At 41.5% G+C, this 50,842-nt stretch overlaps 1 protein-coding gene across 1 annotated transcript; it reads left to right on the top strand.

The window, feature by feature from the left end:
- The first annotated feature begins 15,900 nt into the window (after positions 1–15,900).
- LOC145348932 (serine protease 23-like) lies at positions 15,901–43,194 on the top strand. Its single transcript, XM_080197026.1, has 2 exons — positions 15,901–16,180; positions 36,420–43,194. Exon 2 carries the CDS (start codon positions 36,436–36,438, stop codon positions 37,552–37,554), a length of 1,119 nt encoding a protein of 372 aa, XP_080053152.1. The 5' UTR covers positions 15,901–16,180; positions 36,420–36,435; the 3' UTR covers positions 37,555–43,194.
- The last annotated feature ends 7,648 nt before the right edge of the window (positions 43,195–50,842 follow it).

Here is a 50,842-nt window from a genome sequence, read left to right as displayed (position 1 = left end):
CTCACCTTTAATTACGGACTCTAAAATCTTATCAATAACCAAAGTGAGGCTAACCATCTGCTGCCTCCCTCGCTTCTAAAACAGCGGTGTTACATTTGCTACTTTCCAGTCCTCTAAGATCCTCCCTGCCTCCAGTGATTCCTGAAAGATAACCACCAGTGCCTCCGCAATTTCTATAGCTATCTCTCTTTGGACCTTAGGGTGTAGTCCATCTGGTTCAGGCGATTTATCCACCTTCAGACCTTTCAGTTTCCCCAGAACCTTCTCTTTAGTGATGGCCATGACACTCACCTGTGCCCCATGATTCTCCTGGAGCTCTGGCATCCCACTGGTGTCTTCCACCGTGAAGAACGATGCAAAGTAACTATTCAGTTCCTCTGCCATTTCTTTGTTTTCTATTATTCCTTCTCCAGCCTGATTTGCCGGTGGTCCAATGGCTATTTTTGCCGCTCTGTTGCCTTTTATATATCGAAAAAGACTCTTCCTATCTTCTTTTATATTACTAACTGGCTTACACTCATATTTCATCCTCTCCCCCCTTATTGCTTTTTTAGTTGCCCTCTGCTTGCTTTTAAAGGATTCCAAATCCTCTGGTTTCCCAATAATCCTTGCCACTTGTATGCTTTTTCTTTTGCTTTTATGTTGTCCTTGACTTCCCTCATCAGTCTTCCCCTTAGCATGGTTTCTCCTCCTTGGGATGAATTTCTGCTGTGCCTCCCAAATAACTCTCAAAAACTCGCCATTGTTATTCCACTGTCTTCCCTTCTAGGCTCCCTTTCCATTCAGCTCTGGTCAGCTCCTCCCTCATGTCTTTGTAGTCACCTTTATTTAATTGTAATACCGTTACATCTGATTCCAGCTTCTCCCTCACAAACTGCAGGATAAATTTTATCACATTGTAGTCACTGCTCCTTAAGGATTCCTTCACCTTAAATTCCCTCATTATGCATCACCAAATCCAGAATTGCCTGTTCCCTAGCAAGCTGTGTCACAAGCTCCTTCAAAAAACCATCTCTTAGACATTCCACAAATTGCTTTTCTTGGGATCCACTACCTACCTGATTTTCCCAGTCCACCCACATATTGAAATCCCCCATGATTATTGTAATATTGCCTTTTTTATATGCCTTTTCTATCTCCTGATTTATTTTCTGCCCCACATCCTGATTACTGCCAGGGGGCCTGTACCTAACTCCCACTGGGGTCTTTTTACTTTTGCAATTCCTCAACTCTACCCACAGAGATTCTATGCCTTCTGATCCTATATCACTTCTTGCTATCGATTTAACTTCATTCTTTACTAACAATGCAGCCCTGCCCCCTTTGCCCATCTGCCTGTCCTTCCAATAGGACACATATCCTTAGATATTTAGATCCCAGCCCTGATCCCCTTGCAGTCACGTCTCTGTGATGCCCACAACATTGTACCAGTCAATTTCAATGTGCGCAACAAGCTCATTTACCTTGTTTCATATACTGCGCGCATTTAGGTACAACACCCTCAGTTCTGCATTAACCACCTCCCTTCTCATACTTGTCACATTTTTTCACTCTGCCTGAGGTTAGATTCCTGCCATTTTCTATACTCAGTGAGGAAGATACCACTTCTGCAATATAGAGTGGGGGGGTGGAAGGATATCTACCTTAACAATTCCAGACAACTGGAAAACTATTTACATCTAATCAACAGCTTCAAAAATTTAACAAAACCCCCAAAATGCTGAGAACCCTGGTTTATAACAAGTGCTGAGATGGACTTTCAAGCTGAAAAGCTATAGGTATACACAGACTTGTGGGGGAAGGGGGAAAGACTCCAAAATTAGGCCTAAGGAGTAAAACAGAAAGGCAGATATTCATACACAAGAAAAGAACTTAAGATTGTAAAGTGGCTCCTGGTATGGCATGGATTTCCCTGGCTCCAAAATAGCATGTTATTGCCCCATGCATAACAGTCGACATATTTTGGAACTTAATCACTTTACTTAAGAAAGACTTTTTGTCCAAGACTTGCCAGGAAAAGCCAAATGATGTAAAGGTCCTGAGAAAAGTTGAATTGTAAGAAAGCTGATACGCACAACAGGAAGGGATGTAACAAAGTGCTTTATGTGCCTGGGACATACTTCTAGAAATTTCATGTTCCAATTCTGAAATGAGAAGTAAACATAAGCGCTTCAGCAACTGTATTTCACAAAACCTTTAATTTTTTTAAGGGGTTACATTGAGAACCGTGTCCATTGTGTCAGAAGTTTTACTTTACACATTCTCAGTACTTTCAAAGATCCAAAACAAATTATTCTTTTGATGTTGTGAGCCCAACGCCCAGCAACATAGCTGGAATGATAGAACCACTCCAATTGTTTAAAATTAAGCCAGATAAGTACTGACAGCTGTATGCCTCTCAAAGAAATATGTAACATCTGTAATGTGCGTTTCTGGTGTTTTTTTCTGAATTTTGCCGCAAAGTTCCCCCTTTAAAAAAAACTATTGTGTTGAGAATTGACTTTGTTTAACTTGTTTCTCTCCTGGTGAATGACTCATGGACATGGGCTCAATGAATACATCAGAAGCCACAAGAGTTTAGTTTGTCATTGATGTCCTTACTGTGTGAAAGTACTACACTATTCATGTTGCAGAACTTATTCACTAACACAGTTAATAAAAGAGACAAAGATGAAAATCACAGACATCAAAGTAATGATGCAAAGCAGTGATAAATGAGGAAAGACAAAGCTAACCAAAGTCATATGCTTCAAGTGGCACTTTGAATTGAGATCTATAGATTTAAACATAATTACTGCTAGGTTCTGGTATGATATTAATGCATACTTTAAAAATAGTACACATTGGCAACACTGGAAAGTGGAGGAAAATGGAAGCAATATGATCCCAACGTTACTGTACAAATCAGAGCTATTAAAACAATAAGATGGACAAGGGGTAATTTTCAGCAACACATTCAGATACTAAAGATTCTGCAAAGTAGCCAACATGGGGTTTTGAGCTGATTTGTGAATTGAACCTGCATTTAGCAAAAGATGTCACCTTGGCAAAGGAGTTGAAGTCTGCTTCAAGAAAAGTCACCCAGAGGGTTCTCAAGAGATTGATTATCACTTAAAATGTCCATTCATTTAAGAGGTTTGCACAGTGCTTTGGTTACTTGCATTTGTTCCAATGTCCTCACCTAACATCAATCAGTTTTTTGTGAATAAATGTGTTGTTGGCATTCATTTCAAGCCCCATTTGCAGGGAAACCTAACTACTTCATATTCTCTCTGAATCTTTGAAACTCGCCAGGAGACTTTCTGGGACACTTAGTAAATACTTCACCAACCTCTAATAATATTTATTTCTAAAATTCTCTTAGGATTTCACCAAAAGAGAAGTATACTATTATACCTTAGGGGACACCTTTGGAATGACCAGAAGAAAGTGAATGGGTTGGTCATAGACATCTTGCTGGGGTTCCTCTTGGTCTGCAAGAGGAATGGGAAGAGGATGACATGAGATCAGGCACAGCAGTACCATCTGCCACAGGAGAGAGCGACAGGAAGGAGGTTGTAGTTTTGTCCTTTCCCCACTATGGGCACAGGATATCCTTCCACCTCTTGACCTCCTCCTCAAGACATCCTGAGTTGCATCTGAGAACCTGTATTTCTGTCTCTCAGTCCCCTGTGCCATTCTTCCACTGTGTCCCAACCAGACACACCACACCTTCACAGGAAGTGCCTGAGAGATGATCACATATGAAAATTGTTAAATCAACACTTCAGTGCTTAACTTGCAGTTGTCGAGAAACATGGTGGCATTTTGAATAAAGCAAGTTTCCAGAAAGAGCAATGAGATAAATGACTTGATAATTAGTTTTAGGAATGTTTGTTGAAAGATAAATATTGGCCTGAACAATAGGAAGAACTCCCATGAATTTTGATGAAGAGTCATGTTAGACTTTAAATGTTAATTCTCTTTCTCTCTCCAGTGATGTTGCCAGACTCCCTGCACTCATCCACCAATTCATTTCAGATTTCCAATATTCTCGATATTTTGTTTTTGTACAGGGGAGAGCTCCCCTGTTTTTCTTGAAATAGAGCCATAGGATCTGATGTCCATCTAGGAAAACAGGCAGGGCATCAGTTGAATATAATTTGAGTGATACCTGGGATAGGGGTGATTATCTTACAAAGAGAGGTTGGACAAATTGGTACTGTATTCATTGGAGTTTAGAATACTGAAAGATGATCTTATTGAAAAATACAAGATCCTGAGGGGACTTGACAGGGTGGATGCTGGAAGAATGTTTCCCTTTTAGGGAGACACCAGGACAAGGGGACATGGTTTAAAAAAAAGGCGTCTCCAATTTAAGATGGATGTCAAAAGAATTTTTTTCTTTCAGAGGATCTTTGGAATTCTCTTCCCCAGAGAGCAGTGGAGGCAGAGTAGCCCTGAATCTTTCCTGGGGTGGGTAGAACGTGGAGCTGAGGCCAAAATCAGATCAACCATGAGCTTATTAAATGGCAGAGCAGGTTTGAAGGGCCAAATGGCTTTTTTCTGCTCCTAATTTGTATGTTTGTATATGTTCACTGAAACTCCATGCAGCAGTACTGCACCAAAGTATCAACCAAGTCTTTCTGCTCAAATCTCCAAAGTGGGGTTGAACTCACAGCCTTAAGAGATAGGTGTGCTTCTACCAAAATATTGTTACTATGCCATTTTAAAAAATTAGAGCCAACACCAAGCTGGCAAAAAAGAAAAGAAAAGGAAGTGAATCTTGCAGTCCCAGATTCCACTGCCATTTGAATCTTGGCCCATGTGCCCAAAGATTTGGGAGTCAAGAATCAGCCTGGTCAATCACATGAAGGCCTATGGCAGAAACTTACAACCCTGAGTAGACATCATCCTTGAATCAAGGGACAGTTGGCACTGCCACCACTAATGATTTAAGATGTCCTCTCCCCCCAGTACGACACATCTTGTGATCAGGCAAAGTTTATTTGAGGTAGTGTAAAACAGCGAGACTATAAATCTGACAGAATCTTAGAATGGTTGCAGGACAGAATGAGGTCATTTGGCCGGTTGAGGCCAGCTCTCTGCAACAGCAAATCAGTTAATCTCTCTCCCACACACTTTCCCCATAATTCTGCAATTTTTATTTCTTTGGGTGTTCATCCAATTTCCTTTAGAATGCTACAGCTGAATCTGCTCCCACCACTCTCCCAGACAACGCATTCCAGATCCTAACTACTCGCTACATGAGAAATGTTTTTTGTGTTGTCTTTGATTATTTTGCTAATCACCTTAAATCCATGTTCTCTGGTTCTTGACTCCTTTGTCAAGGGGAACAGTTTCTCTCTGTCTGCTGTCCACATTGAACAAGCGATTCTAAATCACTTCATCACGGCTCCATGAAACAAAGTGTGACACTGAACCACATAAGGAGATATTAGGTTAAATGACACAGTATTCAAACATTAAAAGTGGTGGAGGGCAGCATGGTAGCACAGTGGTTAGCACTGCTGTCTCACAGCTCCAGGGACTTGGGTTCAATTCCTGGCTTTGGTCACTGTCTGTGTGGAGCTTGCACATTCTCCCCGTATCTTCATGGATTGCCTCTGAGTCCTTAGGTTTCCTCCCACAGTCCAAAGATGTGTGGGTTAGGTTAATTGGCCATGTTAAATTGCCCCTTAGTGTCCCAGATGTGTAGATTAGAGGGATTAGCTGGGTAAATGTGTGGAGTTGTGGAGAAGGGCCTGAGGTGAGATTGTGGTCAGTGTAGACTTGATGGGCTGAATGGCCTCTTTCTGCACTGTGGGGTTTCTATGATTCTATGAGGCAATGTTTGCTTGATTTACATACAATTCACATATCTTTGATATGAATAGAGCTTGGAAAACAGAGGAGGCAGAAGAAACATATAGAATAGAATGGAAAATATCCCTGAGCATATTTGTACATAGACTGTATTGGATATTATTAAAAGTTGCATTCAATGATAATTGATGGTAATTAGTATCTTGCAGTGTTCCTTCCTGTGCTTGTATTTTTCTGCTAGTACCTCGAGTGTATTTTATTCTGCTGCTCTTTCACTGAATGCTGATGGACTGAAAATATACAATATAAGGGGTGGAATTTTGGGATCGCTTGTCCAAAAGCCACAAAATCCCAGCCAAGGTCAACTGATTTTTCCATGGACAGCCCCTTGCCTGCTCTGATTGCTGTGGTGGGTGGGATAGTAAAATTCCGGCTAAGATATCCTGTTTGATCTTGGGCAACGGTACTTTACCAAATATTGTGTGTGTAAGATCATACTTCAGTTCATGTTGATCCTTGGTGCTGAGCATAAGAACACTATCAGCCACAGTGCTGGTCAAAGCCAAAGATAGGTGTCTGATCAGAGCATCAGTAATCTCCCTTGTACAGCTGTGTATAGCAAATCGGCTGATTCCACTTAGATAACTAACATCTGCTTGCTGGAAACCCATGTGCATTGAAGCTGATGCAACTGGTTATTTTAATTACTATATGTTCGTCTGGGCTATCAACTGACTGCATCTGCCAGTCTGCTTCAAAAAGCAAAACACATCAGCGAATGCCTCCTTCCTCAGGAACCATTGCTGAGGCACTGCAGCTGCAGTACAGTCAGCCTCATAATGACATCCTCTTGTGCATTCAGATCTGCCAGCTTATCCTCTCCTGTTCTTCCTGTTCCTCTTTCTCCAATCATTCCAGAAAGGGATAAAAATGAGAACTCAATGCAAAAACAAAGATTAAAATGAAGTGTCCTTCAAAGCTTCACTAAATCTCCATTCCCTTGTGGAATTCTGCTGGCCAATATTTAAATATGGATGGGCAGTACACGCCATGAGAACGTAACAATTGTTCAGGAGGTTTAAAGAGCACTATTTCAGTTGCCTTCAAAATCTGCAATTGCTCCAAGTAAGAGGGAGAAATTTTGAGGCATGCACAAAAGGCAGGCAACCTGGTGTTGTCCAGTCAAATCAGAATGTCCTCCACCTCAGCACTCACTTTTGTCTGCTGGTTAAAATCTTTCCACCGGGATTCAGGTTCACCATCTGATTCAACACCGAACGCTTTGAATTTATCAAACCCTCGCCATCTGAAATGTCTGTCCAGTACATGGGCCCTGATTTTGCAGGCAGTGGTAAAACTGTTCATTATGCTCACATCTGTCCACAAATGTCTTGTTGGCTTTTACAAGGCATAGACATGATTTCCAGTGTGGCACTCTCCACAGAAAATCTGTAGTCTGTGCGAGCAAGGCAGGCAAGAATCTATCTTTTCAAATAAATTGAAGAATCCTCACTGCCACCCAGAGCTGAATGTTTCTGGTTCATTGAACAAAATTGTCATTCTATCTTCTAACATTGTAATTAATGTTTTCACTTGTACTTTCAGCTCATCTTGTCTACATTGCTTTCTAAATAAACACACAAGTTGTAACACGTCAAAGGTATGAAACAATCAAATTGTTTGCATTCTCAGTGTTTTGATAACGCATACATGAATTACACAATTAGATAATTGCAATCAGGGGAGGTGATGGCCTAGTGGTATTATTGCTAGGCTATTAATCCAGAAACTCAGCTAATATTCTGAGGACCCAAGTTTGAATCCCACCATGGCAGATAGTAAAATTTGAAGGGATGCAGGGATCACAAAAGTAACCTGCGTAGATGGCAAGCAAATTTTATATTGTTGACTCATAGCGATGATTTTAGAAAGCAGCCAGCACTAAGTGCCCTACTGAGCGGCAGCACGCGAGGCTAGCATTAGTTTGCACTACTTAAAACTGGTCTGCACCCCAAATAATGGAGGGGGACTCTGGTGGCAGCAATTTCTGGGGAAGAGTGCCTAAGAAGGAAGAAGATGGAGAAATGGTTCAACAGGGCTAACAGCATGGTCCAGAGTTCTCTGAACCTGGACCAACTGAACACTTCAATGCAGGAGATGAGAAGAGGGAGAGAGATATCCTATCCACATGGGACCATGGGGCCCTCCAATGCAAAGACAGAGGGAGCAGGTAGTTGTCACTGTCACTGCAAGCATGTAGCCATCAGACTTGGATGCGATGCTGTAAAGGTTTTAATGGCCTCATGTAATAGTCAAAGTTAGTGAATGCGTCTTCAAGTGCTATTGTTTTATAAATGGATCACCCACCTCACACATTGCTCAATGAAACACAGGCCTCCCTTCATACACCTATAAATGGTACACAAGGCCTGCTGCAGAGAACTTAGATGAGGACTTTGATAAGGCAGAAGGTGGCTGATACGTGTGCATTCTGAAATGCTTGGTGCATTGGCAAGCTTGATAGAAAGTCAACAATCACTGTCAATGAGAATGAAGGAGTGCAACACTAACCTCGCACAAAGCTTTGTAGAGAGCATGGATTTTATTCTTTCCAGCATTGAGATGGTGACCGACTTTATTATTACAGTTATGGTCCCCCTCTCTGGTGCAGCATCTGTTGGCCTATATTTCAGTTACTATTACAGCTATTCACAGAAGCCAATGGCAGTGAAGTTTGCAGTTTGCTGTCATGCAGGATCAGCTTGCTCAGGCTGTTAGCTGCAGGTAACAGTGTTCAAAGGAGCTTTCTTGGTGCCATTGCAATCCAATAACCTTCCTCCAACATATTGCTAGAACTCAGGGGGTTTGGATGGGGAGATGGGGGTCACCTTTTAGGAGTGGCAGTGACTCCACAGAGCGCAAAACTGCTGTCCTCTCTCTCAGTATGATACCATTTATCCTCCCCCCATTGCCAATGGGCCAGTGCTTGTACTGTTGCCTGTCAGTCGTGAGTTCAGTCTGCTGCCATACATGTTGAGGTAGTATAGCCAGAATCCAGGTCTTTTAAGGCGACAACATCTCAACGTTATCTTGAGAGGTTATAGCAGTCTTCTTCATTTCTCGTCACCAGCCATGAAGTAACCATTGGGCAGCACTGCACTGGGGTAGCACTGCACTGAGGTAGCACTGCACTGGGGTAGCACTGCACTGAGGTAGCACTGCACTGGGGTAGCACTGCACTGAGGTAGCACTGCACTGGGGTAGCACTGCACTGAGGTAGCACTGCTCTGGGGTAGCACTGCACTGGGGTAGCAATGCATTGGGGTAGCAATGCACTGGAGTACTGGGACAGACAGAGACTCACACAAGACAGGCACCAAGAGAATGCATAAAAGTGATTAGTTGATTTTTGTACTGATGGCTTGATTGATAAAGTTGGCTTATAATGTTTGTTTTATTGTAGCTTTTATATACTGCACTAAAAAGCTGTGATGATCAGTTACAGAGTAGGTAACATATAGGATTAATGGTGAGTCGGGCATTCACCAGTGCCATATCAGATGAGCCAATCACATACAACCCAGCTGAAAGGGAAATACATTGGTTGCCTTCCATTTTGCTGCTGCTTCTTCTCCTCCTCCTCCTCCTCCTCCTCCTCCTCCTCCTGGCGAGTATAGCAAGCTTCCTCCAGAGCAGTCCAGACATCAGGAGTGTTTTTTTAAATTTTATTCCATCTTTAAAGTTACAAAGCCAATGCTCAGAATGGACAAGACAAACCTGAATCCATTCCTTCTTGCTCCAAAAACCAAATTCAAATTCCAATTTTATTCAATTGAGTGCCCAACAATCTGCTTGATAACATTTTGCATGACAGCCCTTTCAGATTCTTATATATATGTATACTGTTCATGTGTGTGGGGGTTGGGCACTGGAGTCATGAGCCATGTGGCCAGCATGTCAGCCTTGTCAACTAATAGCCACCCTCTAGTGTCTAATGATAGTATAACAGACTGACAGAGAATAAAGGAATCACGATTCCTGCCAGAATATTCGCATTGATTTGCATGACGCGCAGATTATAGAAAGTGTTGTGTAGAACTCAGCAGTTATCTGTAGACATCAGAATAGGAACTAAGACTGAAGAAACCTAATTAGCAGATTTCTTTTAGCATTGTTTTGGACCTTTTGTTAATATTTTTCATAACAGTAACATATCACTCCTAAACCTAGCTTCTTCTAATTGTTTGCACTTATAAAACATTTGGCTGTCAGTCTTTTTTCCATCTTTCAAATTCCATTAAAAAACGTTTCAGTATCAGTTCAGTTGTTGAAGGTAGATATATGGTCAGAATCTTCTCTGAAAAGATTCTTGGACGTCCCGACCACATTGGATCTGATTCTGATGGTATCCATATTTGACTCTACTGTGAAGCCAGCCTGGAGGCAGCCAGTTAACAGCCAGTCTCCTAATGGGCCCCATTCAATGAGGGTAAGTGATCAAGCTCTGCACAGGAAGAGTCAATTGGAGAGACTGAGGCTTAGGACAGAAAGCTGGGCTCTGCTAATGTCAACTCAAGACGGAAGCATCCTGGGAATATTTTTCCTGCTGTTAAAACTAAATGCAGCCACAGTTGTCATCAGGTCAGGAGTGGAAAGGGGAACCCATGGATTTGGATGATGGGAATTAAAGGAGGTACTGGTTAAGTGTCGCCTTCAGCAGGGTGATGGCGTGGTGATGCTGTCCACTGCAGGGAAGATTCCAGGGGCATCATTAATTTGCCCCTAATTGGGAAGTTAAGTGAGCTTAATTAGCTACCAGTTGCTATTTGGTGGGTCGGGGATATGGATAGACACCACCCTCCAACAAGATCACTCAGAGGCAAGAACATCATTATATTGTTGTAGCAATTGGAGAAAACATTTCCTTATCACACGCGTGATAATGTCACCACATTCCAATCAATTGCTGATTTCCCTCTCACTTCATATATAAATGCAAGACCCCCGTGATAATGACAATTGATCTTATATTCATTAGTAACTTCCATCGTGGAAATGTAACTTAAACAAAGAGAAAAAGAGAAGCTATACACAAGCCCTGTCAATCTGGCCTTCTTCCCACACTTGAATTTGGTTCTTCTCGCAATCAACATGTTCTTCTCTGCATAATTCTTTGTATATGAGATAACACCTCCCAAATATACATGGGGTATCAATTAAGACTTTTTGAGTGGGTTCTCTTGTTATAGGATTTGGAGCAATTTTCCTCTTTCTATGTGTTGGGATCTACACATGAGGGTAGCTGAGAATGTGCAGGGAAGAAATATGAGAGAACATTTCATCAGGCGGTATTGTTTCCACACCACTGCAATCTCAATATCACCAGCTCTAAGAGAAGATGCAACTCTTCATGAGACACTGAGTAGCACCTGGACATTTCACAGAATATGTTCTTACAAAAACAAAAGATAAAAATGTTTAAAAAAAAAGCCAAGCACTCCATCCATCATCAAAGCAAAATAACAGCAGTATGCAGCACCGACAAGATGCACTGCAGAAACGCACCAAGACTCCTCAGACATCTCTCAAACTTCGACCGCTACCATCTCGAAAGACAAGGGCAGCAGATCCATGGGAAAACCACCAACTGGAGGTTTCCCTCGAAGTCACTCACCATTCTGATTCTGATTTGGAAATATATTGTTGTTCCTTCACTGTTGCTGAGTCAAAATCCTGCCTCCCCAACAGCACGTGCCTCCCTAACACTACATGGACTGCAGCAACTCAAGAAGGCAGCTTACCACCACCTTCTGAAGTGCAACTAGGGATGGGTAGTGAATGTTGTCTTAGCCAGTGACACTCACTTCCCATGAACAAATATTTTTAAAAAAGCACCTGTGGAACAGACTTAATGATCTTTAACCTCACCTGGATTTCTTTGATGCAAGTTAGCTGCAGTGTGGGAGCATTTAAACATTTATTTAGCTACCTGATGCTAAGTCACTGGCTTACCTTGCAAATAATTACCATACTTGTCCTAGTAAGCACTCAGTAGCAGAGATAATTTATTGAGGTCCATTACTCAATCTTCAAACACTGATATCCTCTGAAGAAGAGTTCTGTGGGCTTAAAACGTTAACTCTGTTCCTCTTTCCAGATGCTGCCAGACCTGCTGAGTTTTTCGAGCATTTCTTATTTTATTGCAGGTTTCCAACAACTGCAAAATTTTGCTTTTATTATATTACGGATATCCTCAGCTCTGGGAAATCTGAGAAACAATACTGGGATTTGTGAGTTTTGATAGCAGGATCTAAAATCTAACAATCAGATTCCACATCTCTCTTACAGAACAGCTATCAAGTTTGTCCAAAGGTTAGAAAATAAAAGCTGTGACATGAGGAACAAAATTGTACATTTGTACAGTCTATTTCAGTCTCTGGTGTTTTCCAACACACATCGTAATCAACTAATTAATTAAGTGTAGTGACTGTTGCAAGGTAGCGAACTGTGGCAATCAGTTTGTGTGTCACAATGTCCCACAAACAACAATCCAGATAATTAGCTTAATAATGCTGATTGATAAGTAAACGTTAACTAGAATACATTCACTGCTCTTTCTTCATTCAAACTCACTTCATTCAAATGATCTGACAAATCAATATTTAGCACTTAGTTCCCACGTTACGGTGCTTCACACAAATTATTGCTTGTTTTTTTTGTGCAAAACTGATTTTGAATTATTAGAAGTGGACTGCAATACCATAAGCTTGGCTTGATTTGTCAAAGGGACTCACACATGGCTGGACAGAGTTCACCGTTAGACACAGAATACAGGGTATGTGGCTGAAACCCATCGAATGAGCCAAATGATCTTCCTTCCGTTGTAGTCAGTTTATGGGTTGGACCACCAGCTGGAATAAAGACCATGGATTCAAAAGAAAACTAGAGCAATTTATGATCCATTTAATAAAATATTTGTGAAATGGAGCTTGGGAAAAGATGAAAAATTGTCAAATGTGGTTCGAAACAGGACCTACATGATAGATTTTCTGAATGCCCCTACATTCTTATGTGCTGAATTATTTTCATTCTCGCAGACACATTTGTTTAAAATTACGAGTATAACGCCAATTAATTACTAGGTAGATAACAATGTCTCATAATCCAACCCATATTATTTGAAGACATTTAGTCATGTCTAGTTGGCTTCACAGCCAAACCATAAATATTGAGAATAAGCAGCTATCAGATCAGTGGTGGCACGATGGCACGGTGGTTAGCACTGCTGTCTCACAGCTTCAGGGACCTGGGTTCCATTCCTGGCTTGGGTCATTGTCTGTGTAGAGTTTGCATGTTCTCCCCATGTCTGTGTGGGTTTCCTCCAGGTGTTCTGGTTTCCTCCCACGGTCCAAAGATGTGCAGGTTAGATAAATTAGCCATGCTAAATTGTCCTTCAATATACCTGAACAGCTGCTGGAATGTGGCATCTAGGGGATTTTCACAGTAGCTTCATTGCAGTGTTAATGTAAGACTACTTGTGACACTAATAAAAAAATTAACTTTAAAACTGATTAGTCCTTTTATTGAATTAATTCTCCAGCACATACGGATTTTGCGGGTTTTGTTTTGCACCAATAGAACGGAAGCAAACTTCACTTCAATTCCACACTTAGTGCATTTTCTCACGACATAAAGTCACCTGGTGTGGGTGGTTGTATTTGGTTTTGTCACTCCATTTGTTACTGATACTGTACTTTAAACATTTCAGATTGTCTCAATCATTTCCATGTCAGAGGTTCTCAGTTAGAAGCCAGTGGGCAGAGCTTATATTTGAACAGCTTTGGATGCTCCTGTCAAACTAGCAGGGTGAAGTGTATGGAGTTAGGATTTTACAGCACAAATAGAGGCCCTTCATCCGATCATGTCTGTGATGGCCATCAAGCACCTATCCATTCTAATCATCTTTTCCAACACTTGGTCCGTAACCTAATATGTTATAGCATTTGAAGTGCTCATCTAAATGTTTCTTAAATGTTTCTTAAAAGCTGCAGAGTTGGGCCGAGAGGTGGCAGATGGAGTTTAATATGGAAAAGTGTGAGGTGATTCACTTTGGTAAGAGTAACAGGAGTACAGAATATAGGGCTAATGGAAGGACTCTTAGTAATGTTGACGAGCAGACAGATCTCGGGGTACATGTGCATAGATCCCTGAAAGTTGGCACCCAGGTTGATAAGGTTGTTAAGAAGGCGTACGGTGTGTTAGCTTTTATTGGTAGAGGGACTGAATTTCGGAGCCGAGAGGCCATGTTACAACTGTACAAACTCTGGTGCGGCTGCACTTGGAGTATTGCGTACAGTTCTGGTCGCCTCATTATAAGAAAGATGCGGAGGCATTGGAAAGAGTGCAGAGGAGGTTTACCAGGATGTTGCCTGGTATGGTGGGAAGGTCTTATGAGGAAAGGCTGAGGGACTTGAGGTTATTTTCATTGGAGAGAAGAAGGTTACGAGGTGACCTGATTGAGGCATACAAGATAATCAAAGGATTGGATAGGGTGGACAGTGAGAGCCTTTTACCTTGGATGGTGATGGCTAACACAAGGGGACATAGCTTTAAATTAGGGGGTTGTAATTATAGGATGGATGTCAGAGGTAGGTTCTTTACTCAGAGGGTAGTAAGGTCGTGGAATGCCCTGCCTGCAGCAGTTGTGGACTTGCCAACTTTAAGGGCATTCAAATGGTCAGTGGATAGGCATATGGATAACATTGGAATAGTTTAGGTTAGAGGGTCATTAGATTGGTTCCCCTGGTCGGCGCAACATCGAGGGCTGAAGGGCCTGTACTGCGCTGTAACGTTCTATGTTCTATGTTAAATGTTGTGAGGGTTCCTGCCTCTACCGTCCTTTCAGGCAGTGAGTTCCAGATTCCCACCACCCTCTGGTGAAACAGGTTTTCTTCAGATCCCCTCTAAATCTCCTGTCCCTTACCTAATGCCTATGCCGCTATTATTATCCTTCTACTGAACGTCCTATTTACCTATCCATGGACCTTATAATTTTGCAGACGTCGATCAGGTACCCCCTCAGACATCTCTGCTCTAAGGAGAACAACCCCAGCCTAACCAGTCCCTTTACATTGTTGAAATGTTCCAGCCCTGATCTTGCTTATTCTCCTCTGCACCCTTTCTAATGCAATCACATCCTTCTTACAGTGTGATGACCAGAGCTGCACACAGTACTCTAGCTGTGGTCTGATGAACATTTTATACAGCTCCATCATAACCAACTTGCTGTTACATTCTATCCCTCAGCTAATAAAGGCAAGTATCCCATATGCTTCTTAATTATTTTACTTATGCACCTTGCTGCCTTTGGGGATCTATGGACATTCACTCCAAGGTCCCTCTGGTCCTCAGTACTTCCTAGTGTTCATCCTGTATTCCCTTGCCTTGTTAGTCCTCCCATCATGCATACCTCACATTTTTCACGGTTAAATTCCATTTGCCATTGTTTAGTTTAGTTTTAGTTTATTTCTTAGTGTCACAAATAGGCTTACATTAACACTGCAATGAAGTTATTGTGAAAATCCCCCAGTTGCCACACTCAGGTGCCTGTTTGGGTACACCGAGGAGAATTTAGCGTGGCCAATGCACTGACCAACATGTTTTTCAGAATGTGGGAGGAAACTAGAACACACGGAGGAAAGCCACAGAGACACAAGGAGAATGTTCAGACTCCACACAGAGACCCAAGCCTGGAATCGAAGCCAGGTTCCTGTTGCTATGTGACCAGCAGTGCTAACCACTGTTCTGCCCATCTGACCAGCTTTCTTTATTAAGTATTATTAAAACACATTGCATCTTTAACGGGATCTGCAAACAACCGGGGATGATCCAAGTGCTGAAAATCGATTTATTAATGAAACATTTGGAGAGCCTGTATGATACACACTGCCACATTAGAGTTATTTTACTCGGTTTGTTCGGTGAGATGGTCTCTGAGGTGGGCGTTGCCAGGAGCCACGTGATAACCAAGCACAGCACGGCGAGAGTGAGAGAGCAAGTTCAGGAAAGGAAAAGGCACTTTCCCAGGAACTTCTGCCGAGGGGTTGGTGCGCAGAGGCGCTGACAGCTGTGCAGAGCAGTTCTCACAGCGACACGAAAACAAACATCCCTCCGAGGGGTAAATAAAACGGGCCAATTCATATTGATGGGATATAAAAGGCCCGGATTCCCCGAGCTGCATAAAAAGAGCTAAACATCCCGGCTGGGAATATTACAGGGGCAGAGAGGAGAGAATGAAGGTCTGTGCACCTGCCAGCCTCTGACTGAACAATAGCAGCAGTTATACCACAGTGTGAACAGACTCCTGGAGCGGGAGGTGAGCTTTCTGATATCAGCTTCTGGATTTAGTCCCTTTAGTTTTTTTTGTATTAATTTAAGAGGGGCGTGTGGAAAAGAGCTGCAGTAAAGTTGCAGTAACAGCAACTTCTTAAACCATTTTTGATTTTTACTTACACAGTCGCAAAAGAAAGTTAGTATTGATAAATAAACTGGAAAAATACCGCAATTTGTGATAAAATAGAACGACCTGACGCCCCTTTTCTGGCAGTTTGAAGGTGCAGCGTTGGATAGCCGAATTTTAAATATGTTTTAGTTACAATTCTGAAGCGATTAATCTACAATGTGCCCCCTTCTGTGAGGCAGGTCTCACATTCCCGGGGTTAGGGTGAGGTAAAGATCGAGAGACTGAGTGTTTCTATTCTATGATTGTGCTGTTCATGCTCGGTAAATCTCACTGAGAATTAACCATTTCCATTCTATTACACTCAGTTATGCTGAATGTAGAGAGAAAGCACGTGGTGCAGTTTGCCAGGAGTTAGAGTGGGTTGCTCGTTTTATACACAGGGGGTCTTTGAAGGGTGAGGTTTGAATGCAACTAAGATGAAGGTACCAGCTGGTAAGGGAGCTGCCCTAGACTGCAGGAGACCTTCCTCTAATAGAAGATCATAAATCGATGTTCTTAAATGAGATAGAAGTCCATTTCCCCCACTCCTTCCTCCAGCTCTTGGCTGTTGGTGTAATTTGTTTGGTGACCTGTCCGTGAGGGCACTCGGTTCATTCTCTTCCCACTTGGAGAAGTGCAGAACTGCCGCGGAATGCTGTACGTGACCAGCCAGAGACGAGTGGGACTCGCCCCTAAAAGGGAACCCGCTCCCACAGAAGAATAGAGCTTAGATGTGACCACTGGAGCTCCCCCATCACAATTTTCCATTTCGCAGTCAGTTTCGATCACTGAAAAATCTGTTCAGCTTTCAAAACATTTCTTTTTCATATCACGTCAGGGTAATCACTTCCTTTTACACGTGTGATGGTGACAATATAGTGTGATTGTTTCGAACTACAGAAAAAATTGTGTTAATCTTTTGCCACTTTCTGAAGCGCTGACAGCCCTGGTTGATTCCACTTTCTGATCCTGACTTCATTCATTCAGAGGTTGCTTTGTTGTGGTTACCCAGTTTTCGTTGCTCATCCCACCACCTAGATCTGGGTTCAGCTCTGACCAGACCAAACTGTGTCTGTAATTTGTCATAAATTGCCATCACTATCTCCATGGCCTCAGCTCAGTGGCAAGATGAATTGTTCTCCTCCTTTTGAAGGATATTTTGGAGATTTTATTACCAATAATTCAAAGTGATGAAGAATTTTGATATCTTAGATAATGAGAAACTGTTTCCACTGCAGTGGGTCTGTCGCCTAAGTACTCAGCTCAAAAATTTCTGAAAAAAGGCCGGGGGCAATGTGGTGAATTATTTTTACACAGTAAATGGTTATAATCTGGGATGTTTTGTCTGATTGGACAGTGAAGGTGATTCAACAGTAAGTTTCAAAGGGCAAGTGGATTTATACTTGTATTTGCTGCAGAGGATGGAACAAATTGGATAATTCTGGAGCCCAGGCATGATGGTTTAATATTCCCCATCTGTGCTTTATCCTTCTATGAGAAGAACTGGGGTAAAGTACAAGTGTAGTGGTGGTTGGGAAAGCTGAGATGTTTAGTGAATACCTGCCATCTCAGAATATTAGGAAAATCCGACCAGTCACTTCAAACTGACAGAGACAGCCTCAAAAATCTGATAACACAAGAACAATATTGACAGTGAAATCGTGTTACACTGGCTCATGACTGGAGTGAAATGTTTACGAAATGCTGCTCCACATATTGAAGTTTAAAGTTTATTGAATAGTGTTGCAAGTAGGCTTACATTAACACTGCAATGAAGTTACTGTGAAAATCCCCTACTTGCCACACTCCAGCCCCTGATCTGGTACACTGAGGGAGAATTTAGCATGGCCAATGCACCCAACCAGCACGCCTTTCGGACTGTGGGAGGAAATCAGAGCACCCAAAGGAAACCCACGCAGACATGAGGAGAACGTTCAGACTCTGCACAAACAGTGACCCAAGCCAGGAATCAAACCCATGTCCCTGGCGCTGTGAGGCAGCAGTGCTAACCACTATGCTACGTGCAGACTCCGCACAGACAGTGACCCAAGCTGGGAATTGAACCCAGGTCGCTGGCGCTGTGAGGCAGCAGTGCTAAGTACCACATTCCGCCCATAGAAAGAAAGAAAAAATAAAGTTCATAAAAAGTTAATAGTGAAATCCAAATAATGGAGGCAGGGAATTGGTTGACAGTAGGGTTTTTGGTGATTAAAAATGCTATTAAATGCCAAGGGGGCATCACTAGGTTCCATCTCGTTGAAAATGGTCCCGAGCTGTGAGGCAGGTCTCACATTCCTGGGGTTTAGGGCGAGGTAAAGATTGAGACACTGAGTGTTTCTATTCTATAATTGTGCAGCTGACACTTCTGTGGCACAAATATTACTTGCCACTTATACTTGCTACTTGCCAATGTTTTGGGGAACATTCATTGATAATTTTGCATTAAAATATGTTCTATAAGTATCTCTTGCATTTCACAGTTGAATAGATTTTTAACTGCAAAAGAGAAATACATTTGTACTTTTGCTCGTCTGACCAGATTGTTACTGACTCAAAACTTTAACTGCCCCTCTCTTGCACCCTATTTTCCCTATCCATGCTCCATTCACAAAGGTACTCTATTCCCTCACTACAATCCTCACAGAGGCACCACAAGCCATCCAATCTCTCTCAGCCCCTTGGTTTGTACCACCACCCACCTCCCTCCTCATCAATTCAAGTTGGCATTCTCTAGTCCACTTAAACTGATACTCACGTTCCACTTTATCTATTCAAGTTCATATTCTCTGCTCTGCCCTGAGTTCATTCTAGTACTTACCCAACTCTATTCATCTTTGTTAATGTTGCCACTCTCCTCTAACCATTATAAAGCACCATTTTGAACTTCTCCCTCCCTTTTTCCTTAGTGTCAAATCCTGCTATCCTCTCCGCATGCTCACAGTGCTAATGGTTGAAATTTCGGTCTCTGACTATTGTGGATGAGAACTCGTGTTTTCAGAAGTGTTCCTGTCAACAAAATAGAGAGGTGGCATTCTTTGTTATTGCTGCTCGAGTGCATTGAGAAGAGAGCTGGGCCTGTCTGCTGCTTTAGTCAGTGGACTTGGAAAGAGTGGAACTAGAAGTCATGAAGACCAGCTGCACATGAATCAACATCCCCCAGTCCACTGACCAGCCACAGTGTCACTGGGAAATGCAATTGGATGAGATTATGTTGACATCCCACTTGTGATGGTAACAGGATGTGAAACTTGTATTTAACAAAAACAAATGAGGCTGCTATGGGATTGACGTTAACCTTTCAGTATAACCCTGATTGAGGTTTCTGGTAAACAAATGAACTCGCAGCTCTGAAGATGTTTAAGGAGAGCGGAGTTTGAAGCTTGATGTTTATAGATTGACATTCTATAATTAGGAATTCCAAATTTGCTGCAAATTTCCCATTTGTTTTGTAGTAGAAATCTAACACTGATAAAAGATAACAGTTCAGCTTCATCGCTGATATATTTTTAATGGCCACTTTTACATTCTGGTGGTTAGAGTTCTTCATTTTAATGATTTCTGAATAAAGTTATTTGTAAATACCTTTGGGGATGTTTTAAAATGAATGCACAGAAAACAAAAGATATTTGCTCAGTAATGTGGGATACTCCTAGAGAATTAAAAAGAAAGTTTTTGCAATTATTAGTGGTGTCAGTTGGGGAACATCGAAGAAATCAAGAAAGTCTCCATACAGCCATGGGATCTTTAACAACCACTTGAACAGGTAAATATTTAAATGTTAGCATCTGCGATAGTATAACTGTTGTAACGTTTTGGGGGGGGGGGGGGGGGTGCGGTAGGAGGAGGAGGTGGGTGGGAGTACAGAGTGAAGACATTGCTGTGAATCAGGAATCACATACCAGATAAGGAAAGAAGTGGAGATTTTCCTCCTAAATCAGTGAACCATAACATAGAATAACACTCCTATTGGAGAGGATTAAACTGGTGAAAAGGAGAGGTGGCAGAATACTGTTCTTCAATTAATGGTTAGACACATTGTGCACACATATGAGCAGATAGCTTTCCATTTCATTAGGAAGTTTATTAATGCAATGCTTAAAAAGATACTTTTTTTTTCAGTCAGTATTAGCCTGTACAAAATTACATTTCTGAAGCTGAAGTATTATAATTAACAAAATATTAAGACTTGTTTCGTAATGAACAAAAATGTAAAGCCGCAATAGAATTTTGAGTGGTTTCGCAAGTTCTGTTATCCATTCTGATAACAGTTTCAATACTGTGATCCAAGTAATAAGCCATTTGTGCCTGAAGTCTGTGATGATTTAATTAAAATGTTTATTTGAAATATAGAGAGGAAACTATGAATCACTACTTGTAAGGTCAATTGCACACGCAATGTTTGACAACTGGTGTTATTGAGGAAGATAATTGTAATATATACCAGCATATTTGGCATGACCAAATAGGATTTTTAAGTTGTGAAAAGAATGCATTTTCCAGTACTTCAAATGATTTTACTTCTAAATAATTAGGATCAATTACCAGAAGCACGTTCGAGGAATGTTTCAATTAATTCATTTATGAAGTATGGGCAGTGCTGAGTAGGCCAGCATTTATTGCCCTCCTGAATTGCCCTTTGAAAAGGGGGTGATGAGCTGCTATCTTGAACTGCTGCAGTCCATGTGGAGTAGGTACACCTACAGTGCTGTTAGGGAAGGAATTTCATGACTTTGACCCAGTGACAGTGGAGAAAACAGTGGCATATTTCCAAGTTAGGATGGTGAGTGGCTTGGCGTGAACTTTTGGTTAGTGGTGCTCCCATGTGTCTGCTGCCCTTACTGTTGTAGACCAGATAGGTTTGAAAGATACTGTCTAAAGAGTCTTGATGAGTATAATAATTATTTGGTAGCACCAGAAGGGAATTTTCTCTGGCAAAGGGAGGCACTTAAAACCCACAAATATAATGTCTGGTTAGAATCCCTGAACTACTGTATGTATTTTTGGGTTTCATCTCAGCAAGTTTGAAGGTGTGCAGCTGTTGGGTGAGTTATAATAGGTAATTAAGTACTGTTTTAACCCTTAATGGCCCATTAAGGGCATCTGTTTCCTGATATGTAAGCAATTCACCAGAGTCCCCAAAGTGAGTGCACATTGGTGAGAGCTTCTTCACTGAAACCAAAGAGCTTCAATCATGGCCAGGTGAGAGGCTGTCTTTCAACAAACTTCTCTGAGAGAATGTTTTTACTGCTTGAAAGATGGTTATTAACTTTTTGGAAAGTACTTCATCTGTTTAAAATTTCACTGACCTCCAGCTACACTTCCTTGCTGCCAAACATCACCACAGCATGGGAGCAGCTTTTGCTGTTCCTCCCTATGCCTCTTGAGGAGGAACAAGAAACAAGGCCAGCAGCAGCGATGCTAGCTGTGTTCTCTGACAGAGGGGATAGACACAGAAGGAGGCAAATTTCTAAATGAGGATCGCAAGGCAAATGATGACCTCTTTTGATATGTCTGAATGCTAATGACTCAGGTTCTCATGGAAGTCATTGACACCTGTAACCTTTCAGAACAAGATCTCCTCTCCAGTGGGTGAGGTGGACATGCATTGCCTGTGGCCATTAAGATGCCTGTCACTGGAATGATAACTCCCTGCTCAAAAAAAGATCAGGTGCTGTCTTTCTACAAGGAGTAGAAGCAAATAGGTGAGTGTTTATAAGGGTTTTGGTGGAGAGGGAAAAAAAGACAATGACCGGGATTCTCCTAAAAAAACTAAATACTCAACAGGTGGGGAAATGGGAGATTATGCTGCCTTTTTTTTGGGACTACTTAGTTTCATGAATCTCCAGCATTCTGTGAAGCAAGGAGTGTCTTGGGGGATTCATGCCTGTAAATGGAGGGCAGGGCCTCATCCTGCTGGAGTCAGCACACTGAGCGGGCCACTGCCACTGTGCATGTACTAATCTGTCAGTGAAGGGAGCAGTGCATGCGCACTGCCCTCTCCGCTGGTCGCCGGCTTCTTGACTCCACCAACCCCTTTTCCCCACTCAATCCCCATAGCCAGCTCTGACCTCGTCTGCACCACCTCCTCCTCCCCTCCCCCCCCCCCCCCCCCCCACCCGACCATGTGCAGCCCTGATTTGCCTTCTCCCCACTCTCCTACTGATCACATTGTGACTGTGCAGTGGATTGTCCCCATTCCACCGCCATTGCCCAGTGGACACTGCCAGGCTGGCACTGCTCAAGGGGCACTGCCCTGACCTCTGACTTCTATCCCCAACAGCAGGGTGATCACACCTGGTCCCTGTTGATGGTGATCAGTTGTAATCTCTGCTGGCAGAAATTCTCTCCTGGCAGTGGGGGGGGGCACTAGCGAACCCGAAGGATACTGTCCCAGGTTCACTAATTGTATTGAAATGGCCATTTCAATATAGTAATCACCCCACGCCCATTTCCGGTCCATGGCTGATTACGTCAGAAAAGATTGTCTGGACGACTAGTGATTGGTTGGTCGCAAGTCCCACTATAGATCCCCCACTGATATCTCAGCCTGCTGCGCTACTCGAGCAGCGCAGAGAGCCGGAAGAATGAGACAAGGGCAATAAGTTGAGTGGTTTGGAATGAAGAGGGAGGAATGAGTGGAGTGGCAAGATCCATTTTGTGGAGTAGGAGAAGGTTGGGCAAGTCAGAGTGCGGGGCTTGGCATCTGAAACTGTTCTGTTACCTGCCCTTCCTGTCCCCCTGCATAATCTTGATGCACTGTCTCCATGCTGAAGGATGCACAGTTGTACTGTTGACTCTCTTGGCCACATCCATGGTCACCCATTTGGTTGAGAAAGCCATCATCTTCCTCCTGTCTGGGAGTGGGGGTGGGAGCTCAGTCCAAAGTAGGACCTCTAGTAATAGTGAGACTGGAAGAGGGATTTTCCCAAGTTTCCTCCCTCTTAACGTGATTGCTGCAGTATCAAAATACTACATCCAGTTAAGCTATTGTAATCCTTGCTGAAGTACTTTTATTTATAAATTCATCCTTTTGACAAATCCAGCATGTTATCCCAACCCCCAGGGCAAAGCCTGCTCCTTCATCTTTTTGGTTCCCAACCAGCCACAAGTTTTAATGTCTGGCTAGGGAATAAGTTGGAAAAATTCCATAGCATATTTGCCTTCAGAAGAAAGATTTTTGCTTGACCAACTGACATTTTGAGGGAAGCATGTTCCAGAGGGCTGGGGCAAACCAAGTCACATATCTTGATTTCCAGAAAGGGTTCAGTAAGGTTGTCTATGAAATGTTGTTATTAAAATGGAAAATATGGAAATTCATAGTAAAATCTAGATATACCTGAAATGATAGAGAAGAATAAGCATGAGAACAGACGGTTGTTCCAGGTCCATGTCAGTGCTTATCCTCCACTGGAACAGTAGTCTAATTCCATACATACAGAAATAAAACTGGGCAGCACAGTGGTTAGCACCGTTGGTTCACAGCACCACGGATCTGGCTCAATTCCGTGCTTTGATGACTGTCTATGTGGAGTTTGCACATTCCCTGTGTTTGCATGAGTTTTCTTCGGGCCTTCCAGTTTCCTCCCACAGTCCGAAAGATATGTAATTAGGTAGATTAACCATGGGAAATACATGAGGTGACAGGGATGGGACGAGGGAATGGGCCTAGGTAGAATATTCTTTTGGAGGGTCAGTGCAAACTTGATCAGTCAAATGGCCTCTTTCTGCTCTGTAGATTTTCCAATGGGAAAAAAATTATGTCCATATTAAGAGAATGATTGTTGTGAATGGAGCTAAATTAAGTGACCCCAGGAGTATCTGGGTATGTGGTATATGGACTTGGTGTACATGTTTAACTTACTTTTTCATTTAGAACCATTCACAGTCCAATCTCCTCATCCAGAGAGCTGCAGTGCTGCTTTGGGTCAGAATTCCTGCAAGGAGTTTGAAGAAACTAGAATTCACACCCACATTGCACTTTGGTACCATGGGGGTGGGGGTCTATGCGTGGAAGAGTGTGCAAATAGGAGGTAGTTGAAAGATCCTGGCATGAAGGTTGTGGAAAGATGCCATCGTGAATTCAGAAGGGAGGATCTGGCAGTTTGTCAATGATTTGTAGGAGGAGAGAGATGGAATGTTTGCATGAAGTTTAAAAAGTAACTAACAGACCAGGGTTACAACATTGCTCGTATGAACTGAGTGCCCCAGCAGGTGCTGAGCCAGGAGGCAGTGGAGTCAACTGGAGAGAGGAAGGAAATATGAGTTATGAAATCAAATGTCAGAATAAACTCTAGCAAAAGGGAAGAATGTCATCTAGAATGGAGGGAGGACCAAGAACAAGAATGACTCCATTATACGTAAATTGAGCATTAGGATGTATTGTTACGACAGTCCAAATACAAAACCAAATGCATTCCTTGTGTAATATCTCGGTTAGGTCACATCTAGAATACTTGGGTTTTGCTCCTTTTTAATGGTGTATTCGTGGCACTATGGAAGCCAAGAAAAAGGTTCAGGGGAAAGCAACTAAACTGATACTGACAGCAGTTTGAATTTATGGTGCCTTTAATGTCACTGGCTTAGAGGTATAGGTATGAGGGGAGAACTGGCTAAGGCAAATTAAATAAATAGAGCCAAAAGGTTTGGCTGTAAATGAACAGTGAGAGAGATTTTAATAAACAATTCAAAATGTTTAACCAAAATACATTCCATGGAAAAACAGAAAATCCAATCTGGAGCTCACACCAGAAAGTAGAGACAGCGCTGGATTAAAATAGGATTACAACATTGCACAAAAAAAGCAACAAGTTTGAGGATTAGCAGTGCTTTTGAAAAGGGTGACCAAAATCTTGATTAAAAAGGAAAACCGAAGTAGTTAACTGAGTCTCTTAAAAAAAGTAAGAAGTCTGACAACACCAGGTTTTAAGTCCAACCAATTTATTTGATAGTAAACTCACAAGCTTTCGGGGTTTGTCCCTTCATCAGGTGAAATGGAGAGTTCTGGCCTCAGACAGAGCATATAACAGCACAGACAGTTTACAGATTACTGATTAGAATGCGAGTCTTTACAACTAACCTGCTATTCAAGTCTTAAAGATGCCGACAATGTGAGTGGAAAGAGCATTAAGCACAGGTTAAAGCATAATGCTTTTTCCACTTTTTAAAAAAAAGCACAGATTTGAGGTCTTCAAATCGATGAGAGGACTAGATTCTATTGATAGAATTTTTTCAGTTGGTAGATTATGGCGGGAGGATGGCAATATGTACATAACTTGAGCTTGTGTGTTTATGTAACTTTTCATAACTGCTCATCAAGCTTTGAAGCTGCCATACCTGTTAGAGTTTACCCAGCACTTCTGCTTTCATTTCAGATCTCCAGTGCTCACGGTATTCTATTCACATGGGGGTAGTACTAGGTCATGTCCTGATGGTCCCCTGTTCCTTTCCACTTTTTGGGTGGAGATGGCTGCTGTTATGAAATGTGGGAGGGGGATTTGATTGAGTCATAACATGCAGTTGATTCCCTGGAAGACAAAAATCTGTCTTTCCAAGCCTTAAGTGTATTTAATAATGGACCGTCCACAACTCTTTAGGGCAGAGAATTACAAAGATTCATAGTCCTTTTGAGTAAAATAGTTTGCCCTGACCTCAGTCCTAAATGATCAACTCCTTCATTCTGAGACTGTGACTCCGTGTTTTAGGTTCCCTGGCCAGTGGAAATCATTTCTCAGCATCTACCAGTTTTCCTTAATCTCTCATACTAGTTACATCCTTAAGAACTTGCAATAAATTTGTTAAACAGGATTTCCCTTTAGTAAAACCATGTTGACTCATTCAAGTGCCTTAATAATAGATTCCAGCATTTTCTGATCGGATGAGACCACTCCTGAATCCAATGAATTCTGTAAAATCACAGTCCGTGCATCTGCAATATTCATAGCTATCTCCTTTGAGACACTAGGAGGAAGGGCATCAGGTCCTGGAGATTTATCACGTTTTAGTCTTTTAACTTATACCTTTTTTCCTGATATTAACTTCCTCACTCTTTTTAGCCTCTACTTTATTGTCTATTTCTGGAATGAAACTTAAGTCTTAGTGAAAACAGACTTGTTCAGTACTGCCATCATTTCCACATTTCCCCATTAGAAGAATCAGAAAGAATTATAATGCACCAGTATTATTTTTAGCTGCTTTCTTCCTTCTTATACATTTAACTCCTACAGTTTTTTTTGCATTACTGGCTAGTTTACTTTCATTCTGTTTTGGTTTTTCTTTTTTATCAACGTGTTGGTCACCCTTTTCTAAAACACTGCTAATCTTTAAACTTGTTACTTTTTTTTGCAGTGTTGTAATCCACTTTTAATTCCATGCTCTCTCATTTCCCGAGTGAGACACAGATTGGATTTTCTTGCTGAGTTTCTGTTTTTCCATGTAATGTATTTTTGTTAAACATTTTGCATTATTTAAATGTCTCTCACTGTTCATTTACAGCCAAACCTTTTGTCTATTTACCTTAGCCAGTTCTCCCCTCCTACCTATATTTGGCTTTGTTTAATTTTAAGATTCTTGTTTTATGATTGGAGGATGTCACTTTCAGCTTTAACCTGGAATTCAATGGTGTTATGATCATTATTTCCCAAGGCATCACTAATTCACCCTAGTTCATTATGCATCACTAGATCAAAGATAGCTTCATTCCAAGATCATTCTAAAAGATATTGAAACTCTTTTGAAAGCACGCACAAACTCTGCTTGACAGCTTTTTAGTCCTATGCCTGCTCCTATTTCTTATGTTCACTGCTGTGTCAGATTTTGCCCTGCATTCCCACAGTTTTTGCATCCTGCATGACTTTACTTTGTGATGAATTATTTGTTTTGTATTCATTGGAAATTTCTAACTTCTGTACAAGAGTCCTACCCCAGGTTAAAATGTAACTGTTTAACAGGCTTAGTAGCCAGGACCAATTGTAATAAGTGTGGCAAAGAAATAGGGCAGAATTTAAGTGCTGAACGAGCGAGAGAATGAAGATCTCCTGTCGCCCCTCCCCCATTGCACCTGCCTATTGCTCCCTGTGCCAGTCTCCTCTTGTCTCTCCCCCCAACCCTGATCACTTCCTTTGTGGAGTTTTTACCTGGTGGGCACTGCCAGTATGCAAAGTGGGCACTACCCCTTGGGAACTGCCTGGGCCTGCCCCTGAGCGAGCCAGTAAGATTGCACCAGTAGTGTTGCTGTGAACAGAAGTGATGAGATAAATTTCAGTAGTATGATGTTCTATTTAATATGGATAAATCTAAATGTTTTTGAAATAGTTCATTCCTGTTTCATTTTAATGTAAATATTTTAACATTGTGAGTCAGCATTGCCTTTGCATCTTAGTCAGAGGCAGGATTTGACAACATTTGTAAATAAAAAATAAAATTTGTTGCCAACACGTTTACTGAAGCTCCTGCCTTTCTTTGTTCTCACTAACAAATTTGAATGTAGAATATCAGTACAAATTGACTCACTGCGTTCCCAGATATTCATTAGTGGTGAGTCAATGGAAGTGTTCAGAGGTTCCAAAAAGTTGGGTGGAATTTGTAAATGTGCAGAATAGCAGATGAAATTCAATACAAACAACTGTGGCAGACTGGATAGTTGTTTAATATAGAGTGAAGTCAGTAGATGCCAACAAGTAAAGATCTGTTGCTGAAGGGTGAGTATCCTGCCAATGTTAAATGTGTCAGAAGGCAGTGAGCAAGACAGCACACGTCACTGTTTAAAGAGGTGGTATTCTTTATTTACTGGGGTGTGGCTGCTGTTGCCTGCTGTTACTTGAGACACAGGCAAGAACTGGATGAAGATAAAGACTAATACAGGCTGAGTTACTCCAAGGAGAGTAGACACTTGCTTGTGAAGGGTGCCACCCTTCCTTTACACCCTAAGGATATACTTTGCAATTTCCTATTTGCTGATGATTGTGCACTAGCTGCTGGTTCAGAACTGAATGTGCAAGGACTTGTTCTCCAATGCATGCAACCACCTTGGCCAGTTTTCTTTGTGCTAATTTTAATGTATCAGCCCACTCTAGGGAAGTTCTATCTTGAACCTAACATTTTAGTCCATGACAGAATCTGCCAGCAGTGTATAAGTCCACTATATTCAGCAGTACACTCTCCCAAGCTGTAGACATAGGTTCAAATCTTGGGCTGATATATAAAAATTAGACTATCAACAGGAAAAAGGTTCACCTATCTTGGTTTCCCACTCTCTCTTGAATTGTCTATACGACACACCCACGAATTGTCAAAGCAAGTGTTGCCTTCGGCAGACATCTGTCTGGGAGTGAAGAGGAGTAAGCCTGCGTACCAAAGTGAAAATCAATAGAGCAACCAGCCCAATCTGCTCTACAAATGCAAAACTTGGACTATGCATCAGCACTATGCCAAGAAGCTCAACCACTTTCACTTCAGCTGTCTTTGGAAACTTCTGAAGATTGGTAGACAGAACAAAATACCAGACAGAGGTACTCACCCAAGCTGATATGCCAAGCACTCACATCATATTGAGTCAGGAGTTGGGTTGGTCATGTAGTCAGAATGCCTGACACCCATTTACTAAAGCAATTCATCTTTGAGCTTGAGTCTGGGGTATGCTCTCATGGTAGTCAAAGGACATCCTCAAAGCTTCTTTCAGGCACTTTGATATCCGCTTTGAGGTGCAGGCAAAGCTCAGCAAGGATCATGGCACCTGGAGCAACTTAATTTTAAAGAATGGTGCAACCTCCTTTTCTACGTTCCTGTCAGAGGCAGCACAGAAATCCAACAGCAGATTACAAAGAAAATTTACAGCACAGGAACAGGCCCTTCGGCCCTCCAAGCCTGCACTGACCATGCTGCCTGACTGAACTAAAACCCCCTACCCTTGTCCAAACTCTGATCATCCCCTGTATCCTGTCATACTTGCAGCAGAAGCCTGGGCACTGATTGGCTTTGTTAGAACATAAGAACATAAGAAATAGGAGCAGGAGTAGGCCATCTAGCCCTTCGAGCCTGCCCCGCCATTCAATAAGATCATGGCTGATCTGTCGTGGCTCAGTTCCACTTTCCCGCTTTCTCCCCATAACCCTTAATCCCCTCTCTTATCAAAAACCCATCAACCCGCGTCTTAAAAATATTTAGCGAGGCAGCCTCCACCACTTCAACGGGCAGAGAATTCCAGAGATTCACCACCCTTTTGTTAGTCACCCACATGCCCAGCAGATCACAACCGCACCGCTACCCCCCACCCCCCACCCCAACCCCCTCCAAATGATGAACATGGACATCTTTGCTTCAAAAAGTGAAGCAGAAAGATCCTTTATCTGCTACTGCCATCTACAGGAAGAGGGAAGTATTGCTTAGATGGAAGAAGATTGGTTTTCAGATGGCATGAAAAGCATTATTAGACCTCAAGTTCCTGGTATGTAGGTAGATCTTTTTAAAAAAAAATTGGAAGCCCCAAGTATATAGTTAATTTTTTTTTCTCTGCAGCTAAGCTGGAGTTTGTTCATTATTCTTAGCATCAATAAAGTAAAGCAAAAAGCAATGTCAACTTTTTGCATTTGGGTTGTTTCACTGGTTCAATCTAAGGAGTGTAATTCAATTACAATAAATGAAGTCTAAAACTGCTTTTTGTAGATTTTAATAACTGATTCATGTTAATTCCCATTTTCTTTCTCAATGTCTAACTGGCTTAAGTGGTTAGTTGCACACAGCTTTGTGGTTTTAAAAAAATATATATAATTTGACACATTCACATTTTTCTTTTAGTCCTGATGGTGAAAATACTAATGAAGGTTAGTTAAAGAATTATTCTTAGTCTGTTAGACTCTCAAATTTGACTAACCGTGAGTTTGAACATTTAGGTTGTACCCCTCTCCTGCCAATTTTGCCCATTTTTGTTTTTAGAAAGCTCTTTTGTGTAGTTAAAATTCAATCATATCAACGCTGCATATCCCATGTTTGAGCGTTTTCAGGTGGCAACAAATACAGAATTCAATCTTCCACCAGATCCAGCCAGACTTGCTTGATCTTTGATATCTTTACTTACAGCAGTAAAGATGCCATTTTGTGACCAATTCTTTGATCAACACCACCCTCCAACTCATAGGAAATGTGGCCAAACCTGATGGCAGTTATTTATTATATAATAAATCAGTTTGCAGAATATTATCTTTTACAGTGTAAATTTAGTTGAAGCTCTGAAGCAGTGGAACGTTTGATATGTAATGCATCACGGATGGTAAATACCACACATGCATCTACTTCTGCCTATAGCACTTCTAATATGTGCTTGGCACCTGGTATGCATGGTAGATAGGCATTGGTTGACAGCCTACCAAATGCCCACTGACTTCCACAGACCTGATTATACTCCCTCCCACCACACTTCCTGAAAACCTTCATTCCATTATCCCAGTATCACATCAATATGTCCCTTTGCTTCAACTGAGAATTTTCTCCACTGTGGTTGACAAAGCCCTTGGCTGTGTTTGTCTCATTTCCACATTTTTTCTGTCTCACAGTTTTGCCCTCTTCTCTTTCTCTCCCCTCACCAGCCCACCCCCCGTACCCTGATAGGCTTCCCCTTGTCCTTGCCTTCCAGTCATAAAACTTTGCCATTTTCTCCAGCTTGAGCACGAACTCATAAATTACAACTTGCTATCCTGTCCCTTTTCAGCATCTCAAAGGGACCATTCCCAGAATTGCAGACTGGTCCACGTCTTAATCACCACTCTCCTAGCAGCAGTTCTTTCTTCCCATCGTGCCTTCCATCTAGTGCAGGAAATGCAACAGCTTTTCACTTTCCCTCAGGATGTGACTCCAGTTTGCCAGGCTCCTTTAGTGTCAAGGTCAGTTTATCTCCCCTCCCCTCTTGAGCACAACTGTTTTTATTCATGCTTGCTGTAAGGCTGTAATGAGATCAGGAGCTCAGTGGCATTTGTGGAACCTTAATTGAGGATTGATGAGCAGGTTATTGCTGGATAATTGCAGTTCAATGGCACTGACAACAGCTTTCTATCACCATGCTGATGACTGGGATTAGACTTGCCAGTAATTGCCTGGGTTGGATTTGGTCGGCTTTGTGGACAGTACATACCTGGGCAATTTTCCATCTGTCCTTTTGACCTCCCCTTTTTGAGAGCCCCAAATATTTGGAGTGACATAGAGATTTACCTGTACACTTTGAACAGTATTCACTACTTACAGTGCAACCTCCTATACGTTGGAGAGACCAAATGCAGATTAGGTGACTGTTCTACTGAACCCCTGTGTTCAGCATACAAGTGCGACTATCACTTTCCATTTTAATACTCCATCTTAATCACACTGACTTTTCTCTCCTTGCTTCTAACATTGGTGACAATGGCCTAGTGGTATCATCGCTAAACTATTAATCCAGAAACTCAGCTAATGTTCTGGGAACCTGAGTTCAAATCTTGCCACGGCAGATGATGGGATTTGAATTCAATAAAAAAAAAATCTGGAATTAAGAATCTACTGATGATCATGAAACCATTGCTGATTGTTGGAAAAAAACCCACCTGGTTCACTAATGTGCTTTAGGGAAAGAAATCTGCCATCCTTACCTGGTCTGGCCTCCAAAGTTACAGTAATGTGGTTGACTCTCAACTGCCCTCTGAAATGGCCTAGCCAAGGGCAACTAGGGATGGACAATAAATGGTGGCCAGCTAGAGATGCCGATGCCCCCTGAATGAACAAAGAAGGAACATTGCTTCAATAAAGCTGAAGGAACAGCTGCTCACCTATGAAAAGCACTTTTCAACCTTCCTAACTCCATATTTTGAGTTCAGTAATTTCAGATTGTAACCACTGCTCCAGTTTCTTATTTTCAATTGACAGCTGTTGGTAATGATTCTGTTATTCATTTAATCCCTCCTGCCTTCCACTGTAACACAGACCTTGCCTTTTGTTCTCTCCTCTCCACCCACACTTCTTGCCTTCGTCACAAGCAAGTACATGATTTTTCCAGTTAAAACAAAAATCTTAAATGTTAACTCTTTCTCTCCAGGTGCCAGTGCTGCAGAATAATTCCATCAATTTTTGTGTGTATTTACATCATATAATCATCAGAATTAATTTGTACCTCCTTTTGAGGTATGCAAACCACAAAAAAATATAAATATCACTTAATATCTATTACATTAACAGTTTTTTGACAAAATATCTGTTATTTAAATTGCTTAGTGGAGTATTTATTCTTGGTTAGACTAAACTAATGTGATTCATATTGCTAATGTCTGATCAGGAGTTATCGGTGTTGACACACAGGGTTGGCTTGGAAGGGACCTTGCATTAGAAAATCAGAGTGGAGTGCAGCTGTAGAATAGGACTTTGGGGCTTTCTAATTGCTGCTGGAGAACAGCTGTCAGTACATCCTAAGAACTAACAATTACACAGGAACAAGTTTTTACTTCAAGGTTTTCTGCATTATGTTGTTGGGCCTCCTCCAACATGAGTGAATGTGGGCCAGATTGCTGGCTCCTAGACCTTAACAAGGAATTGAGATGGACAGCCATGATTGTCTATCATATTTCATTAATTTCTGTATATTGGGCATATATCTGTTTTTGCTGAACCTTACCAGCACATCCCCCTTTATCACCACACTTGCCCATCCAGAATTGGCACAAAACAGACATGCTCCACAGAAATCCGATTTGGGCACTCCAGTTAGTGTGAGGGAGGTAGGTACCAAGCGTCCAATGACTCTCTGCTTGAGATCAGTGGAGTGGGGGGAGGTCAGCTGTCACTCTGCCTGAGATCAGTGGGGGAGGGGCGGGAGTGGGGGAGGTCCCGTAATCAGTCTGAGTGGCGAGAGTGTGGGATGATAATGGGTCAGTAATGTTGTGGGAGCGGGGCAATGTCTGTGAGGGGCCAGAGGGAGGGATGTGGTAGGGGAACAACTTTCTACCTTTTTTTTCAGCGTATGCGCAGTTGGAGGCACTGATTGGAGCTGCAGGATTTTGGGTCGTTAAGCCCTGCCCACAGGCTTGTGCATTGATTCAAAATCACTGATGTTTTTGCAAGTAGAGTGTGTATGGGGGCACTGCAGAATGCAAATCAGATCTGAAACACTCCCAGTTTCAAATCCGCCCAGCACTTAGAATCAAAGTGGTAAAATAGGGCCTGGTGAGTTGGAATTATTCCTCATTTGTCATCAGACCATTGCTTTCTTCGTGAGTCCCTTCAGGTTGAATACCCCTTGGATTGCCAACAGATAATTTTAGACATTTTCCATGCGGTGTGTGTTAGGTATGAATAAGAGCAACTAAGACAGAGAATGTTTAATTTATATTTTCCATTTGTATAATTAGCTTTAAATTTGAGGTGGTGCAAAGGTGCCACAACCTTTGGTTTTGACAGTGGTTTACCAAAATCCATCTTAAATAGAGTTTGAATTAGTCAGGCCAAGATTCAATGAATGGATATTTTGCAAATACGTGCATCATTTTTGGGCAACATCTGCCAATTTTCATGTCTGAGGAATGTTGGTCCCTATCACTGAGGCATGCCATTTGAGTTGGCTGATGACATCCATATCTTAGCTGGAGTGCCAAAGAATCCCTGCAGTGCAGAAGGAGGCCATTTGGACCATCGAGTCTGCACTGACTACAATTCCACCCAGGTTTTATCCCCATAACCCTATGCATTTACCCTAACTCACCCCCAAGGGGACACTAAGGGGCAATTTAGCATAGCCAGTCCATCTAACCCGCACATCTTTGGGATGTGGGAGGAAACCAGAGCACCTGGAGGAAACCCACGCAGAAAAGGGGAGAATATGCAAACTCCACACAGACAGTGACCTAAGCTAGGAATTGAATCTGGGTCCTTGGTGCTGTGAGGCAGCAGTGTTAACCACTATACCACTTGAGGAAAGTCAACCTGAACCAGAAATCTAGCTGCAGCATATAAAGTATTTATTTTCATACTTTCAGCCAGATTGTTGTTGGGAGATATCTATCCTCACAAGAGTAATGGGAAGGTGGGGAGAGAAATACTGGGAACAGGAGGATAATCCAGATAATTGGCTCAACTGAAGATTTTCTTTTAGTTTGCTGAAAATAAAATCAATCAGTAATACCACCAGTATTTAAAAACTGCATGTCCTGCTCATGGTTGAATGGGTAGAACTCTTGCCATATATTTAAAAATATACCTCCAGCTGACCTTAACATTTATGAAGATTTCTATGGAGACCGCTCCAGTAGCCACTTTAATGGCTAAGTGCTGTAGAAGTGTTTCAATTGACTTCCTTCAGTATTGGGTAACGGTAAAGATATTGTGAAGATCAAAAGATGTTCTTTACTTTTCTGATGTTTCAGCTGCTTTCCATAAGTTAAATGGATTGCAAGCAATACCCTGTTAGCTCTCTTTGTCTTTCTCGATGTGTATTGACACAGCTTATAATACTGTATAGCTATTGTTTTTTACAGTTCGAAGGGACAGTATGCCTTTTGTTTGCCTTTATTGAAATACCAAATGTTTGAAACACCCACCCGGATATTGCCTAATGCTAAAGCTAAAAATGCGTCATCTCAAAACTGGAACACACATTGAATTCAGATGATTCTGGTTGAGATGCAACTCTCGTCTGCAAATTTAGTTTTCTCTGAAAAGTCTAAAAAAATACATGCCACTTTCAATTTCTTTCCCCACACAAAAGGAAGTATTTTATCTTAAAATGTCTGCCACCTTAGCAAAGCATCTGGCAGCAAACTTGTAGGTGGAATTTTTGCATTTCCTCTACCTTGCAGAAACTGGAAATAGCACAGTAGGCTTACCCCTAGTTTGTGTCACATCTGTTTCTAATCCAGTGTTGTATCAGAATGCTTTTGATGTGTTGATTTCCTCAACCAAGGATTATTCTTCTTCCCACCTACCCAGACACACTAGTTGACTGGGCCCTTTCCCTCAACCATGTCTGTCACACAGAAGCTAATTGCAGAAAACATATACCTAGTGTTTGCCACGCTGTCTGCACCTCCTTCCCCTTCCACTACCTCCTGGAACCACCATAGGATTCCCCTTGCCCTTGTCTCATACCCTACCAGTATTCAACAGATCATTTTCTGCCACTAACCCCATCCCTTCCCCTTTCAGCTTTCCAAAGGGTCTGTAAATTATATGTTGCCTAGTCTATTCTTCAGTCACCCCTTCTCACTCCTGCAATACTATTTTCCACACACTAACAGGAGCTGGTCTTTTGCTTCTCTCTCTTCACCTCCCTAACTGTCCACAGCTTCATGTACTCCTTCCAGGTGAAGCGGTGATTTGTGTGTGCTCCTGTCAGTCTAGTCTACTGCATTGGCTGTTTACAATGCACTCTCCTCTACACGTGGTGGGGACCCAATGTAGATGGGCAACTGTTTTGTGGAACATCATTCAGTCTGTAAGCATGGCCCTGAGCTTGATGTGGCCTGTCGTTTTAATTCTGTACCTTGCTCACACACTGACATTTCTGTATCAGTCTACTGCACTGTTGCAGTAAAGCTTAAGGAACAGCACCTTGTCTTTCAGTTAGGCACTATACAGCCTGGGATTAACTCTCGGTGCCAGTTTTGTTTCCTTCCTTTGTGTGTTTTGCTTTTCCTTCTATTTTTGCTTGCAGTCAGCAGCACACCTGCTCTAGGCAAGTCTTTTTTGTTTCTTTGTTCCTCTTTCTGACCTCAATTTCCATTCTCTTTGACTCTCCCCTCTCTTGTCTTTCACCCTATTACAAATCCTTTTCGTCCTTGTACGCTCACCCCTTGCTCAAAACCTATTACTTTTCCCTGTTCTGATGGAAGGCCACAGACTGGAAATGCAAACTCTGTTCCTCTCTTCAGATGCTGCTGTAACCTGCTTTAAATGTGTGCAGCATTTTAAAATTCCAGCATCCACATGCTTTGTATGTAGCTTCCCAATGCAGAAAGAGAACTTGCATTAACAATCAGCAGAGTGTGGTGCTATCCAGCTGTCACATTAGTATTTCATGAATGTTATCACTTTAGGAGTTAATTTTTGGAGCTGGCGCAAGGAAATGAAGTTATTAACAGCACTAACCAAAGTCTTTTTTTTTCAACAGCAAATCGCCACTCACCATGGTAACAGCACCAGCACTAGTCATTTTCCTTTGTTCCATTAAGCATGTGATAATGCTTAAGGCAGAATGGCAGAAAACTTACATACCTGCTGTTTTGCCTCAAGAGACTGTGGCACTGGAGACAGCGCATTTTAAAGGCAAAGCAAAGCTAGAAGTAACATCTCCGTGTGAATTAGAGTGCCACAAAAGAGCACCTCTACCAACATACGAAGACCTAAAAGAATATTTGTCTTATGAAACTCTATACCTAAACGGAAGTAGGACTCTCACAAATGTGGACATCTATGGCTTCAATGCTGCCGATTTGATAAACCAGCAGAATCACGGGAGTGGTCGAAGAGCAAAAAGGCAAATCTTTGGCCTGGATGGCCGATTCAGCATCTTGGCAAAAAACTTTCTATTCAACTATCCTTTCTCAACATCCGTGAAAATCTCCACAGGTTGCACTGGAACTTTAGTAGCTGAGAAGCATGTCCTAACTGCTGCTCACTGTATTCATGATGGCAAGAACTATGTGAAGGGTGCCCAAAAGATGAAAGTTGGATTTTTTAAACCAAAACAAAAGGAGACTGGGAAAGCCACGAATAAATCCAGCTTCCTTTCTCCAGAAAAACCTAGGTTCCATTGGATACGAGTAAAGCGGACACATGTTCCAAAAGGATGGATTAAAGGTTCAGCAAACGATATTGGCATGGATTATGACTATGCACTTCTGGAACTAAAAAGACCTCACAAGAAACCCTTCATGAAAATAGGAATTACTCCTCCTCTGGGAAGACTGCCTGGTGGCAGGATTCACTTTTCTGGATTTGACAATGATCGACCAGGAGATCTCGTCTATCGTTTCTGCTTGGTTAAAGATGAAACCTCTGACCTCCTGTATCAGCACTGTGATGCTCAGCCAGGAGCCAGTGGCTCAGGTGTTTACATCCGAATGTGGAAAAGGCACAGTCGGAAATGGGAGCGAAAAGTGATTGGAATATTTTCAGGACACCAATGGGTGGATAAGAATGGTATGCAGCAGGATTACAACGTGGCTGTTCGCATCACCCCTCTGAAATATGCACAGATTTGTTTCTGGATCAAAGGAAATTATGCTGATTGTAGAGATGGATGAAGATTTTTTTTTTGCTCTTGTTAAAATTGTATTGTGCAAGCTAGCAAACTCCTATATCACATTTTAAAAAAAAAAATCCAATTCTGAAACTTCCTTTACTGGGAGTGCAACACAAGAGAATGAAGTATTGTAACCATGCTAAATTAAAAGTAGGGTAAAAAGGTTTTAAAATGCTTGTAACTTCACTGTGGTGGCATCTTGGATTAGTCTCCCATTAATGGCTTCTTTTTGCTGCATTTTGGAACTCATTTAAGAAATGTATAATGTCACAGTTTGAAATATTTTAAGTAACTTTTAGTCTAATGAAATGCTGTTAAATGTCTTTGGATGTCTTGATTACTAAATATATATTATAGCACTTGGAGAGTTTTTAAATGAGCCGAGTTTTTTTTAAAAGGCCATTTTTCATCCAAAATGAATCACTGCATTAAATATGGAAAGCAAGTCCTACAAGACAGTGTGGCGATACTTCTCTCCGCAAGGCCACCCATTTTGTTTTCATTAGTATAGAAACAGTTATTATAATTAATGCAGTTTTGTAAATGTCAAAACCACTTCCTGACATTATGTTGTGTGTGTTTATTTGCTTTTGCATGGACTAGAATTCAAAAGCAAGCTATTGATGACAATTGTGGGATTATGTAAAGCAACATTTAAGATCTTAACAGAACCTGTCCTTAACTCCATTATCTTCACCAAGTTAAGCATTTTAAACTTTTATTTTTGTTGGATGAGTGAAAGCTTGCTTAATATTAACAGGAAATCAAGAAAAACAGGGAAGTTAATATTAAACAGTCACATTTTTCAAAGCGGTCTTTACTTTTCTGATCTGTTGCTGAAATGTGAGTATTCTGAGTAAAGTCAGTATTTATTGCCCTGAGGAGGCGATGGTCATTTTTTTGCATAGCTGCCATCCACATGGTGCAAGTACTCCAACAATGCTGCCAGATGGGGAGTGGCAAGATTTTGACCCAGTGATTAACAAGGAAATGACAATACATGTTATGACAGGACAATATTTGACGTGGAGAAAAGTTCAGAGCTGATGGTGTTCCTGTGCACTTACAGCCCTTGGCTCTTCTAAATGGTAAAAACTGTTTTGAGAGATGCTGCTGAAGATGTCTAGTCAAGATTCTGCATCTTGTTGATCATATGGATGTTGTAGCGAGCTTGAGATGTCACACAATTGAACTGGATGGTGTAGACATTAGTGTTCTTGCACCTGTATTTGCCCAATGAAATCTCACTATGTACTTAGTGATAAAAGATTAATTTTTTCGGGCTTTTTCTTGCAAGAAAACATCTGCCAAAAGGTGATGTTTTATGGGCAGCCAATCAAATTTCCATTTGGGTTATCCTCAAGGGACATGTTTTTGTATCAGTAGGTTCTTCCAGTCTTTCAAATGACATTCTTGTAGTGATTTTGAAGAAGAAGTATCATTTTATTTACGTAACTCTCATTATTGGCTATCTCATTTAGACACCCAATATGGTTTATTTTTTTCAGTAATATTCCTAGGATAAGGAATGTTTACTGATGCATATTAAAAATAAAGGGCACCTCACATCCTAGCACTTCCTGTGATTATTGATAACTTTTTGTTTCCATAACTATGCAGCTAATATCCCAGGTCCTTGTGGGATGCTGATGATAAATTCCAACAGTAAGTGTTCCAATTTTGATTGACTGTTTCTTCGACCATTCTGGTATTTGTTGATTTAATGATGGAATTATTAACTTGCATTAATTGCTATTCATTTACAACATTTTCTTAATGCTCCAAATTTGTACAGTGTTTTGTAATTCCGTGTATTGCAACAAACTACATAACTTGTCTAGCACCTTCAATGCAGCAAAACTTCCCCATGCACTTCACTGGAACATCCTCAAACAAAGTATGACACTACGCCACATCAGCAAATATTGGGTCACATGACCTCAGGTAGATTTTAAGATGTCATAATGAAGTGAAACTAGAGGTGAAAATGTGTAAGGGGAGGCATTCCAGACCTTGGAGCTGAGGCAAATGAAGGCACGGTGGACGATGATGCATAATAGGCCAGAATTAGAGCATAGATCTGAGAGTTGTGGGGCTGGAAGAGGTTACAGAGATGGAAAGGAGTGTGAAGAGATCTGAAAATTGTAAAACCAAGACCTTGACCAGGAATCGATAGAGGCAGCAAGTACCAAGGTGATAGTTGAACAAGACTTGCTATGGCTATGCGCAGCAGAGTTTTTGAGGATCTCAAGTTTATTAAAGGTAGATTGTGAGTGATCATCCAATAGTAAATTGGAATAGTCGAGTCTAGAAGTGATGAAGACAGAAATAAGAGTTCCAGCAGCAAATGAGCTGAGATGGGTGAAGTCAGGCAACGTTGCGGAGGTGGAAATAGATAGTCATAGTGATGAAACAAATATGAAGTTGGAAGCTTATCTCAGCATCATTGTGAGCAGACTGTTTTGATCTCAGACAGTTGCCAAGAAAAGGGATGGAGTTAGTAATTCGGGAACAGAGATTGGAGTGAGTTCGGCTTGTCTTCACATTGTTGAATTGAGGAAATTTCTGCTCATTCAGTACTGTTTGCCAGATTGTTTAACAACAATTGCTAATCAATGCAATTCACATCATGAAACAGTGTCTGTAATTGCACTGAATTCACTAACAGCAATAAATTTTGCAGTACGTTGATTTATAAAGCAAATGCGAAAGTTGTGCTTTTGAGGCAATATTTGGTGTAATAATTTGGTGTGATTCAATTTGGAACAACTTGATTATGGAAGCACACTGGACCTAAGCAGTTATCTTTTTGGATCATAAGATTTTTAATCTAGGGTTTCAAGATGCACACAATGGGTTGAATTTAATGGATACAGCAGTGGACCTACCCAGCAGCTGGTGACTACCTCACTGTGGACCTTCTCAGGCACTTGGGCATAATTTAAAAAGAACAGTCTGTCACCTACCTGATTTATATTGGGCTGCTGGCCAATTGCAGACTGATAACTCTTCAATAGAGTACTGCCACCAGAAGCAGTGGTTACCACAGCAGTCCTTGCTAGGAGAAGCAGCTATGGATCCCTGAACACAAGGCAGTGAGGGAAGGCAATCAGGTCGGATGATGCTGCAGGCAAGCCTACCAGGATATGTATGGCACAGCCCACTCACACCTCCAACCGCTGGGAGATATACCTGTGGCAGTGAACTTCAGGGTCTTTGGACAGTTAAGTCAGCTGAGATCTGGGTAGGAAGGCTGACCTCATTCCTTCTTGCCCCAAACTTAAATGGGGGAGTTGCAAAGACATTGGTGCCCACTCCTGACCTGGAATTAATTAAATAATTAATAGAGGTGGCACAGTGGTTAGCAATCCTGCCTCACAGAGACAGGGACCTGGGTTCAATTCCTGGCTTGGGTCACTGTGCAGAGTTTGCACATTCCCGTATCTGTGTGGGTTTCCTCCCACAGTCCAAAAGACATAACGGTTAGGTGCATTGGTCATGCTAAACTCTCCTTCAGTGTACCCAAACAGGTGCCGGAGTGTGGCGACAAGGGAATTTTCACAGTAATTTCATTGTAGTGTTTATGTAAGCCTACTTGTGACACTAATAAACAAAACTAATTTCTGATCAATATTTGCAAGAAGACATGACTTTAAAATGTATCCTTCGCAAAGTTGAACTTGCGCCTTCATATTGTTCACTCGTGATCATAGAAAATGTTACACCTCGGCATCTACTTGCTGTGTGAAGTTTATGGTTTATAGTACATGATGTTTCAAGTTTAAGCTTGCCTGAAATTAGTACCAAGGTTCATCCATGGATATCATTATAGCAAACTGAAAGATTGAACAACTGGTTTCAATGAAATAGTCATTAAGCAGTGATTAGTTTTCTTGGAAACTCACCCTTTAGGGACAAAACACATCTATGAAATTTAGCATCTCTTGTATTTTATACTTTTTCAATCTAAAATTAGCTATCCATCCCATACTGGCATTAAATCCTGAAACCTCAGTCATCATTTGAATGTTTGGGTCACAATGATGATAGGCCACTGATCAAAAAGTTTGGATTCACTTACATTCCTTTATCCTCCTTTTCTGTTTAAAAAAAGGGGCTAACTAAAACACAAACTTCATTGGTGGTGTAACAGTCTTACCAATTTCAAAACTGTAGTGGAAATCCCAGGCCTAGACCAGCCTGAATCCAGGAGGGAGCAGATTGAGAACAGGAGATCCCTTGTTTCTTCAATTTTATGTAAAGAGTGTGACTTCAGCTCAATATCTAACCAGGTTTAAAATTTCTTTGCATATATGACTTTTTTCAAAATACCTGGAATTAGTCTTCTGCATTTTTGTTTGAAGAATGGGTCCTACTGTTGAGACTAGTTAACATTTTAACTGCTGATAGAGGGACTCTGTTCATGCATGGTTAAATAATGATCTATTGCAGGGGCAGGGAAGGTTAAGTTGTATGGAAAATTAAAGGACGTGGTAGGCATGCAGGTTACTGATGACACTGATACCAGAAAATAAAAGGAATGGAAAGAGCATGTAAATGCCATATTGCAACAAGGAATTACACGAGTAGAGAAATATAATAGGGCAAAATCTAAAGGCTTTGTATCTATATGTACTGAGTATTCAGAATAAAATTGAGTAAACAGTGCAAATAGAGACAAAAAGGTATGATTTGGGGGTGGCACAGTGGTTATCTTGAGATGTGGATACCAGTAAACTCATTATGAATTGAATATCCAAGGGTTCTCTGTTTCGGAAGAATAGACAGGAAGGAATAAGCGGTGGTGGTGTAGCTTTGTTAGTAAAGGAAGAGGTCTGTGCTGTAGTGAGAAATAATATTGTCGCTGAAGGTCAAGATGTCAAATCAGTCTGGGTAGAAATAAGAAATGGCAGGTCCCTGATGGGAATAACCTATAGGTCCCCAAACAGTAGTTCCACAGCAGGGCACAATTTAAACCAGAAATTACTGGGGGGGCTTGTAAGAAAGGTGCATTAATAATGGTGGATGATTTTATTTTGCACATAGACTGGATTTATCAAATTGGTATGGGTAAGCCTTGAAGGGGAAGTTCATTGAATGTATTAAAGATTGTTCCTTGGAGCAATAATTTATGCAACCTGGGAGCAGGCTATTCTGGATTTGGTACTGTGTGAATAGAAATTAATTAATGATTTTCTGGGGAAGAGTTACCATGCTAGAAATTCAGCTTGAGGGCAAGAAACGACTCCTACACTAGTGCTCTGGAGTTGAACAAAGGAAATTACATAGACATGAGGACCGATTTGGCCCTAGTGGACTGGGTGGAAAGACTAAAAGTTAGGACAATTGATGACCAGTGGCAGATGTTTAAGGAGATATTCAAATCCTCCCAACTAAAATATATTCCTGACAGGAAGGAAGATTGTAAGATGAGGAAAAGCAAGGAAGTTCAAGATAACAAAAACTGATGCATACTATATTGCAAAGGTCAAATGTGGAGAATTGGGACACTTCTTTAAAGATCAACAAAAGGCTACTAAAAGGGTAAAGGTAAATTTATGAAGAAAACTAGCACAAAATATAATGAAAGATCACAAAGTTTCTATCAGTTTATAGAAGATAGAGTGGCTAAAATGAATGTTCCTCCCTCCCCCCCCCCCCCCCCCCCACCCCTGTAGGATGAGACTGGAGTTAACAGTGGGAAACATAAAAATGGCAGAGACATTAAATCAGTATTTTGCTTCAGTTTTTATGATGGAGGGCACTAATACCACCCCAATACTCAGAGGTAATGCAGTGGTTATACGTACTGAGCAAACTATTGGGATTGAAGGCCAACAAGTGCCCTGGGCCTGATGGCCTACATTGTAGGGACCGAAAGGAAGTGACAACAGAACTAGTGCATCCATTCGTAATATTCCTTGGGTGCAAGAAAGGTTCCAACAGATTGGAAAAATGCTATGAAATAACTTTATTCAAAAAGGAAAGGAAGCAGAAAGTAGGAAGCTATAGGCCAGTAAGTTTAACATCTGTCATTTGTTAGAATTCATTATTAAGGAAGTAATAGGAAGAGGGGAGTGTGCATTGGGACCTGAGTGCTCTTGTGCACCAGTCACTGAAGGTAAGCATGCAGATGGTAAAGAAGGCAAATGGTTTTTTGGCTTTCATTGCGAGAGGTTTTGAGTTTTACAGGAGCAGGGATGTGCTGTTGCAATTATACAGGGCATTGGTGAGGTCACAACTAGAGTATTGTGTGCAATTTTGGTCTCCCAAGAGCGGTGAGCCTGTGGAATTCATTACCAGAAGTAGACGTAGGTATCTAGACTTCCAGAAGGCATTTGATCAGGTGCCATACAAAAGGTTAATACACAAGGTAAGATCACATGGGCTTAGAGGTAATTTATTAGCTTTGATACAGGACTCTCTAATGAACAGAAAGGCAAGATAAATGGGTCTTTTTCTGATGAATATGCAACTAGTGGGGTGCCGCAGGGTTCGGTCCTTGGGCCCCAACTATTTACAATCTATATTAATTTTGGACACAAAGAATGTACTGTAGCCAACTTTGCACGGGGCACAGAAATAGGTGGAATAGTAAGTTGCAATGAGGAAATAAGAAATTTACAAATGGTTATGGCTAAGTTAGGTGAGTGGGGCCAAAATGTGGCAGAGCGAGTGTGAAGTTATCCACCTTAGTCAGAAAAATAGAAAAGCAACTTATTATCTAAATGGACAGAAAAAGAGTGCTTCACTGCAGAGGGATCTGGGTATCCTCATGCATGAATTATAGAAAACTAGTATGTAGATACAACAGCTAATAAGGAAGCCACGTGGAATTTTGATATTCATTGCTAAAGGAGCAGAATATAAAATTAGGGAACCATTGCTGTAACTTACAAGGCATTAGTGAAATTACACCTTAGGAAGTGACAACAGAGCTAGTGCATCCATTCATAATAATCCAAAATTCCTTGGGTGTAGGAAAGGTTCCAATGGATTGGAAAAATGCTATGAAATAACCTTATTCAAAAAGGAAAGAAGGTGGAAAGTAGGAAACTATAGACCGGTAAGTTTAACATCTGTCATTGTTTGAATTCATTATTAATGTGTAGTATTGTGTGCATTTTTTTTTTGGTCCCCTTGAGGAGGGATGTACTGGCATTTGAGTAAGTTCAGAGGAGGTTCACTAGATTGATTGCAGAGATCAGAGGTTTGGCTTGCGAAGAGAGATTGAGCAGTTTAGGCCTCTACTCCTTGGAATTTAAAACAATGAGAGGAGATCTAATTGAGGTATATAAGATGATAAAAGGTATTGACAAGCTAGAAGTACAGAAGATGTTTTCTCTTGTGGGCCAATCTAGTACGAGAGGCCCTGATTTTAGGATAAGGGATATCGGATTTAAAACTGAGATGGGGTGCAGAGCCTACGCTCACCAGTAAAGCCAGCTGCAGACTACTTAAGGCACCATTTGCGTAGGTGCCCTGATTTTCCAGTGAAATCTCCCCCCCCCCCCCCCCCCCCGCCCCCCCGCCCCCCCCAATCATTGGCAACAGTGTCACTCCCCCTGGCAACACATGTTGCTGGCAACTAGACCCTCGCAATGAGTACCGTATCTACAGCACCCTCCCCATTTGCCGATCACCGCCACCCCCCCTCCGTATGCAGAGCTTTCCCCCACAGGCCCCACCCATTTATCATTGCCCTGGCACAGTTATGGCTCCTGGTGGGCATTGCTAGGCTGGCACTGCCCTACCATGTCCCCAACCACCCAGGGCTTCAATGGCCTCCGATCCCTCCTGACATGGCCATTGCACCTGGGCTCCACTGGTGATGACCAGCTGTGATTATTGCCAGTGTGAAATCCAACTGCTGAGGATGTAAGTGTTGGTGATGCCGTAAACAGCCACGCCGAGTGCGTTTAATGTCATGTAAAACATGATGTGCATATGTTGATCAGCTTTGTGCCCTTGGGTGTGAAGCCGATCCTGCTGGCAGAACAGTACTGATTACATTTGTATGTGCAGAACAAAAATGGCGCAAACGCAATTTTGTTCCCTTTGCAATTTTACCACCTCACCACACTGGACAGAACGAGGTTGTAAGATTGTGCCTCAAGAATCCGTGTCAGAATCAGATTGCAATTTTCCCACACTTAGTCATATTTTGTAAGAGTGGTGAGTTATGCATTGGTTTTGAGACAGATGGGGCCTAAACCCTCCTGCTCCTAGTTCTTAATACACCCTTGCACAGTGAGCAGGTCACTCAGTATCTGGAACTGGCAATTGAGACAGAGAAAGGGTACCCTGAAATCAGATGGAAATTGAAGACTTTCTCCTCCCACCTTCACAGTCTCACCCTCCACTATTGAAAAGAATTTACCTAATTTCCCCCCCTCCCCCCAAAGATTGGGGCCCTTCCAATTGCTCTTCCTCCTTTAAACCATCAAGCCCCCCTCGGGCCCTGGCACCCAGGGTGCCATTTGACAGTGCCATCTATGGAGACCAGTGCCAGAATTTTACTGCCTTGCCCACCCAAGGCTTGTGAGATCCTGCCCATGGCCAACGGAGAATGCCATCCTGCCAGAATCGAGGCAGGTGAAGCGGTAAAATTCTGGCCCAGTAGTGATTCTTGTTGGGTTCTCACTGCACCTAAAGGTCAAAATCCAGCCTCAAACAGACTCTGCACATTTAAATGCTCATTATGTTGGAACAGTGGGTGGGAAGATAGTGCCGAGGTTTGGCACCAGAATGCACTAAACCATTTGCCTGTAATTCTCCAGCCCTGTTCTGGTTTAACACATTCCGCACTGGACGCATCGTGGCCTACATCTGAGATATGAATTTGAGGAATTCACTCTGCCAGGGTGTGATGGATGTTGGGACATTGAGTAAATTTAAGGAGATGGACAGATTTTTATTTAGTAACGGTTTATGGAAAACAGGCAGTAAAGTGTCTTTGAGGCCAAGATGAAATCCATAGTGGTCATATTGAATGCCAGAGCAGACTCAGCGGTATGGTTTCCTCCTGCTCTAGTTCTTAATACATCCATGCACTGTGAGCAGGTCACTCAGTATCTGGAACTGGCAATTAAGACTTCCTGTCTGGATGAGCAGCTGCATTCATGAATGAATCATAATGTTTGGCGGTTGTTCTGTGATCTGTCTGCAATTATTCTTAACATGATGGAATATGTCAACTGAGGTTATTTGAAACTAGTCAGTATGCTTCAGCAAAACCTTGGCTCTATTGCAGCAATGAGTACTAATGAATACTACTATAGCCTTGTGCAAAGAAATGCTATCATAGTTAAATTTACTGATGTCAGTCAGCATATCTGAACTGAGCAAAGATGATTGTACTAACTGATTCAACTTTGTAATTTGACCATCACTGATCAACTTGTGACTTGAGTATCAGCGCTCTCAAATCCTTGCAGTGAGATCAGTGATACTGTAATTACTTATCCCACCAGATGTGATTACTCACTTGCCTTAACTTGAACATAAAGTGATAATAACGTGAATTAAACATCTTGATATTTCGCCAGCTGACCTTTCTGCAGCTGCATTAAGTAAATATCTATTCAAAAGGAAATGAGCAAGTTACTGTTGGCTAGCAAAGACAAAAAAAACAGATTATTTGGCCACAAAACATAATCATGCATATGTAATTGCTTTTGAATGAAACAGTCTACATAAAATTAACATGAATGTAAAAATCAGTGTCAAAATTTAGAATGATTTGTTTTAATGCTTGGTAGCTCTGAAAATGATCATAGCATATGCTGTGCAAAATGTCTGAACTTTCTAGTTTTATACAGCAAGATTTAACAAAGGGTGAAATGTATTGCCGTTTTTCACAGTGCCAGCCAGATGAACTATTTCAGTGCTTACAATAACATTTATACAGATCTATAAACTTTTCTGAACTGATTTTTGTGCACAATGATCGAAGGTTTTTTCATGCTACACACCTTTTTATACCTTTTATTGATCAAATGTACTATGCTGCACTGCAAATTATTTTTAATATTCAGTGGCTATTCATCAATGTTTTCAATTTGTCGTGAGCTTTGAATGTAGACAATTTCTAATGCAATGTATGTTGCTATATTAATCAATAAAGTAATGAAAAAGGTGACTTCCTTTTGTATGTGTGGCAATTGCTTGAATTATGCTTTAAAATTTATAAATGCCAACCTTCATTGCAAGCCTCGCACCCTGGAGACTACAGATTCTAGATTGCATATAGCATTAGGAGTTAGAAATGTCAGCACAAGAGGGGGCCAATCAATTCATTGCACCCATTACATCTCATCTTCAGATTAACGCTTTCTACCTTTTATCCCTTTCCCTTGTTCCTGTGTTTAATGCGTGACTGACTGTGTTTCATTTTAGATTATTCTACTAAGTCTTTATGTGGAAACACACTGATAACCAGAGCAACAACTTGTATTTGTATTTCTTTTCATGAAGAATGAACAGTGTTTCACAGAGGCATTATCTGACAAAAATAGATGCTGAGTTAAAGCAGGGAGAGGAAAAACCAAAAGCTTTGGTTGAATGCTGGGTTTAGTGAGGGAGGGGTAAGGAATGGATTCCTGAGGTTAGGGCCTCAACCACAGAAATTATGATGTTAGGGCAAAAGTGTTGAGGGACACAGTAATAGCCGGGAATGCAGAGCTCTGAAGGAGTTATAGAATTGAAGAAGCAAAGCTATGAAAAAAATGAAAGACACAAAGATGAGAAATTTGAATCTGAGTGCTTGGAACCGAAGAATAGTGTTGCCCTCAAACCCTGGTCAACTGATGCTGTGGATAAAGGCACTAAAACTCTCATTATTGTACAAAACAACTCCTTTTATTGTTCTTTACAAGTTACCAAAAAATTGCATCATGTATCAAACCTCAATACACACAAGAAGTATTTAATTTCTGACTTCATTACACACAAAATAATTAACCTTTGACCCACTCCGTTCTAAACACAAGTATTCAAAAAGTATCAAAACTTCATGAAATATTCAAACTCATAAATTAAACTTAAAGATACCACCCATGGTGTGGCAAACTGATCAGATTCCCAGCAGATGGGTTTTGTTTCAAGGTCTCAGGGCCTTGCCTCTACAATGGTTAATCCTGGATTATTGCTGACGATGTCTGTGTCTCAACTTCTCATCGAGGTCCTGCTGATACTCGTCATATTTCCAGTCACCAGGGACAGCCAGTAATCAATCGCACTCTCATTTTGGTCATGAATACTGAGCCGTGCCCCTATTGGGGGTTGTAATTCTCAGAAACATAACTCACAAGGAACTATGTCCCAATCACCTGTCTATTCAATAGCATAATGACAGCCACTGTTCAATCAATTCCCATGTTTATTCCATAGCTGACACCTTTGTTGTTCCCACAGTCCTTAGCCTGGTACAGAGCTAGCCCTTTTAACCATTTGGCATTGCTGGTGTCTTTATAGGTACTCATCAGGCTACAATAGAGTGTTGATTGAGCAGGATTTGGTGTGGGATAAGAAATGGAAGCAGAAATTTAGATGAGCTGAAATTTATAGAATGCCAAAAATGGGAGGTTAGCAAAATGAAATATTTGTCAAGTCCAGACGTGACTTTTCAATGAGAGTTTCAGCCACAGCTGGGATGAGACCTTTCTGTTTCCAGCACCAGTTGCAAATTTATGACCAACAATAGGAATTACCAAAGTGAAATCAAACTGCTGAATGATGCACTGAACAAGGTTTTTTTCTCCAGTGAGTAAGACCCTGGGCCAGAATGGATCACTGGGCCATTACTGAAAAACAAATGCATCTCAAGACCATGGCATAAAAGGCTTTGAGATATACAGATGATTATCAAACTCCTGATAAGAGATGCTAGAAACAATTCTCACTGGAATATGAAAATTAATTATAGTATATAAGAAATGAAGACAATTGAACTGGATAATTTATGATAACACCCTGTTAACAGGCTTGATGAACAGCTCTGAACATTAGCAGCAGATAAGGCCCTGGAAATTAGTTTGAAGGCCAGTGATGGGGGTTGTGGAACTAAACATGAGAACAACATAGGATGAGATAAGGGAAGAGAACACAAAAATTTGATCAACGATCAAAGACCTATGTAAAGGCTCACAAAAGGTAGGTAACAGTCAGGCAGGCTTTTTCTCCATGGTTTAAAGATAGAATTCTATATTCTGTTAAACATTTCATGTTAAGGGGAACCTTTATCAGCCAATAATGCTTTGTCAATATAACACCAGTTTCAACCCTGTAAAAAGAAGGTAGAAAAAATATTGTAAAAAGACACTTGACCTGCATTTGAGAGCAACTTGGTCAGTTGCTGACTTAAGAGTTACATTGTGTCACTCCTGATCCGATCTTTCAATGTTACAGTGTCATCACTATTAGGTTTTGTTTAGTGTATTGGCATGGTGACGCAGTGGTTAGCACTGCTACATCACAGTACCAGGAACCCAGGTTCAATTCCGGGTCACTGTCTGTATGGAATTTACGTGTTCTCCGTGTGTTTGTGTGGGTTTCGTCCAGGTGCTCTGGTTTCCTCCCACATGCTGAAAATGTTGATTAGGTTGGGTTGATTGGCCATGCTAAATTGCCCCTTTGAGTCAGAAGGATTAGCAGGGTAAATACACGGGACTACAGGGATAGGGTCTGGGTCAGATTGTTGTTGATGCAGGCTCGATAGGCCCCATCGACATTGTAGGAATTCTCTGATAGTCTCTTGAACTTAAAGCAAAGGGATAGATCTGGGTATGGAATTACTATGTAACAGTACTGTAGGAAGCTTACTTATAATTTGCTGATTTGTTAAGTCAAAGGAACTTACTCCAGAAATTCCTGGCTAGAATTATTTGTCCCAAGGGTTGAAACTCAGAAAACTGCTCCTACAGCATCAAACTCAAAAAATCTGAGTAACACAAATATCAGGTGAATTTGGGCCATTCTGGGTGTAAATCAATGTTCCATTCATTTCGCTGCAGGAAACTTCACTGAGCTGGACCAAAATTCTCTGGTCCCAAATCAGTTGGTTTCTTGGCAACAAGGAGCAACATGTTGTTCGCTTGCCGTGGGATGTCCTGGTCTTGCCATTGATAGTGGGATTTCCCATTGTAGCCACCCCACACCACCAGGAAACCCACAGAAGGTGTTGAGCTGCGACTGGGCCGGAGAATCTGCCCCTCGCAAATAGCTGGAGAAATTCTGGCCCAGTCCTCCTCTTAAATGCTATCATTATGAAAATTGCTCTCCAGGAAATT

The sequence above is a fragment of the Carcharhinus amblyrhynchos genome, chromosome 10 (assembly GCF_965287045.1).
Source record: "Carcharhinus amblyrhynchos chromosome 10, sCarAmb.v2.hapA, whole genome shotgun sequence".
In the NCBI taxonomy this organism is placed as follows: Eukaryota; Metazoa; Chordata; class Chondrichthyes; order Carcharhiniformes; family Carcharhinidae; genus Carcharhinus; species Carcharhinus amblyrhynchos.
Note: the sequence above shows the minus strand (reverse complement) of the source record. Positions and strands in the feature narration are given on the sequence as shown.

Bases quoted from the DNA above. Each gene is read 5' to 3' on its own strand.
- LOC145348932 (XM_080197026.1), top strand. From the start codon at position 36,436: ATGGTAACAGCACCAGCACTAGTCATTTTCCTTTGTTCCATTAAGCAT.